Here is a 72,089-nt window from a genome sequence, read left to right as displayed (position 1 = left end):
GGCCATTTCCTTGGACTTCATAAACTCATTATAGATCACAGCATCAACACCACAGAAAGAGGTTGGCAGGAATTATTCCACTGTCTGGGGCGCCTGAGTAACCTGGTGAAGGTGGACATCTCCAGACCCGTGTCTCATCTGCTGAAACCTTCTTCCTGCCTGGTCGTCGCCTGTGTAAGGGCCATCGCGCATCTCCCTAGAATCCAGCATGTTCTTCTGCCGGGCTGGCTAGATAGATAGATACTTTATTGATCCCGTGAGGGAAATTGCTGGACGAAATGGACTGGAAGCTGTTCGAAGACACGAAGAAGAGGCATCCTCAGTCACGACACATTTGTTTGACCTACAAGATCCACGTTCAGCCAAAGATTGTAGAAAGCGTTTGAACTTTAGTTGGCAACACGTACCACAACTTAAACAACAGAAATCAATCCCCGTTCGACCATCGCTTTCGGACGCTGTTGGCACCCGGTGAAGTACAGGTGTACTTGAAATGAAATGAGATGTGTACTTGTACTAATACCTCTGTCTCTGTGTTTTTCTATTATTGGAAAATAAGACTGCAAAACCTGAGACCTCTAAATATATTCATATTAATTATATTTACATTTCCCTGTGCAAGGTCTGAAACAACTCCTTAAGCCTTGCAATCTAACACTGTTCTTGTATCTTATGTGGAAATAGAAAGGGCAAAAGGGTCATGATCTGTTTTGTAACCAAATGTATTCTGTAAAAGGATGTGATGAACTGTCTCCGGTCATTCGTCCTGCTCTCCTAATATGGACTAGCTGTAGATTGCTGTTATAGCTCTCACTATGTTGTTGTTACCGAGGGACTGTTGTTCGCTGTAATCTGGTATCCCATGACACCAGTTAACTGAGGCTCACACAAGCACATCACCAGTTGGGTCATCTGTCATTCCAACATCCCAACGACTGGAGTTACTTGTGGGAAGTAACTGGTGAGAAGGAGCCCCAATTGGAAATGGCTTCACCCAGAGGTTGAATGAATATTCAAGTGCTTGTGAAGGGCAGGGTCTTTATTAACAGCGGTTCATCTCTGATATCCACAAAATGTGTCCTCTTAGACATTTCCGAAGGTGTGTGTCCAATGTTGTACACTGGGCCAAGGAAATGTCGGGGAATGACGATGCCTAAATAAAGGAATTTCTTTTATTTTGTAACTGACCGCACCGCCTAGCAGTTTGAGAGGGTGCCAGGACTCTCTGGGGAAAGCAGGGATATTGGGGATTTGGGGGTACAGAGAATTAAGTTGTGGTGGCAAATGTAAGGGTACGTTCAAGGAAAGAACCTTCTACGTCTTTTTAAAAGTGATTATTCATGATAGTTCGTAGGAACACTGCCCCTTCTCTGTCCTGTGGCTGTGGTCCAGTAATATACAGCCAGAGTGCTGATAGTCTTGCAGATGGAAGAGGAGGTTCATCCTGTTGATATCAAGGCGGTGTAGGACTGCACACGTCATAGTGACTGTGCAGCTCCTACTGGACTGGTCCGCAGAGCAAGTGAGAGGCGAGCAACACGCTGTTCTGAATTTCCTAAGACTCATTCCCAAGGTCAGAGGAGCAGCACTGAGCTGAAATGACCTGAAAAGATCTGTTACAGAAGTCTCTGAAGTTTATCTTTTTAGAGCTGCAAATACAATTAATTTGCAAATATAATTTCTGTTTTACTTATAAGTCAAAAATGCTACAGAGGAGAGACCTCTGTAACTACAGTGAACTAAAATGACCTGAAACAATCTGCTCCTCTGACTTTGTGAGTGAGTGAGAGAAGTGAGAGTGTTCAGAACTGTCTTAAATAATGACTTTTAAAAAGAGGACATGTCCTTACACTGGCCTACAAACGTTATACTCGGAATCCCCAAATCCTATCCCTTTTCACTCTCAAAAGTGTAGAGTACCATCCTAATGAAAATTTCAACAAATCTATTAAATTAACAGTCAGAGGGGCCAGATCGCATTTAAGACATACACTGAATTTAAATATGTATTTAATTTTTGTTCTTGTTGCTCCCCAGGAATTCTGAAAATTCACTATTGCATATTAAGGCTCTACATCTATTAGCTGAAATATCGAATCTTATAGACATTAAAATACATTGTTAAATTGCACTGATTAATAAACAAGAATTAATTAAACTTCACTGTGTATATTTCTGGTGTGTCTTTATAGCAATTTTAGGGAAATATTACAATAAAATTCAAGCGACTGATGCAAGTTCATTTCTGACTGAGGATATTATTTCCACTATATTCAGGAACGTTCTAATATCATCTGGTGTTCTGCTTAGTCACCTACTGCACCAACGACTACAGGGCAGCAGCTGTTACTGTGGATTCCTTACAAATGAGGGACCTCTCGCATCCTCATAACCTCATCATCAGAAAGTTGTGAGTTTCGGGGCAGGGCCACTTCCTCTCTTGCTCTTTTCAGACACTTGCGGCAACTGTTCGCTCATAACCACGTCTGGAACGTGTGACCTTTACATGGGGGAGAAGCAACGCCGCATCCCTTTCCTGAAGAACATTCACATTCAGAAATAAGTCAAGAAATTTGCCATTACTTTCTTTCGCGCTGCTGTCAGGCTGCCCATGTTGCCCAAAGAAAGATTCACTCGGCGTCAACATGACAGAACAGCGATCCTTTCAAAACAATGTTCCACACTCCGTAAGCAAGAACTTCAGTGTTTGCAGTCACCCGATATGCCGATGGTCAAAGGAGCGCAAAACACGAAGCGTCAAAAGACAAGATGAGTTGATGGAAAGAGCATTGTATTGATGAGCACAAAAGTTCAGCTTGTACAATAGGCAATGAAGGTCCCGGCGTTGTCATCGCACTTGAAAGGACTGCCTTGCAGACTAAGGGCAGTGGGAGGTTGCTGTTTTGAGACGGGGGCTTTGGGATGGTGGGCCGAGATCTATTCTTCTTAAGGAATTCTTCATCGTGAAAGATTGGTCCACAGGTCATCTAAAGAACTCACAATTGTTTTGGACTCAGGGAATCACGTGCTACTGAAGGGAGTGAAGTGCTGAAACACATGACATGCCCCCTTGATCTCACATGCACAATTCTGCTGCAACATGCACAGCTACCGTCCACACCAGGCAGTGGGGCTTCAGCAGAATTTGCTACGCCACCTGCAAATACACATCCAGCTGCACACATATACATGGCCTCTCTGGCCTTTTCAGGATCTCAAAAAAAAGCATAGCGTGGTTTTCCTGCAACCTGATTGACCGCATCTCTCTCAGAATGTGCCCCGCTGCATTCATTGCTGAAGCAGGATGGAGGCTAACGGACATGCCAGAACAGTGAGGTTCAGCGATCTCTCTGTCTATGGACACTTCTGTACCGGCAAGGCGTATTTAAAATACAGGAATTAAGTTTGCTGCTCCCTTGCCAGTCCCTCTCTCCCTCATCTTAGTGCAGCTGGATACAGAGAGGCCATTCCATCTGGTTCACATTTAAGGTGTTTTTCTAGCTGATAGAGTTTCCTGATAAGGAACAGCTCCCAGGGCTGAGATTCACCAGCCACCCTAATAAATGGTCATCTCTGGCACCTTACTGTCTGGGAGATTCCATGGGAGAGTCTCATCCCAAGGTTTACAACCCTAAGGACAGAGGTCATTGTTACTCATCCTCCACCTCAATCAGCCAATCAGGAACTGGTAGGGCAGGGTAACCCCACATGGGTCTCGAATGCCCGCGGAACTTTTAGCCACTGAACTACCGTAGGTTAGCCCAGCTGACAGCCTCGTGAACCACCGGTACTCCACCGCCAAAGCTTGCCTGATCAACGAGTGAACTACGGTCGGAACTGTCGACAGCTGAATCTCAGGATTCAGGGCTAGCGCTACATCGGGAACGAACTGGTCTTCTTCCCATCTAAAGAGTGTGACTGGCTTGGACCCGCAGTCACTTTCCATGTGCACAAGCTCTGCTAGTTTCAGCCAACACTAACTAGCCGGTCTTCAAAGAGCATCAGCAGCGCATCGCAACAGGAATCTCTCCCTCCTCTCCTTCTCGCCAGCCGCACCGGCCACTGCCTGGCACCGAGCCAGAGAGTGCCGATTGCACACAGCAACAGCCTGCCACTACTTCTTTGTGTCCGCGGGAGATCTGAATCCACACAGATCGGATGAGTATTCAACATTCTGCATTACAGCTCGAGAATTCAATTGTTACCTCAACCACAATTGATATCAATCTAATACCTATGAGTGATGTACTTGCTTTTGAGTATCTAGTGTAGAAGTTGTAATCCCAGTTCATTTACGAAACAGTCTAAATGAATGGTATACGGAATGTATGTCCCTCTTGGTTTGGAACTCTTCATGATTTAATATATACCTTTTGTATTCTGCTAACCCACACTCTTAAGATCTGTTATGTTTATATGCACATTTTATGTATTAATAAGTGTATTAGTATCTGTGTGTGTGCGTTAATGAGTTAACTCACAAGGTCGGTTTTCTAATAGCCATCAAAGAATCATTTTGTGACTTACTGCTACAATTAATAATTGTCCCAGTAAATACACAAAACCCCTACACATTCATGGAAACCAATATTTACCTGCTAATCCAGAATGCAGCAGAGAACAGTTGGACAGAAGGTTAGTATTTGTCGATACTGCATCACAGAAGTCAGTCTCTTCCCCCTCATTATGCAGGCTGACTTGTTGAACGATGAACCTTCCTCCAGTGACTGTCAGCTGCAATCACTGACTCAGACATGGTGTTGATCCATTGATGGCACTTTGGCTGATTTGGTTAACATGCTTTCCTCTTAAAACAGGAGATGCTGAGTTCAAATCCCAGCAGTGCTTGTCTTACAAAATGAATCACTATGGATGATTACGTACAGCTTGATTTTGTTTAACGCAAGTTTTCATTTTCTTTCTGGAACAACTTGCTTTTCATGAAATTCATACAGCTTGTGAAAGATGAAATACAAATCTTGCCTTGTATATCGCAGGCTGGTAAGAAAAAAGCATTATTTTCTTTTTTTAAGCTTGCAAATGGAGAAAAGGGACACATGTGAGTCTCTGTTAATTGAAAGGTTAGTGGTTTGAGCCCACCCAGAAATGCACTTCTCATTATTGCAATGTAAACCTCATCTCTACTTATTCGGATTTCTTAGCAAAACCTTAACCCACTTGATATTTGCAAGACATGTGAATGTTTTTGTTAAACAATTAAGTACGTAAGTCAATATCACTGGGAATGGCCAATAATGACCAACATTCAAGGACATCATATTCAGCCAAGGACTGAACGGCTGGCAGAAGAATTCATTTATGCTCTTGATGCATCCTTAGTTAGAATATTTAAAATTAAATTACAACACAGATTTGTTGGAGAACTTGACAAGCAAAAAAGATAGTTGGACAGCTTGATTATGTTAGGACTGTACATTTGTATTTCAATACTTTTGTATATTTATCTTAATTTTAATATACATGTAACCATAAGTGCTGTTCTATGTAAATAAATTTTGTTGTATTTTATCATATTTTAGCTGAGGGCACAAGGGGGTATATTATACCTTTCGAAACTTCCAAGACAACTACAGTATAACAGAGGCTCATACTTTAATATAATTTGCTTTAAAAGAAAACCACAATTTGTACGATATCATCCCTCAATATCGACGTTCAAATGAAGGATTTAAAGAAGCAACAGCGATAGGAGAGTACATTGATTTTGGACCAGTGTTTGCATCTGAACAATCCTTCCTCCTGGAAAGAAGAAAAAACAGGTATGTTTTGAGTCTCATGATGATGCTCTTCTGGATAAAAAAAAACAGTGCAAATTTGTTTCGGATGTATTTTGGATAAAATTATAACTGTCATCGAAGAGAACTTTGATCAGTTGAATGCAGTTGAAACTTTTGACATTTTATATGATGACAGGACGTACATTTAGGACTCAGTACCGATAACGCTGCTACTATTGATGGAGTAGAAATAAGTGTATTGGCAATTTTATCTGAGGCAAGAAGTACTAGAACACCTCCTATAAAAATGTTAGGATTCAGAGCAAGAAATATTTTTCCACTTCACCCAATGGTATTGCATTAACGAGGCTGAAGCTGGCTTCTTATTCGCCAGCTTCTTCTTCTGCCTTAAATGCTGCTGCTGTGATGTTATGCCGCCTTTCGCCTGTAGATGGCTCTTTACAGTAATTTTTAAAAGTACTAATCGGGATGGATTACTGTATTTATCCTCAGTAAATGGGAATATGTAAGTAGTGACTATCCAAATAACATTTTTGTGTGAAACACATTTCAGAAAATTGTAAAACAATTTTCAAAACTCACAGTAACACAAACACAATAAGTAAATAAGACAAAACAGAAGTTCACAGGCACTTTCTGCATATTTACCACGACCTTGCCTTCTGACCATAAAAAGTCTTAAAATCTTGCATTTTACAAGAACTTTTTAATATAAATGGGACGTCTAGAACATGGCATATGAGAATATATGGTTAACCGAGGATGAGCAACGGGTGATGGCACTTTCTGCTTCTTGCTATAAACCTACCCCCTGGTTATAAAAACATCTAAAAATTCTGACACTGAGGTGTGAGAGACAATGGAACAGACTATCAAAATCCTGAACTTTAGGAAATTTTACTGTGCCATTTTTTTAAATATGACCCTGTGAACCTGGCATGTCCCTCCTTCCTCATTACCAAAACATCTCAATGTTCCGACACTATGTACATTGGTAATTACAACACTTCACTGTTGCATTTCTGAGTTGTGACATTGTGAACATGGCATGTTAAAGTATATAGACAATCTAGATCAGAACAGGCTAAATGCAATTCATAGTGATTTATCACTTTCTTACTTTCTAAATGAAAAAAAAAAATTCAGTGATTATGACACTTCGGTATGACATAAAATATGCTTCAATGACAGAATAAATAATCATGGAAAAAATACCCACAGTGGACATTCATATTTGTGATTATAGGAAATTTAAATATCAGGTGAGTAGCTGCGTCAGCATGCGTATGCTGCAAAGGAACAAGTAAAGGGTTATTCCATGCTGAAAAGAGAAGAAAGGAAACACAACTTGTTGGCCGTGGAGCCTTCTTCAGGTGTGAGAAAGACAGGGCAGTAAGCAAAGATAATTTTCTTTTTATCTTTGCTTACTGCAGTTTATCTTTGATGACAACATCAAAGACATTAAGTATTTTTTTACCGCTAACAGCTCAACATCATCTTCCTTTTATATCTAACCTCATCAGATCTCTCAACTCCCAACTCTTCCAGTTTCTCACTTCAGAGAAGGATAAAAAACTCAATCATCCTCTACAGAGAAAAACCATCAACACCCCTGCCACCTCCACCAATCCTAACCTTGTTGTTACTATACCCTCTGACCTTTCCCTTTCACCCCTTTGCATCCTCAGCTAACATATTTTAATATTACAACACAATTACAATAGATTGTATTTATGTTTAAAATTAAGGTAAATATGTCAAAATATCAAAATCCAACTGCACAGTGCTAACGTAACAATGCTAGTCAAGTTCTCAAACAAATCTGCATTGTATTTTTAAAATATTTCAGCAGAGGATGTGACGGGAGTATAAATGATTCGACGATCATTTTTCTTGTGAGAATATGGTTTTCTGGGGAGTTGCGATGTTGGGCATTATTGGACATTTTTGACACGTGTTGAACACTCGCATTTCCTGCAAATATTAAAATGGCTATGGTTTCGCTGAGAAATCCAATTGACCTATGCGAAGACAATATTTACATCGCCAAAGAAGCCCTTCCCCGGGTGGCGTCGAACCACCAACCTTTTGATTAATAGCCGAACGCGCTAACCGATTGCGCCACAGAGACTGACTGCTGGATATTTTTTCTCGAATCACAAGTTTCCGGTTAAAAAAAATCTCTTACCATTCTTTTTGCCAGCCGGTAATATTTCTTCTGCACTGATAACCAAGAATTGAATTTCATTTTTCGCAAGCTGTGTGAATTTCATCAAAAACAAGTTTTCCAGAAAGGAAATGAACACATGCATTTAACGAAATCAAGCCCTTTGTGAGTGACCAAAATGGTACGTTCTGTACTACAAGATAGGAAAAAATACACAGCTGGGATTTGAACCTAGGTTCTTTTGTTTAATAAAAAGGCGCTTTAACCAACTAAGCTATGGTGACAGGACAGCTGTTTCCTTTTACAGCCACTTGGACACACCGCTCTGAGACATCTGCGTTCAGAAAGCGCTGAACCTGCTCTCAGAGCAAATTGCCTCTTTTACATACAGTAGCAGCCCCGACACTGAGAAACGAAGAGAACTGGCTTTTATCTGGCATTTTTCATGTCCAATGGGTTTGACATCTCCCAAGGGCGACAGAGTTCTTTTGCAACACTATTTCTTCCTCTTTTTTCTTTCTGTACGCTTTGATAAAAACGAGAAATCGTGCAAGGGAAAAATGTATTTTTTTTTTCATAGAGAAAACGTGCACCAGGAAATGTTGTGTTGAGAAGAAGTGATTTAACATGATACGTGACCTAATTTATCGGAGCAAATGCTCACCCAGCAAGGTCTGGAGAGGTTGGAGAGTCTGGTGGATGTGATAATTATACGGTGTTGTGGAAGAAAGTCTTTCTTTGAATTCTCAATCAATCGGAATTTCAGTGCGAAACATAAACCCTTTGTCTGATTTAATGAGATGATATTTTAAAACACAAAAAATCAGAAAACACGTTTCTCACTTTGAAATTTTAGACGTGGCGGTGTATTACTAGCAGCGGCGCTGAGCACACTATGGGGGAATTCAGGTTATGTGAAATACCAGCGGTTTAATAAATAACGCAGCTGATTTCGGATCATAAGATTATAGGTTCGACTTCTACCTGGCTCGTGTACATTTTATTCAAGCTCCTCAGTAATAGATGTCTATTATGTAATGAACCGCACCTGAAAGCAAACGTTGGGTCTGTTTCCTTTGTTTTCCAGCATGAAATAGCAAATCGTTACAAAAAGCACCTGCTAATGTCCAATAGCGTTTTTTTTTCAAATTACATTTTCAGGCTTCAGACACTATTTAATAAAAGAAAAGTGTCCGAAACTCCCTAACTTTCAGGTTTGCTTGAACCTGTATTTTTTAAAAAGAAAGTTACCTGAAACTTCCGGGATTCCATTCTCTGATGCAGCTGTCTCTAAAGTTGGACGTGATGTTTAGCAGATGTGAACTGTGCCTTTTCTCATGTTCAAGGCTGTTCGCTGTGTGAGCTCCACACTGCGTGTCCTGTACTGCTCTATTTTGTTTAGATTATCTATGTGGTGTTCAGATAGAACTCAACTGCATGGTGTTCAGGACTAGCAGAACCTGAAAAACTAACAGCTGACTTCGACGTGATTTGAACACGCAGCCTTCTGATCTGGAGTCAGACGCGCTACCGTTGCGCCACGAGGTCACGGTCATCAGCATCTTTGAATTCCTCAAAGGAGACAAATCAGCCTCACAAAAAAAAATCTCCTGTGAAGAGCGCTGCTCTTCCGAAGAGAGTCTCTTCTTCCCAGACAACATTTTATTCTTCCTGCGCAGCTCTTGTGCAGGTGTTGTTCTCAATTACAGATCCAGGAACACTGATTTGTTTTCCTATTTTTTTTTTAAATTAAGTACCCCATAGTGCAACGGTAGCACGTCTGACTCTAAATCCCCAAGTTCATTTTCAAGGTATATCGGAGTCAACTGATACTGATCAGGTTCTGCTGCTACTGAACCCGCAGTCTTCACCTTAAAGTTCAGTTCCCCAAGCCTTCTGACCTTATATGTCCATCCCTTCTCGTCAAAACTCGTATTTTCACAGGGTACCCTTCAGAAATCGCAGTATAGAATGAAAAAACTCCAGTAGCTCTCGGCCGCTGTTGGTGATTTTCCTTTAAAAATAAATGAATCTCTGGAAATTTTACGGAGTGCATCACTTTCACCGAGACCGAGAAGTGTTAAGCTGTACATGAGTCTTTGTGGCTCGGTTGTTAACCGAAAGGGTGGTGGTTTGAGCCCTCCCAGGGACGCTATGAGCCTTTTAAGGTACAAAGCAGTCTCACTTTATCTCCACGGCCGGTCTTGTACCGCAATCAAATACAGAGCCCGTAGGAGGCAGTAAGCTCGCATATATAGCTCACTGTGTATATAATGAAAAAGCAGAGGTTGGTTTCTCATCTGCGCGTTACAGAGCCTTACGCAACTCGTACTGTACCAACAGCTAGAGTTTGGTCCCTGCACGGGCTATTAGTTGAAAGGCCATTGTAAATGACGTGTAAGAGATTTATAGATAGATACTTTATTGATCCCGTGAGGGAAATTAATAAAGCTTATCCAGCTGGCGTTTATGTTTCACACTAAATTGCGATCTTGAAACCAAAATAATTAGAAATATGGAACACAACCATTGTTCCCCAAAAAGGAAAGCTGTTTAACACTGACGTCACTCCTTTTTATTTAACCCAGATTGTGAAGACAACTCTGCCCTATCAAAGGAAAATGTTGCACAAAAGTTGGAAAGCACACTCTGAATCCATCTGTACTGTATATTTGATTTCCGCGATCCGTTCAAGGCTGCTTGGTGCTTCGCAAGCAAGTCATTTCAGGGAAGAAACTCAGTTTAGAGAACTACGGGTGCATTTTCACTCATTGAATTTGATCTTTGTACTCTCTTATCAGTCTCAGCAATAATATTTCAAAATTACAGTTCGGATTTGTTGGAAAACTTCACAGGCATTATTAAGTTAGGACTGTACAATTGTATTTTAATATCTTGGTATATTTACCTTCATTGTAATATGGATGTAACCATAAATGTTCTTAAGCATGTTGTACTTTTGTCGTACTTTTTAAAACATTTTAACTGATGACGCACACGACTATTATACCTTGTGATACATGCAAGACATCTGTAAACTAAGATGTAATTACAGTCAAATTGGCAATTAACAGAAAACCACAATTTGTATAAGAAACGTATAAATTTGATTGCTTCCATAGTATTTTGGATTTTCTTACGAAGATCTCACGAAGTATTGCCAGGATCTATATTACCGCTCGGTAGCGATAACACTGCTGATATTGATTGAGTAGAAATCGATGATGTATTGACAACTTTATCTGAAGCGAGAAGTCCTAGAACGCTGCCTATGAAGTGTTAGGATTCATACCAAGATATACTTTTTGTTTTCAACCCAAAATGCTGCTATTGCATTACACATTATATGAACATTACCTGTTTTGGTAGCTTCTCTGCGCGATTTTTTAAAACTGAAACTAATTACAAAATTACTTAAGATCAACCATGACAAAAAATTATAAATCAGGACTAATATTAATATCAACTGGTGTTACTACAGAAAAAAAGATTTAACTGAAATATTAATAAGACTATGCAAGCCTAAAAAGTAGAACAATTCAATTTATATAACTTTTTTTTGAGAAATGGGCTCACACACCGGAAGACACTAACGTTTCTCTTCGTTGGAGTATGTGAATAACAGTTTAACCCAAAATGTTTGGAGTCCAGAGGGAGGACTCGCTCGCTGAATGATCTCTCAAGAAATCCCCGGTGAGATTCAACAGGTGTTTTCTTCAACAGCCACTAAAAGTCTGATGACCTTCTCTGGATTTCCTGAATATGACGTCAAATTAGTTCAAATCATTTGGTAGTTAACAGAACGAAATGCTTTGAAGGTACATTTAAAACAGCAGAGCAGCACTGTAGCACTTCGTGTGTGACTGAATTTAATTGTGTAAACCTGGCTCTCTATGAACACGAGCAAAGAGTTCTCACTCAACAGAAGATTGCGATGTGAGCACAATAATATAAAGCACCTGGTGATGCCAGCGATTGATCTCGGGACTTCATACACGAAAAGCATGCACTCTAGCACCGAGCTACATCCCCTATGGCACAGATGGTGAAACTGACTTAAAGATGTGCATATGTTCACTGACCACAATCCACCCTTCATGAAGAATGCCTGCAGTTTCCCACTTTCGAGTTTCTTCTACTACAAAGTAAATCAATGGGAATGAAGAAATAAGGAAGGGAAAATAATCGCATTGAAGCTTCCAGAGACTGGGCAAAATGAATAATTTATTTTTATATCCAGTCACATGGGCGACGGTGGTTGATTCTTCAACGGGGGAGTGCGTTTTTCTACCTCCTCACTGTCTTTCAATTATGTTTTCTTTGAAACCTTTTTTCATCTTTTAAGTGCTTGCGATTAAATTACGCATAGAAAAACAGCAGTACAATTGATGTTCATGGACCGATGCACACAACTCCAGTGATAAAGCCCTGTCTGTAAATATTGTAGAAGAACGTTAAAGGGCGAAACAACGCTCCAACCACGTGAATGGTAACAAGAAAGGATCGTGTTCTTATTTAATATGTGCTTTTGAATTGCCTTGTCAATACACGCAGGCTTTAGAGATGGACAAATAATTTACAGTGGTGTTTGTAAACAAAGATGGAACATGTTATTTCTATACCAGGAAGAAAGGAGCAGACTCTTAAACTTTAAGAGACAGAAACAACACCTCATCACAGCTAACACTAATTAAAACGACATCACAACAGAAGAGTGAAGCCTTGAGTGAATCAAATCAGTTTTTGTTGGTCGTCTGTGTCTTCATAACTTTGTAGGTGAGAGAGAGGATTGCGAAAATGTGCAGGTGCTTCTCAGAAGTGTGTTGGTGGTATAGGTTCCTTCAAATAACTGAGCCAGTGCATCCCCCATTCTTTTTAAGATGATCTGTGATCCGGTAACACATCTCCTGAAACTAACATTCGAGGTAAGAAGCATGCTCTTAAACACCAAAACACTCAAAAAGGAAGAAGCAGGTCTCTGTACACAGGACGGTAGTGCGATATTAGAATTTCTGAGTTTTTGACGGATTCAGGCTCCTTCTCAGAGGTCCTTGCTCGCCAAATAACTTTGCATCTGAGGAAGAGCACCACGGAAAAAAACCAACTCAACAAGCGAGCGCGTTTGTTGCTCTTGCTCTTAATGCAAGGAGCTGTTTTTTTTTTCCTCGCAATAATCATTATTAACCAGAAACAGGTAGCAGCACAGGTAGGTCGCATTTGTGATTATGTCACTTCTCTGCTTCAGCAAGGTCAATAAAAGACTCTGAAAGTAGTAAAGCAAAACTGAACTCAAAATCATATTAGGAATTCTGAGCGATATCTCTATACAGGTAATCCAATAAGAACGTTGAAATATTTGAATATCATCTCTTTGTATATTGCGCTGCTTTTTACCCAGAGTAAAACTATTAGATTGAAGGAATGCTAAGCGCTGGGTTAAAATGTATAGTTGTTATTTGGAGAAATCTGTAAACTCGTGATCTTATATGTTTTAAAAGACAGTACAGGAAAAAACGACAGTGCTGATTATTTTCCAGAGACGGAGCACTGATGACCTATCCGAGCTGATTGATAAAGCCCACCCAGTGGATACTCTAGTAGAACGTCAAAGAACATTCACCTTTGTATCCAAAGAAACCACAGGAACAACATCAGGAAGCACAATCAATTCCCCTTTTAAATCTTTCCTGTAAGTTATGCTATGTGAATTCATGAAGTTAATCCTCTGAAATCTTTTGACCATGAACAAAGTATTTCCGATGGAGCGCTATGTTCAAAGATTTAATAAGCTTTACCCCTGCCAATGATTCGGCGTGAAGAATTAAAAGTTTCACAGACAAAAGAAGCTCACCACCACAGCCAATATTAAATGTACTTGCCAGTACACTATCATGTGCACTGCCTCAAAAGTGATCTCGGCAGATGGTGTTCCCTACATAAAGCTGAACATGCCAAAGAGAATTTATGTTAAGAAAACAAAATATTTTTTCTGCCTTGATGTTAAGCCTGTATTTTAGAAAGTCTATCTCTAAACACCTCCCGCAGCCTAACAAAAGGTGCTTTTACTGATCGTATTGCAGGTCTTCAAACATTAACATTTTGCAGCCGTGGGATTCGAACCCACACCCCCAGAGAAACTGAAGCCTAAAATCCAGCAACTTAGACTGCTCGGCCACACTACCTTCCTCCACACCCATCTTCCTTACATTGCTGGCTTGGAAAATGTCGGGGGCTTCAGCTCTTGTCGTCGGATCTAATGATATCATGATATGTGGAAGTGACTGCACCTTCATCTTCCGAGATACTTTCAATAGCACAAACGCTACTTTCACCGGCACAAACAGCAATAACGAAGGAGGTGGGATTCATCCTTTGTGCTGTTTGTAGGGGCGCAACTCTATGGTGATCTACTGACTTGAAAAGCAAAATTCAAAATCCTCTGCTACTACTATTGCTTTTTTCATAGTTTCTTCAAATCCTTCATTTGAACGTAGATTTTGAAGGATATTGATGATAATACCACATAAATTGTGGTTTTCTTGTGATCGCCAATTTTATTCAAATACCAGCCATTTTTACAGTTCCTTGAATGTTTCACAAGGTATAATACCCCCCCTCGCATCCTCAGCTAACATATTTTAAAATGACAATAGATTATACAGCATGTATGTTAACATTTATATTAAAATATATAAATAAAATAAAGTAAAGACACCAAATAACATACAGTGCTAACCCAATAATTCTTGTCAGGTTCTCCAACAAATCTGCATTGTTATTTTAACATGTTTCAGCTGAGGGTGCAACAGGAGTATAAATGAATTTTCTCGCCAGCCATTCAAAGACCAAATTCCATGAGTGAATATTATTTTCTCAGACGTTGCCGGCATTGGACTTTGCCGGTGGTATTGAATTATGTCCACAACTATTGTAGTAGTTCCTTCTTGAAGTTCGACACGTGCAAAGCACTCGTAATATCATAGGCGTTAAAGTTCGCTGAGTCTATTCGAGTCATGGTGTGTATCCCTGCCTATCATTGGGAGACGGGTAGCTTTTTTACACTCAGATTCCAATCTTCAATGCTTTGTGTGAGAGCTTACATAACTTTCATTTTCTCACATTTTCTGACGACTGTTCCAAAGGGGCACCCTGACAATTCTGAATACTTTTCAAAAATCTGCCTGCATATTTGATTATTGTCACTTCATTTAAAAAAAGTTCAATATTGATCATAACTAAAGAAAATAATGATCACGAACAAAAAAGGGATAAAGATGCGAGTCAATCTTGAATCTGAGCTCGGTGACACGGGCTTCTGTTCTGATATGGTTGTACAAGAAACAGGAGGAATCGCCAGTCTCCTGTAGAACGTGAGATGAATCAGGAGTGAGACATTTCGTATACTCGTGCATATGTCAACGCCTGAACTACATCGTAAAACTAACATTAAGTTGTCAGAGACATTCATTTATATACAAACAAGAGACAGACCAAGTAATAATTCTACATTAGTTCAGGTGGGTACACCTGAACTAACTAACAAACCTATTAATAATTCTACATTAACGTGTCCTACACTGATCAGACTAATTGACATGGTCTGATTCAGAGCCTGTGCAGTTCGTGCTAATTACAACAACGACAGTTCTTAACCCTCATCACCGAACTGAGCACAAGTTCAGCTGTTCTCCAGTTTTGTTACACATGGTTTTTCATTGCAAATGAGTTCAGAGCTGGAGCTGATCTCCAGACAATACAGTGTTTTGGGTAATTTGTCGAAATTCGCATGAGGGTGCAGACAACTTACCCAAGGTGTTTTCTATAGCTTTCAGGTGCAGTTCATTTATATTAAAGAATGTAAGTGGTATAAACGCAAGGAGTCAGACGGCAGTCGAACCTATAATTTTCTGATGCGAGGCCTGACGCGTTATTCATTACGCCGCTGACCCTGCTATTGTAGTGCTAAAAAAAAAACACGTTTTCTACATTTATGTCTGTTTAAAAATCACTCTCTAAAAAAGACAAAGGGTTTGTGTGTCGCGCTAAAATTCCGCTTCATTTTGAATGCAAATAAAAACCGTTTTATTCCAAGAAATCATAAATTTGTCACATCCTACATACTATACTTTTTAGAGTCCAGACTGCAAACCAACAGCTGACACTGGTCTTTTACAGAACCGTTTTGATTTCCTCTACTTTGTCCCCGTGACGTCATTGTCCTGCTCGCAGCCGAGCCCAACACACGTCTGGTTCCTGTCGCTGGGCGTACACCCTGTGGTCCATGCGGGTCCTGATACGCCAGTACAATGACGGGAACACTAAACTGTAAACACGTGCCGTCCTTCGGCTGAGACGTAAAACCGAGGTCTTGACTCTCTGTGATCATTCAAGAGAATGGTGGTGGTGGAGGGGAGTCCCCATTACCTGTAAAGCGCATTGAGTGGAGTATCCAGAACAGCGCTATATAAGTGTAAATGATGATGATGATTAATATTATTATTATGATGTAAAATGCAATAAAAAATGAAAAAAAAATATCAAACTTTGATTCAAAATAGATTAATGTAAAAACTGATAAAGCTTATGTTTTTTTCAGGGCTATATCTACTTTTTTTTTAAAAAGCGAAGTCTGTCGCGATTGTGAAAGTTAGAGAAGGTGTACCAGCGGGTGCCTTCATATCGCGAGCGTCAGTCTCGCCCGTAGCTGCGAGAAGGTTAAAAGCGCACAATTGAGCTGTCTTTCGTCAAAGTAATTGCCGGAGCAGTAAGACGCAAAGCACCATCCAGCAGCTGTAGACGATGTTCGGGGAAGAGCTAATTCTGTTTTTAGCACAGGGAGTGAGAATGAGCTCAGTCCGGCTCCCAGCACAATCCATCCTGGTTTGGTTACAGTGCGTCTGAGGTTCTTTGGATCGTAACGTAAAAAAAAAAACAACTGCTCACATCGTGTGACTTCCACGAAAGGAAGGAAAAGTATCACTTAAAAAAAATCAGAACTGAAGATTTGGATCCTGGGCCTCAATTTGATCAAATTATTAAAATAATAATTATCAAAATATCAGACTGTGTTTCTGCAACATTTCGTGCACAGTACGCCATTTTAATCTAAAATGGGCTTTACACGCAGTGTGGGGTATTTTCCCCTTTTATATTTTTGCCACTTTATATCGAACCTGATATACTCCCAGAAGGGCACAGTAGCTTATACTTAATAAAAATGTACAATTCACCACTGGTATAAACAGATGTGTGCCGTGTTTGCCTTTGTTAGCATTTGTTTAAAAAATAAGTTCACAATACGATAAAAACACAGAAAGCACAAACTTTATAATACAACGATACAAAATCAATACCAAATCATTATGCCAATTAAGTACCTATCCTTTGAAAACAGAGAACACCTTTATATCTACAAAAAAACTTGACATTGGTATGCATTTTTGGATTACAAAGCAGACAGTGTAGTCCCTTAATTCAAAGATCAGATCTTGGCCAAAACAAGACAATAAGACGTGGGCTGAATTCGGAACAGGAACCTTTACTTCGTCGTTTATAGAGCTTTTGATCAATGTCTGATTGAAACAGATTCGCTTTTTTAACTCTTTGATCAAAGTACACAGAAAGCACCTTCCTGCTAGCCGGAAACGAACCAGCGACCCAAGAACACGCCGCTGATTTTTCTACAGTCCTCCGCTCTACCAACTGAGCTATCGAAGGAATGTCAACTATTACTTTCTGGCACATACTGCCCAATGTAGTGAAATGTTCCGGGTGATTTAAATCCCACTTCAACATCAAGTTTCCAACTCGTTTCCTTAGTCTTGTTTACCTTGAATTTAAGCCATGAACCAGGATTCTACTGTATAAACTTCCAGGGATATTACAAAATGTTTGATGGGGCATCAATCATTCCAGTCGGAAATTGACTCCTTTTTTATTCTCGAGAGATCATATTAAACATTTCATTAGTATCGAGAGGAGGATCACCATGAGACACAAAACAAACACTTTCTTTCTGTCTATTAGAAAGTAGCGTTTGTGCTACATTAATAATATTTTCGTGGAAATAAAGAAGTTGTAAATTTTAAAATTTATATTTGAATCGAAATGTGGTTTTGAGTTAAATATTAGCGTGTTCATGTAATTAGTTTGTGTTTGTCATTACTATATATATATTGCCATGTTACTAGAATTTGTAACTGAAGTTTACTAGTTGTGTTTTTTATGATGATTAGACATTTGTTGATTACAATATTGTATATAATCTATAATTTGAACTACATATTTTTCAGGTGTGAATAATTGTATATTTTAAGAATACATTTCTAAAACAAATCATTGGCTTTATTTACTAGTTTCTACACCTATAAAAATCTTTCTTTGATGTATAATAGACCTTTAACTATATATGTATTATAGTCTTCTAAATTTATCCGTATAATAGAACTCCAACCATTTATGTATAATAAACATATAATCATAGATGTCTAATTGACGTATAACGATATACGTATATTAGAATTTCATTCAAGACCAGTTACGGAGCACATTTACACGTCTAAGGTATGCGTTTAATAGTCGTATATTCTACATCTTTTGCCCACTGGGATGTGCCGATTTTAACTTAGCAAACCAAGATACACATTTTCTAATGAAGCGTTAATTAAAAGACAGTTTGTTTCTCGAAAGCGTGTTATGTAAAAAAAGAGAAAAACGAAAATATATGGATGACAATCTTTCAAAGCTGAAGATGTTACTTTTGAAAAATTGACATTTTATGTATGCAGATGCATTCGCTGGTTTTAGAACTTTGCTGTACTTCCTGAATCATTTTCAGTATTATAAACTGGGTGTAGATTTTTCTTTCAAGTTAGGACGCGAGTGTGTACATGTGTTTGATTTTCGTTTCACTGATTCTCATTGAAGATTTGGGAATTAACGACGAAAGAATCAGTTGCCTCGGAAAGCAGAAGGTTTGGTTCCCAACGATATTGAAGACACGCCCATGTAGAGCAGCGGGTGATGTTTTGTACTATAAAAGACCAAGTCCTCAAAATGACGTCTGCGTTTACCGTTTAGACTTTTCATCTCGGGCGCACTTTTAGAAAGCAAAGATAGAGCAGTTGTGTTGAATCGCCACATGACAGGTGTCAGCAGAGTGGCGCAGCGGAAGCGTGCTGGGCCCATAACCCAGAGGTCGATGGATCGAAACCATCCTCTGCTATGTACACTTTATGCACGATTGATAAGCACACCATCAATTTAATGAAGTGCATTAAAACTGTTTTTTTTTCTCTCGTGTGTATGCAAGCTTTACACTTAAGGTACTCTTTCATCTTTACCAATAGCAGATGCCCAAGTGTATCTTTGGTTGTTCTGTGATCCTTCATAGTTTCCTCAATTCCTTCAAATGAACATCCATATCAAAGCAATTATGTATATATATATATTACAATTAAGGTACATATTAAAAATATCAACGCACATTTGTACAATGCTCGTTTAATAATGATTGTCAAGGATTGTCAAGTTCTCCAACAAATCTGTGTACTAATTTTAAAATATTTTTGCTAAGGATACAACGGGTGTATAGATGAATTCTCCCAACAGCCAGTTAAAGAAAAATTCCACACGTGAAGATGGTTTTCTTGGACATTGACTTAGGTACTTAATTGTTTACTTGTTGTAGTTGCACACGAGTAAAACACAAAGATTTCCTGCAACATTCAAGAGGGTTTGCGAAGAAATCCCTTCAATTTTAAGTGGAGATTTTGTTTAAATCATCACAATCTGAAGCGCATCCCTGAGTGCGTTTGACCCACCAGCCCTTTGTTTAACAGCTGCACAAGGACACATTCCGGTTGCTTTTCACAAATCACTGGCATTTTTTTGCAGCATTTCTTCTGTCCTGAGAAGCAAGATTTGTATTTTATCTTTCAGAAGTTGTATGAATTTCTTGAAGTTCAGAAACAACTTGTTCCAGAAAAGAAATAAACACTTGCTTCAAAGTAAATCAAGATGTATGTGTCTCTTGCTGTATGTGCTCTTATCTGTCCATCTCTCTCTCCTCTTCTGTCACTCTGGCAGTCTGTGCAGAGTTTCTGAAGGAGGTGTAACACCACTTGGAAAAGAAGAAAAATTCTCAGGAAAAATTCTCAGGAAAATTCTCAGGCAGAGTAAAAAATCATTATTCTCTTCTCAGTCAGATTCACAGCTCAGACTCACACTCAGACAGGATCTCAACTCTGTACTGCTCTCTATCCTCACAATCCAGAACCAGAAGATATTCAGACAATCAGTGCTGCTACATGAACAATATCAGACAGAACAGCCTGGACTCATGTCACTTTTCCCCCTTTTATCCTTCCTCCCAGCCCTCTTAGAGACATAAAAGAGCTCCTGGTTCTCCTCTCTGTGAACTGGGCTCAGGGGTCACTGATCTGGCAGTTGTGGGCTCTGATCCAGGTCGAAAGCAAGAAGGTTTTATTAACGCTTTCCAGGACTTCCAGCCCTTCAGTATTACTTTCTTTACTGTATGTCAGCCTCCCAAAATGTTTATAAATGTTTTATAACACATATGAGTGTGGAATTATCTTATTATTTATATATAGTATTTATGTAATAAACACCAATAGTGACACTATGATCAGTATATTGATTATTTGTAGCCGATGGTCCGTTGGTCGTGTCTACAATAGTGACCATTTGACCAGTCTGTAGCTCTGAGCACTGGGACTCAGATCACACAGAAGACCTGTCTGTGTATGATTCCATACCAGCCCTGGGATTCAGCTACTCTCACAAATGTCTCATAGACCGTCTTATAAATTTACAATTAGATGAAGTCATGTAACAGTTTTACAGATAATTTAAATAATCAGACAGCAGTTTTGCCAGTGGATACATCTCCACATGGGGGAAAGAAACTGAAATATATGTGCTCACTGTAAAGTAGGAAGAGGTGGTCAGACAAGCAAAACAACTTTGCAGATAATGTGAAGTGACATTGTTTTGTGTCAATCAGCTCACAGATTTCACTTCATGTGCCTTAAGCTGTGCAATTTGTATGGTTGTTGAATGAGATTGATTTCTTTACAAGCCCAGTCAATTGCCAGTGGAGAGCTTGCCGACACACACCTTCATGAAGACTCTCTTTAAGATTTCATTGTCACGTCGCCTCCTTTGCATACAATAGTAGCTCCGACACTAAGAGAAAGGATGAGAAATGGCGTTTATCAAGCGATTGCAGTGTTTGTTTGACTGAGGATCCTTGTGTGCTGAACTGGCCTCTGGAGAAGTGTAGTGCAGTAAAACAGAAGGTATGTGTCACTCAAGATTTTTTTAAAGCAACAAAAAAAGTGCTCGGAAATATTTTACAAGAATGAAACCTTACATTCACCCTCTACATTAGCAGAGAACAGTAGGACACTGTGTCACTGGACACTGTGTTAGAGAGGCCAATCTCTTCTCCCTCATTATGCAGGCTTATCCACTCATGATGAACTGTCCTCCAGCGATACTCAGCTGCCATAATCGACACAGACATGACATTCATGTACATATTATACCTTAATATGGCACTTATTTACAATAATTTGATCAAAACAACTGGTGAAAAAATAATAATCAAATATATCTTTCCTTCTTTTAGTAGATAAAGAATTAGTCCAAAAAAGAAGCATTTATTCCTTTCCTCTCCTACCAGCCCTTACAAGTCACCCAGTTTTTAATTTAGAGCTGGATTAAAGCTCTAGTCTCTTTGGGGGTGTGAGTTGGAATCCCACTGCTGCCAAATATCTCCAACTATCTCAGTGTTAAGAAGCAAAAAACACATATTTGCTGCAGAAGGAACAGGAGAATTTGTGCCATTCAGCCTTATAGCGTGATGTCATTTTCTCATGCTCATTTTTAGATGCTTGTGATCGAATCTATGATTCTTATGAGTGTGCTCACCCTCCATAAAGGTAGCACAGATATAATGTGCCACGTTTTCAGAGAATCGCATTAAGTGCAGGTCAGAAGAAGGCGACAAAGTGTCCGCTAGGCAGTTCAGCGATTTCAACGGTGTTCTCTGTTGTTTAGGTCCAGAATGACACCTGTTACAACCAGGAAACACACAGTGTCAGGCATCAAGAAGACTTCCCAAAACCATGATCCTCTCCTTGATCTGGTGATGGCATCCAGACATTTCCTGCAACAAAGCCAGGATATGGTCTTCAACAACACGAGTGAAAAGCTAATTCCCAACCTTTGCAATCCTTTGCAAAGAAGGACCGCATGTGCTCAATGTTAAATGCACTGTTCATTATTAATAATAATAATCTTTACATTATATAGCACCTTTAAAGCTGGCTTTTCAAAGCGCTTTACAGAATCACAACAATAAAGTTAAAAAAATACACAAGATAAGCAGGATGAGAATAAACAGTTAGAGGAGACAATAGATGGTGGTATTAAATACAGTAGGAACAGAGGGGTAAAGAATAGTTCATTAAAGGCTCTTCTAAAGAAGAGGGTTTTGAGTCTGGATTTGAAGGAGTTTAGAGAAGGTGACTCTCTGATATCCTCGGTGATAAAGATCCAGAGCTTTGGGGTAAAACAGGAGAAGGCCCTGTCACCCATAGAGTGTAGATGGACGGGGGAACAGATAGGAGACCAGAATTAGAAGAGCGAAGGTTGTGAGGTGGGGAGTAGGGCGATAACCCAGACAGGTACTGAGGTGCCAAGCCATGGGGAGCCTTATGGGTGAGCATGAGGATTTTGAAGTTGACAGGAAGCCAGTGCAAGGACTCCAGGACAGGAGTAATGTGATCACAGTCCAGTGCTAATTTCTTTCTTGTGGCTGCTGGTTCATTTTCAACTGTGGACTCTTAAGAAGTCCTTTATTTGACTTGATCAACACCAATCCCTAGAGGATTTTGAAAGGTTGAATCAAAATGATACATGACTCTGGTGGGACTCGAACCCACAACCTTTGAATGACTTCATTCAATCAAGGCCTAGAAGTCCAATGCACTCACCATTGCAATACAAAACAGCTACAGAAAGCTGTAACTCATGCTTCTCCCGTTGTCTTTAAATTAAGCTCCATAAATATTGAAAATGAGTGGCCTGTTGTCTACGAAGAGATACCGCTGGGATTCGCACCCAGGGTCTCCTGGTTTTTAGTGAGGCGTCTTAACCAGCTAAGCAACGGTGACAAACCTGCTAAATGTTATCCACAACTTCAAACACCTGTGAGAAACAGGCACCTGCAGTGTTTCGTCTGCTGGCTCAACAGATAATCCTTTTCGAAGTTTAAGGAGAGGATTTCTTTGTCAATTCAATTAAACATTTTAGAAATGCTGAACGATTGATGTGTTTCACGCGCAGAAATATTTTATCGTTACGTACTTTTTCTATGCAGTTAGTTCTCCTTCAACTCCGCCCAACAACAGAGGTCGTTTTAAATACAGGAGTAAAGGCACATTGCACATCTGCAAAACATCACGTACAGGTTTAGGGAGAGCGACATCAGTTATTGGAAGGTTGGAAGTTTCGGGTCACTTTTTTATTATAGATTCATGCAGCCCTGAATACCTTTTCAAGAAACATTTCAGAATCCCAGTCACATCCTGTATGATTGCAACACAGGTCTACAGTATACAATCAGAATACTGTTTGTGCATTATATAAAACACACCGCCCAAAGCATTTCTAAAACAGAAATTACATGTTTCTGAATGCGCCCTCCTTTATAAATAAAATAAAAGGTCTGAAGCCTGCTCCAAAGAAGCACTATATTCAGAGCTGACAAAGATGTGATAGGAAACATCTCGGAAAACGAAGATGCAGTCATTTCCACGCGTCGCACAACAAGAGCTGAACCCACCCGATGTTCTCCAAAAGAGTAAGGTGTTGGGAGTGTGGCTGGGTGGTCTATGTGCTAAGTTTGTGCTCCATTTTCTTCGCTGGGTTAGGTTTGAATCTTGCCGCTGCTCAGTGTTGGTGGGTTAAGACCTTCCTTCTATTGCGACTTCAATGGGTAAAAGCTTTGCTTGACAGTCTGTCGAGAGACTGAACTAGGTGTTTCAAGATAGTCTTTGTCAGCTTAACATCAAGGCATGAAAAAGCCTCATTTTGTGTTCCCAACAGCAATGCTCTTTGGTCCCTTCAGCATTATGCAGGGAACAACATCTGCCGTGATCACTTTTGAGTCAGTGTGAATCGTAGTGTGCCGCAATTGTTTTTAAAATTGGTTTTGTAGGCATGGTGCATTTGTCTGTGAAACTTGAATGCTGTGGTTTTTCACGCAGAATCATTGGCAGGAGCAAAGCTTATTCAATCTTTGCGCACAGCGCTCCATCAGAAATACTTTGTCCAAGTTTTGAAGAGATTGTGGGATTCTCTGCACGCGTTTACATCACGTACCTCAGACAACACCACCATTCGATGGGAAATTGATTCTGCTTCTTGCAGTTGTTCCTGTGGTTGCAGTAGTTACAAAGTCTCACTTTCCTCCACCTTCTGCTATAGTATTCACTGGGTGAGCTTCATCATTTGGCTCAGAAAGGTCAACTGTGCTTCGGAAAAAATCAGCTGCAGTGTCGTTATTTTGTCGGTGAGTATGGCTGTCTTTTAAAGCACATGAAAAACACAAGTTTGTGGATTTCTCCAAATAGCAATGAATTCAGTTGTGCAGTGCTTTACTGCTTTCAGAGGGTCTTTTATCGATGCTGCTATAGTAGAGAAGTAACATAATCACAAACGCAACCATTTGTGCTGGCTGTTTCACTAAGTATTAAGCTTTTTCAACTATCACATGATTTTAACTAATATAACATCATCTCCAGGAGAGCACCTCGCACTGCTCACTGAGCTGATGTACAGAATGTGCCCATTTCTCAAAAATTAAATATCATCTGAACTGATTTTTTCTATTTTAAATGCTTTCCTACTCTTTTAATATTTCAGTTAAATCTTGAAGTACTTTCCATTGATATTAATCCTAGTCCCGATGAACGATTCCGGGACATGGTGTACCTTAAATAATGTTCTAATAGGTTTCAGTTTGGAAAAGTGCGCTCTCCAGAAGCTACCGAAACCTCTAATGGTCGCACAAAGCTTAATGCATTAGCAACATTTGGGGTTGAAAAAGAATATTACTTGCTATGAATACGAACACTGTTACAGGAGGCGCGTAAGGACTATTTTAGCTCAGATCATCAATTTATCTTACATTTCTACTCCATTAATATCGCTATTGAGTGCTAAAGGTAGGTCCTGGCAATACTTCATGAGATCTTCTTAAGAAAACGTAAAAAATATATTTCCAGTGCTGCACAAAAAGTAAAAAATACTGATTATGTGCAACTGATAAAATCTCTCTTCCAGGGATGTTGTAGCCACATGCAAATTACTTTATCAGCTTTAAAAGTTTCTTTTGCATTTATAAGACGATCAGCATGACACTCAAAACATACCTGTATTCAGTAAGCGCTGAGTCTGCTGGCTGAGATAGTTGCCTCCTCACACATAATAGCAGCCCTGAAGCTAAGATAAATGAAGAGAAATTGCTTTTATTGGGCACTTTTCATATCCGATGAGCTTGACATCTCCCAAGGGTGACGGAGTTCTTTTGCGACACTGCTTTTCCCTTTTTTCTTCTTTCTGTACTCTGATGGAAAAAAAACGAGAAAGCATGTAAGGGAAAAATGTATTTTTTTCATGGAGAAAATGTGCACCAGGAAATGTTTGGTTTTGAAGAAGTGATTTAACATGATTCATGACCTAATTTACTGTAGCAAATGCTCACACTGCAAGGTCTGCTTTACTACAAGAGAGAAGTAGAGTGAAGATGTCATAATTTCACTGCGTTGTTGAAGAAAACATCTTTTTCTTTGAATTCTAAATCAATCAGAATTTCAAAGTGACACACAAACCCTTTGTCTGTATTAAAGAGATGGTATTTTAAAACTGATGAAAATGTAGAAAACACGTTTCTCACTTAGAAATTTTAGATGGGATGGTGTATTACTAGTTGCAGTGCTGAACTCACCATGGTGCCATTCAGTTACGTGATTGGCCAGTGGTTTAATGGATAACGCATCTGCTTTTGCATCATGAGATTGTAGGTTCGACTTCTACCGGGTTCGTGTGATTTTAAATCAGACTACTCAGAAATAGATGTCCATTATGTGAATGAACCACACCTGAAAGCAAACGTTGGTCGGGTTTCCTTCTTTCCAGCATGAAATAGCAAATCGTTACAAAAAGCACCAGCTAATGTCCAATAGCGTTAGTCATTTTAATTAACATGAATATACTGTAAGGTCTTGGTACATGGGAGTGGATTTCATCCACAATTTAAAAAAGGGCAAATTATATTTACAGGCTTCAGACACTTTTTAATAAAAAGTGACCTAAAACTCTGTAACTTTCAGGTTAGTTTGAACCTGTAATGAAAAAGGGGCCTGAAACTTTCATTCTGTGATGTAACTGTCTCTAAAGTCGGATGTGATGTTTCACGGATGTGCAGTGTGCCTTTTCTCTTGTCTTGTTCAAAATGACTTGCTGTGTAATTTCCTGAATGCGTGTCCTGTACTGCTCTGTTATTTCATTTAGATTATCTATGTGGTGTACAGATAAAATCAAACTGCATGGTCTAATTTCCAGGTTCGGCACCAGCTGAACCTGAACATACATCAGCCGATCTCGACATGATTTGAGCACACAACCTTTTGATGTGGTATCAGATGCACTACTGTTGCACCATGAGGTCACTCCCCATAAGGGCTTTTAATTCCCGCAAGGAGAAAAATCAGCGTCCCTGAAAAAGATTTTTTTTTTCATTCTCTCCTGTGAGAAGCGCCGCTCTTCCAACGAGGGTTTCTTCTTCCCAGACCACAGATTATTCTTCCTGTCCGGCTCTCACACAGAGAGCAGACACACTGTCTCCACTAATGTGTTTACTACATCTATAGATCTGACCCCCTTACAGCCCTGATATTCCTGGACAGGATCCCATATTGAGCAGTATTTCTCGCGTTCTGAACTTACAGTGTGTACACAATGTACTTTATACACAAAGTAAGTGTTTTCGTAACTCTTGGATGTTTTGTGAAAATGTTACTGGCATGCCAAAATCGCCCCCTCAACTGAACAGTCCCACCCCCCTCAGTTTTGGATAAAAGGTTTGGATAAAAAGTTTTTGAACACTTTCACTTACTTAACTTGAGCCGTAAAAAATAGTTGTACTTTGTCAATTGTCAGATAACTACACTAACCCCGAATTCACAGTTACTACATCAGACTGTTTGATGTGCAGGAGGGCTATCCATCCAGGAACAGCACGTTACATAGTGTCTATGTTTTTGGGTGTCAACATTATTATGACCTTATTTGCTCAGGTGGACCAATGCCTTGCAGTAGTTTATCCTCATACTTACAATCGTTATATAACTAGGACTGTAGTTATAGAAGTTTGTACTTTCTGTTGGTTTTACAATGATTTCTTAATGATTCAGAACCTCGTTACCGTTGATGTTGTTGCAAAAATGAACACATATGGTTGATGCTCCAGGAAAAAATAATCACGTGAGTTCTGATGAACGTGGAACTGTTCTCCATCACTAAATACCAGATTGCTTGTCGTTATCTTCTAACATGAAATACTAATCAGTGGCATGCTTGCGAGAATTCACTTGGATGGTTGCAATGGCTCCGTTTAAACCGAAATATCACTGCCCCCCTCAGGATTTCAGACCCCCCCCTCCCTACAGATCATTCCCCTGGCGCCAGTCCTGGGTATAATGATGAACATAGCTGCCTTGCAAGCAGTTAATCTGGGTGTGATTCCCACCTGACCCATCGACAAACCTTTTCCAATGAATCTTTGATCAATTTAAAAAAGTCTTGAAGCTGGTAGGCTAGGGAAGAAGCACTGTTTGAGTGCACTGAGGAAAATGTGCTACTGTGCTGTGCTGCTCCAGTAGCGCAATTGGTCAGGTTGTGGTGCTTTTATAGTGGAGTTATGCTGAGGTTGTGAGTTCACTTATCACAGGGAATAGTTTCTGTTTTCAGCCGCAGAAACTTGCTGTTTAATTTAAGGCAGTTCTTGTGTTACTTTTTCCGCTCGATGGAGCTGTATTAATGCAGGCACACCTGCTTCCACGTACACGAGGGTAATTTTCCTCTTCCACCTACAATTTCAACATTTACCTTGGGAGATGTCAAACCACAGAGCCTGTGCTGCGTGTCAGTGCCGGCTTATTGGACACCCCGTTGAACATAAAAAGCATATTGAGCTCCTTGGACATAAGCCATTTCTCGTCACTTGCTCAGCGAGCAGGCTCAGCGCACACTGAATGCAGGTGTCTCAGAGCAATTGAGATGTGTCCAAGTGGCTGTAAAAGGGATATATATGATGCCAGTGCCGTGGCTTAGTTCTCCAACGGCAGGTGTAGCGGCACGCCCGTTGGAGTATTCTCGGTCGCATTTAATGGCAACGTCAGCTCAAAGATTTGGTTCAAACCACCAAATGGAGACGGGTGTGCAGACAAGCTGACCCTGCTGATGTGGGATTAACACTAGGATGAGTGAGTGCTGTGGCTTAGGTGGTTAAAGCGCCTGCCTTGTAAACAGATGATCCTGGGTTGAATCCTAGTGGTGCCATTCTTCCTGTCTTGCTGCACAGTTTATCATTATGGACGGCAACATGCTTCTACATTAAATTTAATGGAAGTGTTCATTTAATTTTTGGAACAACTTTTTTTTAAAAAATCCATACAAATTGCAAAAGATAAAATAGTCATCTTTCTTGTCGGTGCAGAGGAATTACTGCCAGCTGGCCAAGAAATGAAACGATTTTTTTGTCTTTAGCCAAAAACCTGTGAATGTAGAAAAAAGGTGACGTGCGTTAGTTTCTATGGCACAATCAGTCATCGTATCCTTCAGTAAAACATAACGTTGGTAAATCAAAAGTCCCCACAGACGCATTTCAAATTAATCTGACCTCAATACCGTCTCCCCTAAATGTGATGGGGTTTCTTTGGATGTCCTTAAGCATCCTGATAGTTGCAGAGATTTCAAACTTTTGGCACAAGTCAAACTCCAAGAAGTTAATAGTTGAGCGCCTAAGTCAATATCACCTGGAATGTGACTATGTAAACTTAAATAGTATTCAAAATATTGCAATTTTGTTGTAGTTTAAAAAGATATTTTAGCTGGGGATTCTCAAATGATGAGGGTAGAAAAGAGAACCATTCGACACCATCAGGAATGCTTAACGTGTGATAAAAGTGTTTTTTTAATCACAAAGTGAAAATAGTGAATTTGTCTTTCATTTAGACGTTCATCAAAAGCTCATTAAACGATGAAGGAGAGGTTTGTGTTCCGAATTCCCTTCGTGTCTCATTGTCTTGCTTTGATTTTTAAAATGTACACTGTTGACTATTCAGTCTTCCTAACACGATTAAAGAGCCGAGTTTAGTTCAGAGGTAAAGCATCTCATGCATCGTATGAAGCTCTGTTTTCTATCACCAGCGTCTCCACTCTGGATTTCTTTTTAAGCGCGATATCTTTTCTGTGATTTCTTTCGTTTGAATTCCCTCATGTGTGATGTAAGAGAAAACCGGCTCAGGGACGCCAAATATGTAACGTTGTGGCTCTCTGAAGGCACCAGTTCTGTAGGGTTTGGTCATTTAATGTGACAATTATTAATTGTAGCAGTAAATCACAAAGTTGATTCTTTTGATGTCTTTAGAACCCAACCATGCGACATAACTCAAACAACGCACACACACAGGTACTAATACACGAGGATACATTTATTAATACATAGAATATGCATAACCTAACAGATCTTATCGAGAGGGTTATCAGAATACAAAAGATATATATTCATTCAGTTACGAAGAGTTACACATCAAGAGGACATACGATCAGTATATCATTCATTTAGACCGTTTCGTAAATGAACTTGGTTATAACTTCTACATTAGATACTCAAAACAAGTACATAACTCTTAGGAATTAAATTGATATCAACTGGTTTGGATAACAATTGAATTCTCGAGCTGTAATGCATTGAAGTTGAATACTCATCCAATTTCTTTGGGGATTCATATCTCCTGCAGGCTCAAAGAAACAGTTGCAGGCTGTTACTGTCCAATCCGCGCTCTCTGGCTGTGTGCCATGCTGTGCTGTGCGGCTTGCGACGGTGCGCTGCTGATGCTCACTGACCGGCTAGTTAGTGTTGGCTTTAACTAGCAAAGTTTGCGCACATGAGAAAAGATGACTGTGGGTCCCAGCAAGTCAGGAAGAGGACCGGTTCGGTCCTGATGAAGAGCTAGTTCTGAATAGTGATTCAGCTGTCCACAGTTCCGACCTGTTCACGAGGCCTGCTGCTGGCGCTAACCTCGGGTGGATCCTCTGGTTATTCTCTGGCAACCTCCGCTCTAGACTCTTAGAACAAAGGAGAGTTCTGGCACTCGGACACACTGGCCGTTCTGTGGTTGTCCGGGCTGAGTCTCAGGATGGTCAGGAGGCGCGCTGCGAGAATGTCCTGCCCTTGGGAGCCTTCTGCTCCTGGGCCGTCCTGCCCTGGAATTCTCCTTTGAATTCCCTTTAGAATAGTCCACAGAATCCTCTCCAGAATCCCTTCTGAATCTTACTGAATCTCGTTTTTACCTGGAGGAACTTCAGCTCGTTGATTGGCTGAAAGTTCCATGGGCATCAGAGTTCCACGTGGGTTACTCAGCCCTACCAGTCCCTGATTGGTTGATCAAGGTGAGATATGAGTCATTTACTCCTGACACCTAGGAATGCAGTCCAGATGTCCATCTGGCACTCCCTAGACAGATAGGCGCCAATGGATGACCATTGATCATGACAGCCAGGCTTAGCTAAGTGCATCCCCCTTTGGGAGCTGTCCTAGGACCTTAAATCACCCTGCACTAATGGTCTCTCTGTGGCTGCACCACAGAGTTGAACAGAGAAATGGGGCCTCATTTGGGAAGCTCAGAAACACTTAATTCTGCCTTATTATTAAGCCTCGCCGCTACAGTGAATTTCAGCGTTTTAAAGAGATGTAATTTTTAAAACAGACAAAATGAAAGACTTATTAACTAAATACACATAGAAAACCTGCACCTAATTGAGAAAATTTGGACTGGGGCAATGTATTATTGTAGCGGCGCAAGCTCACAGTGGTGCACTTGAGGAATGCGGTACAAGGGCCAGTGGTGCATTGGATAACGCATCTGATTACGGATCAGGAGACTGTAGGATCGTAATGCTCTTAAACCCAGTACCATAACCGCAGTGTGTTCAGTCCTACACAACCTTTCTATTGACTGAATAAACCTCCTGTTCCATCTCTATCTTCTTCCCACACATTCCAGCTATTTCACCACCGTTACTGTTGGACCACAGTCACAGATACGTAAGGGACACTATTCTGAAGAACCGTCTTAAATAAATAACGTTGCAAAAGGTAACAATAAGGGTTTCTTAACGTAACCTTACATCTGGCCATACAATACAATTTCTGTACCCTCAAATAAAAAAAAATTGTACTGCTTTCTCCTGAGAAGTGTAGTGTCAAATACAAGTGTAGTGTCAAATCACAATAAATAATACATCAAATATACTAAATTAACACCCAGATATGACAGATGTGACAACACACAGCTATGACAGAACACATTGAAGACTTAAGCCCTTTAAATTTTTATTTCCTTAATTTCCATTCTCTTCCCTACCCAGGATAACTGAAAACTAACTGTAATAAAGACTGTATATGCATTACTTGTAATACAGCTATTAATAAAGATATACATGGAACCTAATTATTAATAAATAACACTTGTATTACTAAAAATGTGTTATGATAACATTCATTGTGAATATTTGTGGTGTCTGGAAAGCAATTTTAGTTAAATATAATAATAATTTTCAAGCAAGTGGTGCATAAGCTTGTTAATTAATGAGTACATTATTTCCATTACATTCAAGACAGTTCTAATGTGATCAATTGTTCTGCTTAGTCCGCTACCGAGTTGCTTAAAACCTATGAAGAGGTGGCTTAAGCTAGACTCCTAATGCAGTAACATCTAATGGGCAGCAGCTGTTATTTTAGGTTTGTTGCAATCGAGAACAGGTTTAGTACAGAGCTGCTGACAAATTTCAGCGGAGTTTATTGTATATAAGTTTATTGCAATTGACCCATTGTAGCTACCAATCAGCAGCAAGGAAAAACAAACTTCACTTGTGCCTTTTAAAAAAATGGAAACAGAGTAGTTGTTTATGTGGTAATTTCAGGTACAATGTAAGAACTAAAGTTAACTACTCCCATAGTAATGTGTGGGGTCCTATCAATAGAAAAAAAATGTTGTAACCCGAAAACACAACAAACACAAAACGAGAATCTTTCAGGAACCTATGTAAATCCCTGTAGTAGTCTAACAACTATGAAAAAAAAACAAACGCAACACCTTCAAAAGAAAAAGAACATTAAAAACAAATCTGGGGAACAACAAAAACACAGAATCTAATGCGAGAGCTTTTTCAAGTCTTCAGTGCTCCTCTCATCACAGTAGACCTCTCTCATATATTTGTGTACAGGTCAGTTGGAGGTACACAGCTGATGGTAATTTTAGTAGGGAGCTGCGTCAGCATGCATGGGCTTCAAAGGAAAAGTCAAGGTTTATTCCATGCTGAAAAGAGAAGGAAACATAATGTTTCAGCTGTGGAGCCTTCTTTGATTGTGACTCAAAATAAACCTTTACTTGTTCATTTGATGTTAGTTTATCTCCATCAAATACCTAAGAGTATCTAAACTCGACAGTTGCTTTCAGTAGCTGAAAACACTGCTCTAGGTGAGGCTTGAATTCACAACCCCGGCATAACTCCGCTATGCACTGCTGTATAAGTACCGCGCACTGACCGATTGCGCCACTGGAGCTGGGCAAGTTGTGATCCTTATACAGACTGACGCTGCAGAAACACAGGGTGATGTTATGTCGCCTTTCGCCTGTAGATGGCTCTCTTCGATCAGTACTAATTCGGCTGGAATACTGTAGACATCCTCAGTGAAAGGGAATATCCAAATAAATAGCGACTGTCCAAATTATATTTTTGTATGGAATATATTTTAAAAAATCGCAAACCAATTTTAAAAACTCACCATAACATGGACTTGCACTGGGAAAAAGGTGATTGTGCTTTCTGCTTATTGCTACGGCCCTCCCCCCTGATTATAAAAACATCTCACAATTCTGACACCGAGGTGTGAGAGACAATGTAATAGACTTTCAAAATCCTGAAGTACAAGACATTTTAATGCACCAATTTTCAAATATGACCCTCTGATCTTGGCTTGTCAGAATACATTGCGAAAAAGTATGGCACGAATTGCACGAATTGCAATGGCACAAATTGTTGAGAATATCACTGACCTTGCCGATATTTGCAGGGGATATGAGTGTTTTGCGCACGTTGAACTACAGCACGTAAGAATTGAGCTCCTTAGTCAATATCACCGGGGATATCCAATAATGACGAACATCTGTAGCTTCAAGGAAACTTCGACTCGCACATGGAGTTTTATCTTCGAATGGAGGGTGGGAGAATTCATTTATAGTCTCGTTGCTCATTAGCTAAACTATTTTAAAAATATGACGCAGATTTGTTCGAGAAACTTGTAATCACCTTGAAAAGAGTCTTCTTGAAGACGTGCACCAGGTAGCTCTCCACTGTTAATTGACAGGACTTTAGAATAAACTGTTCTCATACAACCAACATACAAATTACACATCTTAAGGAACATGAAGAGAAATCTTTGTACTAAATAACATAAAACTGTCGCTGCAAATTATCGCCAAGCTGTTTTACGTGTCCTAACACCTCTTTCTTTCCTATTTTGCAGTGAGCACAATTCTTTCTGTTTCTTCGTCGCTATTTTACTGTCTCTTCCCCCATGTGCAGATGGATCCACAGCCGAAACTTGAGGTCGGTTCCTATTACTCTGTCTGATTGAAAGAGTTGTATTAAAGGCACTCCCATCTCTGCAGGAAAGTTATTGCTGCTCTCAACACAATATACTGCAGCCAAATATAGCGATACTGTCACGTGTTCCTGCTGTCAGTCTATTATGTCATGTTCATCCACACCCAGAAACATTACTGCTGTAGCACCAGAGTTATATAGGCGCAGTCCATAGAGCAAGAATCTCTTAATCTCAGAACTGTGGGTTCAGCCCCCACATTGGGTCCCTCTGTGTCAATTTGATCCCCCCAATCCTCCTAGCATGACCTGATGGCGTAACAGTGATACCCAGTACCCAGCGTAATTCAGCTTTCTTTCCACTTGATTCAGATTTTGATCTGAAATCATCGGCCGAACAAGAGTTTGTCTAAATCGAGGGAGATCTGCTCACAAGCAAGTATTAAACACTTCAGCATTTTCTGTTCGAATACCACACTTTGTCAAAACACTGCCGCTTCTTAAGCTAATAAGTAACGGTTTTTGAGCACGCATTGTATTGTTAATGCTTATATTAAAAAAGCATAAATTCACATAATGGAATTTGGACTGAACAAAGTAGTCCAGCCCCTTTACAACATTACATACCCACTGATTAAAGCTTAAAACTACAGCAGCAGGAGTAACAATAATGGCAACAACATGTTTGGAGTTCGGCATTTCATTTATACTGCGGAAACATCGTATCGGAATGAACTGCCCGAGATAAAAGAGCAATTGCGGCTTCAGATCGTTTTTACAGAGCATTGCGTTGTTCTGTTCATGCTGACTACACGCTTTAAATTTGTCATTTACTGCAAGCGTTGCTTTTCCAGGTTTTTCTGAAATTCCTCGCATTTGAGCCAGCACTAAATAAAATAATTCATTCCCGTCGCTGAATACATCGTGGAAACGGTATTTGCAACGGAATGCTGTCACACATGAAATCTTTTTGTTATTCGGTTCTGAAGTTTGAAAATGAAAATAAAACGGGGGTCACTTCATAGGCTTGAAAGAAATCCAAGCAGCATAAAAACCAGCGAACTCTCACAAATTGCATTGTGCTGCACCTTTCTTCTGCTGCTTTTATAAATCTGCCTTAAACATTTGAATGCATACCTTACTGCTGCTAATCACATTCACGTGCTTACGAAGCTTTTTTCTGTCCGTTATGTTTTTCCAAAGCGGTTTCTCCGTTTTCCTTGTACTGTGATTGTCAGCGAGCACAACAAGACTGAAATAGTGTAAAGGCAGGTAAAAAAGACAAGGTAAAACGCCTGAATGTCGGGAGTGGGATTTGAACCCGTGCCTCTATTTGGAGAGCGGAACACAAAGATTAAAAGACACAAAACCGTAAATTTGCTGTTTTAAACCGCTCCACTATCTTGAAGAAATGGGTGCTGACTATACCAGTTGCATCCGATTTTCTGTAACTTTAGGACGATTGATACGACTGGACGAACACAATTTGTGGCGTTTAGCATGACATGGAAAACGGTACCGGAGCATTCGGGTCTGGAGTACCAGACTCAGAAACAGTTTTTACCCCCGCACTATCAAACTATTAAACTCCCAGCCTCTCTCACTCTCACCTCACCTCTCACCTATGATCTGAACCTCACAGTGCCTTCTTTCTTACCAAAAACCCAAACACACATTGAATCTACCTCTACCATACATGTCAAAAGCTCACTCCCCATTATTTCTATCCCTTTATTTCATTCTTTTGATGCATGTTTTTGCACATCACCTGTTACCTTTTTGTTGTTATGCACACTGCCTGTTGTTGTTTTTTGCACATCGGCTGTTGTCTCTGTCTTTCTTTTGTTATACAATTGTATTGTTGTGTTTTTTTCTTTGTACTACTTATGTCCGAGAGCTAGCTAAATAGCATTTCGTTATACCATATACCTGTGTATGAGTATAATGACAATAAACTTGAACTTGACATAGTCTTGCAGGCAGTATATTATTTTATCGTTTAAAAAAACACGGTCTTCTCGTATCTAAGTCAGAATTTTTGTGCTTTCGAACGTTACTTCCAACCTGGACTGACAGCTCACCCGATCTGTTTGTGATCAGACCATGGAGTGGGGGGCTGTACCAAGCGCACGTTCCTTCCCAATGCTGAGGCGATCATTCGGAAGATGGGTGTGAAGAGAGAAAAGCTTTGTCGACTAAAAAACAATGTAGGATATGCAAGAATACCAATCACTGGCGACAGTTATGTTCTCTTACTATTGAGACCCCTACATTGCGAGTTTTTTTAAGACTTTGAAACTAAAGGAAAGCAGTGACAGATGAAACAGGCACAGGTGGGGTTTGAACCCACGATCTTCGGTTTACGAGACCGACGCCTTACCACTTGGCCACCGCGCCTTCAAGGAAACAAGGGAATAATGTTGTTCAAATTAGTTTTTTCTGAATATGGTTTACATCGCCTGGAGGCAGCAACAACAATAAAAGGGATACTTGTCCTTAAACTCGGACGTGATGTTCTGCAGACGTGCATAATGTCCTGTTTTCCTACAGTGTAGACATTTTGCTGTTCACGCTCCGCATTTATCTGCTTTGTGCGTTGTTAGTCCGCACCTGTAACATGTAATGTCAGCCGTCCCCTGTTCTTCTATTTCTCTAGCATGACTGCGTCCTGCTGCTCGGCTTTTATTTGTAAAGTTTGAGCGAGCGTCCCGTTCAGTGTCACTGTGGTCAGAAAGCATTCTTGATTCTGCTTGAGCTGCTTCATGAATCTAGCGACTGTAAGAGCTCTTTCTAAAGTCAGCCCTTCCTCCTGCAGCAATTTATAGTCTCTTATGTGCACATTTTCCACAAGTTGATCTCTTAACATGTCAGTTTCCAATACTCCAAAGTCACAAGATTTAGCCAGTCCTCTTAGTGCAGTCACAAAAGCATCAACAGATTCGTCCTGAGACTAAGTTCTCTGCCTAAATTTATGCCGTTCCAAAACCACATTTCTCCGCGGTGTAAAGTACGCGTCTAAGGCAGCTACAGTCTGTTCATATGTACCTTTTTCTCCAGGGAGGTTGGCGAAAATCCGCTGCACGGGAGCCCCGATACAGTGCAGTAATGTAGCACGTCTCACGGCATCCTGAGCTTCTGTATATCCACTGGCTGTTTAAAAAAAATCTGTACGACTCCATCCATATCTTGTATTCCGTATACAAATCTGGAGCTCCGAGGTTCAGTGGAAGCGGTGGAAAAAGCTGGGCATAAGCAAAGCTTCTCGGCGCGGCTGCCATATCTTCCATGGCACAAGCTAAACGAAAAGTCCGAAAATTCAAAAGTTCGTTTCTACCAGCAAGGGAACTAAAATCTGCAGTGTTCTGCTCGCTTTGAGTCCGTCAAGCACTCATCTCTCGTCGCCATAAATGTGTATTTTAATAAAGAGACGTTTTTATATTATTTTAACTACTTTATTAACTACACAGATCACGCCCTTACACCATATATCCCCGCCTTCTACTCTCTCGTTCTGTTGTCTCGCGATTTCTACTCACTATACTACATTTAGCATGACTTCTTGTTGCAGTTGAGCTCAAAGCTGGAGATGATCTCCATATTCTACCGCAGTAACTAGTCCGAAACGTAGTACACAGTACACACTTTTTAAGTGAAGTCAGGTTGTTAAAAAATTACACCAGCGCCCTGTCATAGAAACGTACCTCGGTCTCCCGCGCAACAAGCGGGGGTACTCAGCACTATACTAACCAGGAGCGCTTATCTGCAGCTGAGCGTCATCTCTGTTTACTGTCAGCAGTCATTTCCTCATTTCCAAAGACTTTTTCACCTGCTCTCAGGTTTTAAAGACGATCATAAACGCCCAAGAAGTAATTCATGTCAGTTTGAAGTCTGTTTCTGTTGTCTCAGCTCTTGATAAAGAAAAGCCGTGCGTGGGAGACTCCCTCTCTGACGAAGTTTGCCGTCACCCTGCGAGGGAGAAGAGCCATCAATCACCGAGGCAACCACTGAGACAGTTAACATTGAACACGTGAAATGCGAGATGTTGTGATATTTTTCCCCGCTTAAGGCTTCTATCGTTTCTACTCTAACGAGAAAGACCTCTTTATTAGAAGTGAGATTTTAACAAACGTCTCCAGGGGTAACTGCGACCTGAACGCAACGCCTTAGACCACCAGCCATCTTGCCTGTGGTACTTATAATGAAGTATATATTTTATTTCTACTCGTTGATAAGAAAAATCATGAAATGAAAAATCATGTAATTAGGGATATGTCTTTTTTTCATGGAGAAAACTAGCCCGAGCAAATGTAAAGTTTAGAGCAGCGCTCAATAAAAATGATCAGAAACCGAAAGCGCTTCTTATACGGATCAGTAAATTCCGATACCACTGGTTCTGCAGAAGAAATAAGAAAAGCCGAACTCAAAGCACTGTGTTGCCATTACGGCTACTCCATCTGCAGCTGCTTTAAGATTACTCACACTGTGTTGCCATTAAGGCTACCTAATTAAAAAAAAACTTATCGTCACCTTTTTGAACGTGATCGTTAGACACCCGTTAAATCTCAACCGAGGTTTCTTGAGAGATCGTTCAGCGAGCGAGTAATAAAAAACTACTTCGCTTCTAACCTCTGCTGTCGCTGTAAACTCGGACGTGATGTTCTGCAGATGTGCAGTGTGCCTTTCCTCTCGTCGTATTCAAGAGTACTCACTGTGTGAGCTCCTCACTGCGTGTTCTGTACTCTACTGTGATTTAATTTAGATGATTACGTGGAGTAGAGTGACAAGATCTATTGAACATTTTCGGTTTGTGAAATGAAACACTAAATACACTACAGTAAATACAAGTAATGGACATTTAAAATAACCACAGTACAGCTAGAAGAGTGAAAGATAAAAGACTACTTAGAATGAGATTCACATGAGACTTAAGAACGGCACAACCGCCCGAACAGGGACTTGAACCCTGGGCCCTCAGATTAAAAGTCTGATGCTCTACCGACTGAGCTATCCGGGCTCTGAACGAAAGTCGACACTGTCGGGATCCTCGCAAGTCACGTGTCTCTTGTGCCGAAGAGCAGTCATACCTGACCCGTCTGGGATGACCACTGACAGACTTTATCCAGAAGCGACGGCACCACTCCCAGTAGAATGAGTGAGAAATACAGCATGACATGGGTAGTTAAGGGGCTCCCACAATCCATCTTTCCTCACATTACTGTTTTTTTTCAATAGCATTTTGACCTTTTTTCACATTCAGATTTTTTTCACATTTAATAAAATCTTTTAATCAACAACATTAAAAAGAAAACAAATGGAACATTTTTTGGAACAATAATTAAAAAAAAACTTTCAATGCCTTGGTTGTATATGTGTGCACACCCTTTATAAAGGGAGTTGCAACAGTGCTGAAATCTAAAGAGCATTTCTGTAGAGAAAACAGCATTTTTTCTGCCTTGATGTTAAGCTTAGAAATTCTAAAGTCTTTTAGAAATTCTATTTCTTAACACCTTGCACAGCCTCCCGACAGACTAACAAATATTTTTGGGAGAAATTGGCTCACACACCGGAAGACACTAACGTTTATCTACGTTAGAGTATGTGAATAACAGTTTAACCGAAAAAGTTTGCAATTGTGATTTTGTTAAAATTCAATAAATCGTCTATCAACAGTTAGAAATTATTAAGAAAGTGTTTTATTTCATAAACTATAAGACAATTAAGAGAGTTTATAGGTCATATCCGTCGCTTATGTTCTTTTAACTCTAGCGTTCAGGATCCAAACCCAGGTGCGGACCGTTGTGTTTCTTGAATCTCTTGTAATCATCAAAAGTCGATGTGTAGTCCTTCAGTACTTTCTCGAGTTGTGCCATGGATATTTTATACAATCAATACTTGTCATGCTCTTTTGCATTTTGCTTAACGGAAAAAGTTCAAAGCGTGTTTGTGGCTGTGCTTCACATCTACACGAGAGCACTTGTAACAGTACAGGACACGTAGTGAGAAGTTCGTGAAGCTTTCAGTTTAGTGAGGAGTTCAGAAGGAGGATTCGCTCGATGAATGATCTCTCAAGAAATCCCGGGTGAGATTCAACAGGTGTTTTCTGCAACAGCCACGACAAGTGTGAAGCAATCTCTGGATTTCCTGAATTTGAGCTAAATTATTAGTTCAAATAATTTAGGATTTAACAGAACTAAATGAGGTACATTTAAAACAGCAGCGCAACTCTGCAGCACGTCGAGTGTGCCTGCATTTAATTGTGTAAACCTGGCTCTCTCTGAACACGAGCAAAGAGTTCTCACTCAACAGAAGACTGCGACGTGAGTAGTGTAATATAAAGCACCTGGAGATGCCAGGGATTGAACCCGGGACCTCATACATGCGAAGCATGCGCTCTACCACTGAGCTACATCCCCGATGCGAAGGGAAATGGAAGAGACTTAGGCATGTGCAGATGCTCACTGATCACAATCCATCACTCACGAAGAATGCATGCAGTTTCCCACTTTCGCGTTTCCTCTACTACAGAGTAAATTCATGGGAATGAAGAAATAAGGAAGGAAAAATAATCACATTGAAGCTTCAAGAGGCACAAATTAATCTACTATTTTTGTATTCAGTCACACGTGCGACGGTGGTTAATTCCCAGACGGGGGAGTGCTTTTTTTCTACCAACTTACTCGACTGTCTTTTAATTCTGTTTTATTTGAAAGCTTTTTGCATCTTTTAAGTGCTCTTGATTAAACTATGCATAGAAAAACAGCACTACTGATGATTTTCATGGACCGATGCACACTTGTTCTGTACAACCCGAGTGATAAAGCCCTGTCTGCAAATATTGTAGAAGAACATAAAAGGGTGAAACAACGCCCCAACCACAGGAATGGTAACCGGAAGGATCGTGTTCTTATTTGATAAGTCCTTTTGAGATGTCTTGTCAATGCACAACGGCGTTAGAGCTGAATAATTTACTTTTAGTGGTGTTTTTAAACAAAGACGGAACATGTTATTTCTATACCAGGAAGAAAGGAGCAGACTTTAACTTTAAGAGGCAAAAACGATACCTTATCAAAGCTAATATTAATTAAAATGACATCACAACAAAAGAGTGTAGCCTTGAGTGAATAAAATTAGTTTTCATTGGACGTCTGTGTCTCCATAACTTTGTAGGTGAGAGAGAGGATTGTGATAATTTGCAGGTGCTTCTCGGAAGTGCGTTGGTGGTACAGGCGCCTTCCAAATAATTGAGTCGGGTTTGAATCCCAGCCAGTACAAACCCAAATCTTTTCAAGATAATCTGTGGTCCGCTAACACATCTTTTGAAACACTACAACAGGTAACACCCCGTGTGAAACATCATGAGCATCTGTTAAACCTCTCTACCTGCCCGTTCCTCACAGAGACATGACGAGGGTCTAAAGGGACATTTTGAGCCGTAGAAACATTTTATCATTCCGTACATTCCTGTGCAGTCAGGCCAGTTCCACTTCAACTGCGCCCGACAACGGAGGTCGTTTTGAAAACAATGAGAGTAAAGGGACACTGCACGTCTGCAGAACATCACGTCCGAGTTTAAGGACAGCAACATCAGAGATTGGAAGCTAGGGAGTTTCAGGTCTGTGGTTGTATTATAGGTTCTAGAAAGTCTGAATACCTTTGCAAGAAGTATTTCAGAATCACACTAAAATCCAGTACGAATGCCGCATAGATCTGCATTGTACAGTTAGTATACTGTTTGTCCGTTGAATCAAACACGCCTTATAAAGCATTTCTAAAACAGGAGAGATCGTTAGGGAATGCGTCTTCCTGTAAAAATAAAATGACTTCAAGGGCACTATAAGCAGAGGTGTGAAAGCCTGCTCTACAGAAGAACTATAGCCAGAGATGCCAAAGAGGTCGAGATTTCACCACGTGAGAGAAAGCATCTCAGAAAATGAAGTTGCGGCCGTTTCCACGCGTTATAAAACCACTAGGTCAAACAACAAGAGCTGAAGAGCCGCTGTTGAGAGCAACGCGGCCAAGCGCTCTAAGGAGTTGGCTTAAACCTCCAGTCTCTTCAGGAGCATCTGTTGGAGTGACACTGCTACAGCGTATCTCCTTGTTAAGTATCCCTTTTATTGTTGTTGCTGCCTCCAGGCGATGTAAACCAGATTCAGAAAAAATAATTTGAACAACATTATTCCCATGTTTGCTCGAAGGCGCGGTGGCCAAGTGGTAAGGCGTCGGTCTCGTAAATCAAAGATCTTGGGTTAAAACCCCACCTGTGCCTGGTTTATTTGTCTCGGCTTTCCTTTAGTTTCAAAGTCTTCAAAAAACTCGCAATGTAGGAGTCTCAATAGTAAGAGAACGTAACTGTCGCCAGTGATTAATATTCTTGCATATCCTGCATTGTTTTTTAGTCGACAAAGCTTGTCTCTCTTCACACCCATCTTCCAAATGATCACCTCAGCATTGGGAAGGAACGTGCGCTTGGTACAGCCCCGCACTCCATGGTCTGATCACAAACAGATCGGGTGAGCTGTCAGTCCAGGTTAGAAGTAACATTCGAAAGCACTAAATAACTGACTTAGGAACGAGAAGACCGTGTTTTTTTAAACGAGTAAACGATAAAATAATATACTGCCTGCAAGACTATGTCAAGTTCAAGTTTATTGTCATTATACTTATACACAGGTATATGGTATAACGAAATGCTATTTAGCTAGCTCTCGGACATAAGTAGTACAAAAAAAAACAACAACACAACAACAATACAATTGTAATACAAAAGAAAGACAGAGACAACAGCCGATGTGCAAAAAACAACAACAGGCAGTGTGCAAAACAACAAAAAGGTAACAGGTGATGTGCAAAAACATGCATCAAAAGAATGAAATAAAGGGATAGAAATTATGGGGAGTGAGCTTTTGACATGTATGGTAGAGGTAGATTTTCAATGTGTGTTTGGGTTTTTGGTAAGAAAGAAGGCACTGTGAGGTTCAGATCATAGGTGAGAGTGAGAGAGGCTGGGAGTTTAATAGTTTGATAGTGCGGGGGTAAAAACTGTTTCTGAGTCTGGTAGTCCGGACCCGAATGCTCCGGTACCGTTTTCCATGTCATGCTAAACGCCACAAATTTTGTTCGTCCAGTCGTATCAATCGTCCTAAAGTTACTGAAAATCGGATGCCACTGGTACAATCAGCACCCATTTCTTCAGGATAGTCGTGCGGTTTAAAACAGCGAATTCACAGCTTCGTGTCTTTTAAGCTTTGTGTTTCGCTGTCCAAATAGAGGCACGGGTTCAAATCCCACTCCCGACAGTCAGGCGTTTTACCCTGTCTTTTTTACCTGCCTTTACACTGTTTCAGTCTTGTTGTGCTCGCTGACAATCACAGTACGAGGAAAACGGAGAATCTACTTAGCAAAAACATAACGGACAGAAAAAAGCTTCGTAAACACGTGAATGTGATTAGCAGCAGTAAGGTATGCATTCAAATGTTTAAGGCTGATTTATAAAAGCAGCAGAAGAAAGGTGCAGCCTTTGTGAGAATTCGCGGGTTTTTATGCTGCTTGGACTTCTTTCAAGCCTATGAAGTGACCCCCGTTTTATTTTCATTTTCAAACTTCAAACCGAATAACAAAAAGGTTTCATGTGTGACAGCATTCCGTTGCAAATACCGTTTCCACGATGTATTCAGCGACGGGAATGAAATATTTTAGTGCTGGCTCAAATGCGAGGAATTTCCGAAAAGCCTGGAAAAGCAACGCTTGCAGTAAATGACAAATTTAAAGCGTATAGTCAGTATGAACAGAACAACGCAATGCTCTGTAAAAACGATTTGAAGCCGCAATTACTCTTTTATCTCGGGCAGTTCATTCCGATACGATGTTTCCGCAAAATAAATGAAATGCCGAACTCCAAACATGTTGTTGCCATTATTGTTACTCCTGCTGCTGTAGTTTTAAGCTTTAATCAGTGGGTATGTAATGTTGTAAAGGGGCTGGACTACTTTGTTCAGTCCAAATTCCATTATGTGAATTTATGCTTTTTTAATATAAGCATTAACAATACAATGCGTGCTCAAAAACCATTACTTATTAGCTTAAGAAGCGGAAGTGTTTTGACAAAGTGTGGTATTCGAACAGAAAATGCTGAAGTGTTTGATACTTGCTTGTGAGCAGATCTCCCTCGATTTAGACAAACTCTTGTTTGGCCGATGATTTCAGATCAAAATCTGAATCAAGTGGAAAGAAAGCTGAATTACGCTGGGTACTGGGTATCACTGTTACGCCATCAGGTCATGCTAGGAGGTTTGGGGGGATCAAATTGACACAGAGGGACCCAATGTGGGGGCTGAACCCACAGTTCTGAGATTAAGAGATTCATGCTCTATTGACTGCGCCTATATAACTCTTGTGCTACAGCAGTAATGTTTCTGGGTATGGATGGACATGACATAATAGGCTGACAGCAGGAACACGTGGCCCACAGGCAGTGACAGTATCGCTATCACATTTGGCTGCAGTATATTGTGTTGAGAGCAGCAATAACTTTCCTGCAGAGATGGGAGTGCCTTTAACACAGCTCTTTCAATCGGACAGAGTAACAGGAACGGACCAAAAGTTTCTGCTGTGGATCCATCTCCACGTGGGGGAGAGAGACAGTAAAATAGCGACGAAGAAACAGAAATAATTGTGCTCTCTGCAAAGTAGGAAAGAGGTGGTCAGACACATAAAACAGCTTGGTGATAATTTGCAGCGACAGTTTTATGTTATTTAGTACAAGGATTTCTCTTCATGTGACTTAAGATGTGTAATTTGTATGTTGGTTGTATGAGAACAGTTTCTTCTAAAGTCCTGTCAATTGACAGTGGAGAGCTAGATGGTGCACATCTTCAAGAAGACTCTCTTTAAGGCGATTACAAGTTTCTCGAACAAATCTGTGTCATATTTTTAAAATAATTTAGCTAATGAGCAAAGAGAGTATAAATGAACTCTCCCACCCTCCATTCAAAGATAAAACTCCATGTGCGAGTCTAAGTTTCTTTGAAGCTACTGATGTTTGTCATTATTGGACATTCCCGGTGATATTGACTAAGGAGCTCAATTTTTACGTGTTGTAGTTTAACATGTGCAAAACATTCGTATCCCCTGCAAATATCGGCATGGTCAGTGATATTCTCAACAATGTGTGCCATTGCAATTCGTGCCATACTTTTTCCCAATGTATTCTGACATGCCAAGATCAGAGGGTCATATTTAAAAAAAACTGGTGCATTAAAATTTTTTGTACTTCAGGATTTGTTACATTGTCTTTCACACGTCGGTGTCAGTACTGTGAGACATTTTCATAATCGGGGGGAAGGCCGTAGCAATAAGCAGAAAGTGCAATCACCCTTTCCCAGTGTAAGTCCGTGTTCTGGTGAGTTTTTAAAATTGGTTTGCGATTTTCTGAAATATATTCCATACAAAAATATAATTTGGACAGCCGCTATTTATTTGGATATTCCCTTTCACTGAAGATGTCTACAGTATTCCAGCCTGATTAGTACTGATCGACGAGAGCCATCTACAGGCGAAAGGCGACATAACATCACAGCAGCAACATATAAGGTGGAACGAAAAACACGCATAAGAAGCTGGCGAATAAGAAGCCAACTTCAGCCTCGTAGCAGACCCTGGGAGGCACGCTCAAAATAATCATCTTTCCCAGTACTTCAGAGTCATATTTAGAGCGCTATACTGCAATTTTATTTGATTGATGGGAGATGTGAAGCCATCGAGCCTGTACTGCGCTTCACATTGAAATTGAAGCCATTTCTCATGTTCTCTCAGTGTCGGGGCTGCAATTGCGTGTAAAGGAGGAGACTTGAAAATGAAACGTGTAATCACCTTACAGAGGGTCTTCACGACGGGGTGCGTCAGCTAGTTCTCCATTATTGTCACTTTATTGGACTTCTGAAGAAACCTATCTACAACGAAAATACAAACTGCACAGTTTAAGGCACATGAAGAGAAATCTGTTTGCTGATTGACTCAAAAAATGTCGATACAAATAATCTGCCAGGCTGATTTACTTGTCCGTCCCCCTTTGCTGTTAGCACAATTCTTTCAGTTTCTTTTCTTGTATTTTCCTTGCTATTTTAGTGTTCCCCATGTATAGATGGTTCCACAACCGAAACTGTTTTCACCCTGTGTTTCTGCAGGGTCAGTCTGTATAAGGATCACAACTTGCCCAGCTCTAGTGGCGCAATCGGTCAGCGCGCGGTACTTATACAGCAGTGCACAGCGGAGTCATGCCGAGGTTGTGAGTTCGAGCCTCACCGGGAGCAGTATCTTTAGCTACTGAAAGCAACTTTCGAGTTGAGATAATCTTAGGTATCTGATGGAGATAAATTAACATCAAACGAAGAAGTAAAGGTTTACTTCGAGTCATAATCAAATAAGGCTCCACAGCTAAAACATTGTGTTTCCTTCTCTTTTCAGCATGGAATAAACCTTGACTTTTTCCTTTGAAGCCCATGCATGCTGACGCAGCTCCCTACTTAAATTACCATCAGCTGTGTACCTCCAGCTGACCTGTACACAAATATGACGAGAGGAGCACTGAAGACTTGAAAAAGCTCTCGCATTAGACTCTTTTGTGTTTGTGCTTTTGTGTTTTTGTTGTTCCCCAGATTTGTTTTTAATGTTTTGTTTTCTTTTTCTTTTGAAGTTGTTGCATTTGTTTTTTTTTTCATAGTTGTTAGACTACTACAGGGATTTACCTAGGTTCCTGGAAGACTTCACGTTTTGTGTTTGTTGTGTTTTCGGGTTACAACAATTTTTTTTTTCTATTGACAGGACCCCACGCATTACTGTGGGACTAGTTAACTTTAGTTCTTACATTGTACCTGAAATTACCACATAAACTACTACTCTGTTTCCATTTTTTTAAAAGGCACAAGTGAAGTCTGTTTTTCCATGCTGTTGATTGGTAGCTACAATGGGTCAATTGCAATAAACTCCGCTGAAATTTGTCAGCAGCTCTGTACTAAACCTGTTCTCAATTGCAACAAACCTAAAATAACAGCTGCTGCCCATTAGATGTTACTGCATTAGGAGTCTAGCTTAAACCACCTCTTCATAGGTTTTAAGCAACTCAGTAGCAGACTAAGCAGAACAATTGATCACATTAGAACTGTCTTGAATGTAATGGAAATAATGTACTCATTAAGTAACAAGCTTTTGCACCACTTGCTTGAAAATTATTATTATATTTAACTAAAATTGCTTTCCAGATACCACAAGTATTGACAATGAATGTTATCAATACTCATTTTTATTAATAAAAGTGTTATTTACTAATAATCAAGTTCCATGTATATCTTTATTAGTAGCTGTATTACAAGTAATGCATATATAGCCTTTATTATAGTTAGTTTTCAGTTATCCTGGGGAGGGAAGAGAATGGAAATTAAGGAAATACAAATTTAAAGGGCTTAAGTCTTCAATGTGTTCTGTCATGGCTGTGTGTTGTTACATCTGTCATATCTGGGTGTTAATTTAGTATATTTGATGTATTATTTATTGTGATTTGACACTACACTTGTATTTGACACTACACTACACTTCTCAGGAGAAAGCAGTACGATTTTTTTTTAACTTGAGGGTACAGAAATTGTATTGTACGGCCAAATGTAAGGTTACGTTAAGAAACCCTTATTGTTACCTTTTGCAATCTTATTTATTTAAGACAGTTCTTCGGAATAGTGTCCCTTACGTATCTGTGACTGTGGTCCAACAATAACGGTGGTGAAATAGCCGGAATGTGCAGGAAAGAAGATGGATATGGAACAGGAGGCTTATTCAGTCGATAGAAAGGTTGTGTAGGACTGAACACACTGCGGTTATGGTACTGGGTTTAAGAGCATTACAATCCTACAGTCTCCTGATCCGTAATCAGATGCATTATCCAATGCGTCACTGGCCCTTGTACCGCTTTCCTCAAGTGCACCACTGTGAGCCTGCGCTGCTACAATAATACATCGCCCCAGTCCAAATTTTCTCAATTAGGTGCAGGTTTTCTATGTGTATTTAGTTAATAAGTCTTTCATTTTGTCTGTTTTAAAAATTGCATCTCTTTAAAACAAATGAGTTTATGTGTCGCGCTGAAATTCACACATGAGGGAATTCAAACGAAAGAAATCACAGAAAAGATATCGCGCTTAAAAAGAAATCCAGAGTGGAGACGCTGGTGATAGAAAACAGAGCTTCATACGATGCATGAGATGCTTTACCTCTGAACTAAACTCGGCTCTTTAATCGTGTTAGGAAGAGTGAATAGCCAACAGTGTACATTTTAAAAATCAAAGCAAGACAATGAGACACGAAGAGAATTCGGAACAGGAGCCTCTCCTTCATTGTTTAACGAGCTTTTGATGAACGCCTAAGTGAAAGACAAATTCACTATTTTCACTTTGTGATTAAAAAACACTTTTATCACACATTAAGCACTCCTGATGGCGTCGAATAGTTCTCTTTTCTACCCTCATCATTTGAGGATCCCCAGCTAAAGTATCTTTTTAAACTACAACAAAATTGCAATATTTTGAATACTATTTAAGTTTACATAGTCACATTCCCGGTGATATTGACTTAGGCGCTCAATTAGTAACTTCTTGTAGTTTGACTTGTGCCAAAAGTTTGAAATCTGTGTAACTATCAGGATGCTTAAGGACATCCAAAGAAACCCCATCACATTTAGGGGAGACGGTGTTGAGGTCGGATTAATTTGAAATGCGTCTCTGAGGACTTTTGATTTACCAATGTTATGTTTAACTGAAGGATACGCTGACTGACTGTGCCATAGAAACTAACGCACGTCACCTTTTTTCTACATTCACAGGTTTTTGGCTAAAGACAAAAATATCGTTTTCGTTTCCTTGCCAGCTGGCAGTAATTCCTCTGCACTGACAAAACAGATGAGTATTTTATCTTTCGCAATTTGTATGGATTTTTTTAAAAATAAGTTGTTCCAAAAATTAAATGAACACTTCCATTAAATTTAATGTAGAAGCATGTTGCTGTCCATAATGATAAACTGTGCGGCAAGACAGGCACCAGTGGGATTCAAACCCATGGTCTTCTGTTTACTAGGCAGGTGCTTTAACCAACTAAGCCACAGCATTCTCTCACCCTACTATTAATCCCGAATCAGCAGGGTCAGCTTGTTGGCACGCCTGTCTCCATTTGGTGGTTTGAGCTGACGCTGCTATGACGTTCCCAGTAAATGCGACCGAGAATACTCCAACCGGCGCGCCGCTTCGCCTGCTGTCGGAGAACTAAGCCACGGCACTGGCATCAAATATCCCTTTTACAGCCACTTGGACACATCTCAATTGCTCTGAGACACCTGCATTCAGTGTGCGCTGAGCCTGCTCGCTGAGCAAGTGACGAGAAATGGCTTATGTCCAAGGAGCTCAATTTGCTTTTTATGTCCACTACAGCCGGCACTGAAGCGCAGCACAGGCTCTGTGGTTTTACATCTCCCAAGGTAAATGTTGAAATTGTAGGTGGAAGAGGAAAATTACCCTTGAGTATGGGGAAAGAAGCCAACTCATCTCTGGAGGAGGATAAAGTGTGGACGGCGGTGGCCTAGTGGTTAAGGCAATAACCTCTTAATACATTATACTCTGCGCAAATAGGTTTGAACCCCATCCTCCTCGAGGAAGGGCTTTGACACATTTTGACCTTTTTAAACTTGGTGTGCTTTTGTTTCGTTTGTTCGATCCTGTACTACAGCAGTAATATTTCTATAGGTGTATGATCATGGTAGGCTGACAGCAGGAACATGTGGCCCACAAGCAGTGACAATATCAGAGGTGTCTGCAGTGTGTTGGTTTGTGAGCATCGATAAAATAACTTGACATGGAAGCAGGTGTGCCTGCATTAATACAGCTCCATTGAGAGGAAAAAGTAACACAAGAACCAACCTAAATTCAACAGCACGTTTCTACAGCTGAAAACGGAACCTACTCCATGTGATGATTGAGCTCACAAGCTTGGTATGACTCCACTACAAAAGCACCACAACTTGACCAATTGCACTACTGGAGCAGCACAGCACAGTAGCACATTTTTCTCAGTGCACTCAAACAGTGCTTCTTCCCTAACCTACCAGCTTCAAGACTTTTTTAAATCGATCAAAGATTCATTGGAAAAGGTTTGTTGATGGGTCAGGTGGGAATCACACCCGGATTCACTGCTTGGAAGGCAGCTATGTTCATCATTATACCAAGGACTGGCGCCAGGGGAATGATCTGTAGGGGGGGTCTGAAATCCTGAGGGGGGCAGTGATATTTTGGTTTAAACGGAGCCGTTGCAACCATCCAAGTGAATTCCTGCAAGCATGCCACTGATTAGTATTTCATGTTAGAAGATAACGACAAGCAATCTGGTATTTAGTGATGAAGAACAGTTCCACATTCATCAGAACTCAAGTGATTATTTTTGCCTGGAGCATCAACCATATGTGTTCATTTTTGCAACAACATCAACGGTAACGAGGATCTGAATCATTAAGAAATCATTGTAAAACCAACAGAAAGTACAAACTTCTATAACTACAGTCCTAGTTATATAACGATTGTAAGTATAAGGATAAACTACTGCAAGCCATTGGTCCACCTGAGCAAATAAGGTCATAATAATGTTGACACCCCAAAACATAGACACTATGTAACGTGCTGTTCCTGGATGGATAGCCCCCTGCACATCAAACAGTCTGATGTAGTAACTGTGAATTCGGGGTTAGTATAGTTATCTGACCATTGACAAAGTACAACTATTTTTTATGGCACAAGTTAAGTAAGTGAAAGTGTTCAAAAACTTTTTGTCCAAACCTTTTATCCAAAACTGAGGGGAGTGGAACTGTTCAGTTGAGGGGGCGATTTTGGCATGCCAGTAATATTTTCACAAAACGTCCAAGAGTTACGAAAACACTTACTTTGTGTATAAAGTACATTGTGTACACACTGTAAGTTCACAACGCGAGAAATACTGCTCAATATGGGATCCTGTCCAGGAATATCAGGGCTGTAAGGGGGTCAGATCTATAGATGTAGTAAACACATTAGTGGAGACAGTGTGTCTGCTCTCTGTATGAGAGCCGGACAGGAAGAATAATCTGTGGTCTGGGAAGAAGAGACCCTCGTTGGAAGAGCGGCGCTTCTCACAGGAGAGAATGAAAAAAAAAAATGTTCAGGGACGCTGATTTTTCTCCTTGGGGTAATTAAAAGCACTAATGGGGTGTGACCTCGTGGTGCAACAGTAGTGCATCTGATACCCCATCAGAAAGTTGTGTGTTCAAATCATGTTGAGATTGGCTGATGTATGTTCAGGTTCAGCTGGTGCCGAACCTGGAAATTACACCATGCAGTCCAGTTTTATCTGTACACCACATAGATAATCTAAATGAAATAACAGAGCAGTACAGAACACGCATTCAAGAAATTACACAGCAAGTCATTTTGAACACGACAAGAGAAAGGGCACACTGCACATCCGTGAAACATCACGTCCGACTTTAGAGACAGTTACATCACAGAATGGAAGTTTCAGGCCCCTTTTTCATTACAGGTTCAAACTAACTTGAAAGTTACAGAGTTTTAGGTCACTTTTGTATTGTAAAAGTGTCTGAAGCCTGTAAATATAATTTGCCCTTTTTTAAATTGTGGGTGAAATCCAATCCCATGTACCAAGACCTTACAGTATATTCATGTTAATTAAAATGACTAACGCTATTGGACATTAGCTGGTGCTTTTTGTAACGATTTGCTATTTCATGCTGGAAAGAAGGAAACCCGACCAACGTTTGCTTTCAGGTGCAGTTCATTCACATAATGGACATCTATTTCTGAGGAACCTGATTTAAAATCACACGAATCCGGCAGAAGTCGAACCTACAATCTCATGATGCAAAATCAGACGCGTTATCCATTAAACCACTGGCCAATCATGTAACCGAATTGCACCATGGTGAGTTCAGTGTTGCAACTAGTAATACACCATCCCATCTAAAATTTCTAAGTAAGAAACGTGTTTTCTACATTTTTATCAGTTTTAAAATATCATCTCTTTAATACAGACAAAAGGGTTTGTGTGTCACTTTGAAATTCTGATTGATTTAGAATTCAAAGAAAAAGATGTTTTCTTCAACAACGCAGTGAAATTATGACATATTCACTCTACTTCTCTCTTGTAGTAAAGCAGACTTTGCAGTGTGAGCATTTGCTACAGTTAATTAGGTCATATATCATGTTAAATCACTTCTTCAAAACCAAACATTTCCTGGTGCACGTTTTCTCCATGAAAAAAATACATTTTTCCCTTACATGCTTTCTCGTTTTTTTTCCATCAGAGTACAGAAAGAAGAAAAAAGGGAAAAGCAGTATCGCAAAAGAACTCCGTCACCCTTGGGAGATGTCAAGCTCATCGGATATGAAAAGTGCCCAATAAAAGCAATTTCTCTTTATTTATCTTAGCTTCAGGGCTGCTATTATGTGTGAGGAGGCAACTAGCTCAGCCAGCAGACTCAGCGCTTACTGAATACAGGTATGTTTTGAGTGTCATGCTGATCGTCTTATAAATGCAAAAGAAACTTTTAAAGCTGATAAAGTAATTTGCATGTGGCTACAACACCCCTGGAAGAGAAATTTTCTCAGTTGCACATAATCGGTATTTTTTACTTTTTGTTCAGCACTGGAAATATATTTTTTTAAGTTTTCTTAAGAAGATCTCATGAAGCATTGCCATGACCTACCTTTAGCACTCAATAGCGATATTAATGGAGTAGAAATGTAAGATAAATTGATGATCTGAGCTAAAATAGTCCTTACGCGCCTCCTGTAACAGTGTTCGTATTTATAGCAAGTAATATTATTTTTCAACCCCAAACGTTGCTATTGCATTAAGCTTTGTGCGACCATTAGAGGTTTCGGTAGCTTCTGGAGAGCGCACTTTTCCAAACTGAAACCTATAAGAACATTATTCAAGGTACACCATGTCCCGGAATATTTCATCGGGACTAGGATTAATTTAAATGGAAAGTACTTCAAGATTTAACTGAAATATTAAAAGAGTAGGAAAGCATTTAAAATAGAAAAAATCAGTTCAGATGATATTTAATTTTTGAGAAATGGGCACATTCTGTACATCAGCTCAGTGAGCAGTGCGAGGTGCTCTCCTGGAGATGATGTTAAATTAGTTAAAATCATGTGATAGTTGAAAAAGCTTAATACTTAGTGAAACAGCCAGCACAAATGGTTGCGTTTGTGATTATGTCACTTCTCTACTATAGCAGTGTCGATAAAAGACCCTCTGAAAGCAGTAAAGCACTGCACAACTGAATTCGTTGCTATTTGGAGAAATCCACAAACTCGTGTTTTTCATGTGCTTTAAAAGACAGCCATACTCACCGACAAAATAACGACACTGCAGCTGATTTTTTCCGAAGCACAGTTGACCTTTCTGAGCCAAATGATGAAGCTCACCCAGTGAATACTATAGCAGAAGGTGGAGGAAAGTGAGACTTTGTAACTACTGCAACCACAGGAACAACTGCAAGAAGCAGAATCAATTTCCCATCGAAATGGTGGTGTTGTCTGAGGTACGTGATGTGAACGCGTGCAGAGAATCCCACAATCTCTTCAAAACTTGGACAAAGTATTTCTGATGGAGCGCTGTGCGCAAAGATTGAATAAGCTTTGCTCCTGCCAATGATTCTGCGTGAAAAACCACAGCATTCAAGTTTCACAGACAAATGCACCATGCCTACAAAACCAATTTTAAAAACAATTGCGGCACATCTTTGTCAGCTCTGAATATAGTGCTTCTTTGGAGCAGGCTTCAGACATTTTATTTAATTTATAAAGGAGGGCGCATTCAGAAACGTGTAACTCCTGTTTTAGAAATGCTTTGGGCAGTGTGTTTTATACAAACAGTATTCTGATTGTATACTGTAGACCTGTGTAGCAATCATACTGGACGTGACTGGGATTCTGAAATGTTTCTTGAAAAGGTATTCAGGGCTGCTTGAATCTATAATAAAAAAGTGACCCGAAACTTCCAACCTTCCAATCACTGATGTCGCTCTCCCTAAACCTGTACGTGATGTTTTGCTGATGTGCAATGTGCCTTTACTCCTGTATTAAAAATGACCTCTGTTGTTGGGCGGAGTTGAAGGAGAACTAACTGCACAGAAAAAGTACGTAACGATAAAATATTTCTGCGCGTGAAACACATCAATCGTTCAGCATTTCTAAAATGTTTAATTGAATTGACAAAGAAATCCTCTCCTTAAAGTTCGAAAAGGATTATCTGTTGAGCCAGCAGGCGTAACACTGCAGTTGCCCATTTCTCACAGGTGTTTGAAGTTGTGGATAACATTTAGCAGGTTTGGCACCGTGGCTTAGCTGGTTAAGACACCTCACTAAAAACCAGGAGACCCTGGGTGCGAATCCCAGCGGTATCTATTCGTAGACAACAGGCCACTCATTGTCAATATTATGGAGCTTAATTTAAAGACAACGGGAGAAGCATGAGTTACAGCTTTCTGTAGCTGTTTTATAGGGTACATGTTGGTTGGCTCCGTGGTGCAATGGAGAGCGTGTTGGACTTCTAGGCTTTGATAGAATGAAGTCATTCAAAGGTTGTGGGTTCGAGTCCCATCCGAGTCATGTATCATATTGATTCAACCTTTCAAAATCTTCTAGGGATTAGTGTTGATCCAGTCAAATAAAGGACTTCTTAAGAGTCCACAGTTGAAAATGAACCAGCAGCCACAAGAAAGAAATTAGCACTGGACTGTGATCACATTACTCCTGTCCTGGAGTCCTTGCACTGGCTTCCTGTCAACTTCAAAATCCTCACGCTCACCTATAAGGCTCTCCATGGCTTGGCACCTCAGTACCTGTCTGGGTTATTGCCCTACTCCCCACCTCACAACCTTCGCTCTTCTAATTCTGGTCTCCTATCTGTCCCCCAGTCCATCTACACTCTATGGGTGACAGGGCCTTCTCCTGTTTTGCCCCAAAGCTCTGGATCTTTATCCCCAAGGATATCAGAGAGTCACCTTCTCTAAACTCCTTCAAATCCAGACTCAAAACCCTCTTCTTTAGAAGAGCCTTTAATGAACTATTCTTTACCCCTCTGTTCCTACTGTAATTAATACCACCATCTATTGTCTCCTCTAACTGCGTATTCTCATCCTGCTTATCTTGTGTATTTTTTAAACTTTATTGGTTTCATTCTGTAAAGCACTTTGAAAAGCCACCTTTAAAGGCACTATATAATGTAAAGATTATTATTATTATTAATAATAATAATGAACAGTGCATTTAACACTGAGCACATGCGGTCCTTCTTTGCAAAGGTTGGGAATTAGCCTTTCACTCATGTTGTTGAAGACCGTATCCTGGCTTTGTTGCAGGAAATGTCTGGATGCCATCACTGGATCAAGGAGAGGATCAGGGTTTTGGGAAGTTTTTTTGATGCCTGACACTGTGTGTTTCCTGGTTGTAACGGGTGTCATTCTGGATCTAAACAACAGAGAACACCGTTGAAATTGCTGAACTGCCTAGTGGACACTTTGTCGCCTTCTTCTGACCTGTATTTAATGCGATTCTCTGAAAACTTGGCACGTTATATCTGTGCTACCTTTATGGAGGGCACACTCATAAGAATCATAGATTCAATCACAAGCATCTAAAAATGAGCATGAGAAAATGACATCACGCTATAAGGCTGAATGGCACAAATTCTCCTGTTACTTCTGCAGCAAATGTGTGTTTTTTGCTTCTTAACACTGAGATAGATGGAGATATTTGGCAGCAGTGGGATTCCTACTCACACCCCCAAAGAGACTAGAGCTTTAATCCAGCTCTAAATTAAAAACTGGGTGACTTGTAAGGGCTGGTAGGAGAGGAAAGGTATAAATGCTTCTTTTTTGGACAAAGTCTTTATCTACTAAAAGAAGGAAAGAAATATTTGATTATTATTTTTTCACCAGTTGTTTTGATCAAATTATTGTAATGCAGTGCCATATTAAGGTATAATATGTACATGAACGTCATGTCTGAGTCGATGATGGCAGCTGATTATCACTGGAGGACAGTTCATCATGAGTGGGCAAGCCTGCATAATGAGGGAGAAGAGATCGGCCTTTCTGACGCAGTGTCCAGTGACACTAACCTTCTGTCCTACTGTTCTCTGCTGATGTAGAGGGTGAATGTTTATTTAGGTGAATGTAAGGTTTCATTCTTGTAAAATATTTTCGAGCACTTTTTTTGTTGCTGAAAATTAATCTTGTGCATTTGAATGAATTCACCTTGTCACCTTATTCTATACATTGTTTCATCAGATTAGAACATTTAGAGGAGCTCAATTGCATTTATGAATTGCATAGTGATAGTATTTCTTTCCGTTTAAATACTTCAGTCAAAAATGTAGAGAAGGTGCTCCTGTTTTCACCATTATAAGAACTGTGATGCACCAGTAATATTTACTCTCATAAAAGTATTGTAATTGTATTGTTCTGTTCTGTTACAATCTTGAGTGACACAAACCTTCTGTTTTACTGCACTTCTCCAGAGGCCAGTTCACCACACAAGGATCCTCAGTCAAACAAACACTGCAATCGCTTGATAAACGCCATTTCTCATCCTTTCTCTTAGTGTCGGTGCTACTATTGTATGCAAAGGAGGCGACTTGACAATGAAATCTTAAAGAGAGTCTTCATGAAGGTGTGCGTCGGCAAGCTCTCCACTGGCAATTGACTGGGCTTGTGAAGAAACCAATCTCATTCAACAACCATACAAATTGCACAGGTTAAGGCACATGAAGTGAAATCTGTGAGCTGATTGGCACAAAACAATGTCACTTCACATTATCTGCAAAGTTGTTTTGCTTGTCTGACCACCTCTTCCTACTTTACAGTGAGCACATATATTTCAGTTTCTTTCCCCCATGTGGAGATGTATCCACTGCCAAAACTGCTGTCTGATTATTTAAATTATTGGTAAAACTGTTACATGACTTCATCTAATTGTAAATTTATAAGACGGTCTGTGAGAGCTGTGAATCTGACTGAGAAGAGAATAATGATTTTTTATTCTGCCTGAGAAATTTTCCTGAAAATTTTTCTTCTTTTCCAAGTGGTGTTACATCCTCTTCAGATACTCTGCACAGACTGCCAGAGTGAGAGAAGAGGAGAGAGAGATGGACAGATAAGAGCACACACAGCAAGAGACACATACGTCTTGATTTACTTTGAAGCAAGTGTTCATTTCTTTTCTGGAACAAGTTGTTTCTGAACTTCAAGAAATTCATACAACTTCTTAAAGATAAAATACAAATCTTGCTTCTCAGGACAGAAGAAATGCTGCAAAAAAATGCCAGTGATTTGTGAAAAGCAATGGGAATGTGTCCCTGTGCAGCTGTTAAACAAAGGGCTGGTGGGTCAAACGCACTCAGGGATGCGCTTCAGATTGTGATGATGTAAACATAATCTCCGCTAAAAATTGAAGGGATTTCTTCGCAAACCCTCTTGAATGTTGCAGGAAATCTTCGTGTTTTACTCGTGTGCAACTACAACAAGTAAACAAATAAGTACCTAAGTCAATGTCCAAGAAAACCAACTTCACGTGTGGAATTTTTCTTTAATTGGCTGTTGGGAGAATTCATTTATACACCCGTTGTATCCTTAGCAAAAATATTGGAGAACTTGACAATCCTTGACAATCATTATTAAATGAGCATTATACAAATGTGCGTTGATATTTTTAATATGTACCTTCATTGTAATATATATACGCATAATTGCTTTGATATGGATGTTAATTTGAAGGAATTGAGGAAACTATGAAGATTCATTTGGGCATCTGCTATTGGTAAAGACGAAAGAGTACCTTAAGTGTGAAGCTTGCATACACACGAGAGACAAAATCAGTTTAAATTCACTTCATTAAATTGATGGTGTGCTAAATCAATCGTGCATAAAGTGTACATAGCAGAGGATGGTTTCGATCCATCGACCTCTGGATTATGGGCCCAGCACGCTCCCGCTGCGCCACTCTGCTGACGCTTGCCATATAGCGATTCAACACAACTGCTCTATCCTTGCTTTCTAAAAGTGCGCCCGAGATGAAAAGTTTAAACGGCAAACGCAGACGTCACTTTGAGCACTTGGTCTTTTATAGTACAAATCATCACCCGCTGCTCTACATGGACCTGTCTTCAATATCGTTGAGAACCAAACCTTCTGCTTTCCGAGGCAACATTCTTTCGTCGTTCTGAACTGCAATGAAAAACCATGCCTAACAAAACTGGAGAACAGCTGAACTTGTGCTCAGTTCGGTGATAAGGTTCAGAACTGTCGTTGTTGTAATTAGCCCGAACTGCACAGGCTCTGAATCAGACCATGTCAATTAGTCTGATCAGTGTAGGACACGTTAATGTAGAATTATTAATAGGTTTATTAGTTAGTTAGTTCAGGTTTACCCACCTGAACTAATGTAGAATTATTACTTGGTCTGTCTCTTGTTTGTATATAAATGAATGTCTCTGACAACTTAATGTTAGTTTTATGATGTAGGTCAGGCATTGACATATGCACGAGTATATGAAATGTCTCACTCCTGATTCAACTCATGTTCTATAGGAGATTGGCGATTCCTCCTGTTTCTCGTATAACCATATCAGAACAGAAGCCCGTGTTACCCAGCTGTGATTCAAGATCAACTGGCATCTTTATCCCTTTTTTGTTCGTGATCATTATTTTCTTTAGTTATGATCAATATTGAACTTTTTCTAAATTAAATGACAATAATCAAACATGCAGGCAGATTTTTGAAAAGTATTCGGAATTGACAGGGTGCCCCTTTGGAACAGTCGTCAGAAAATGTGAGAAAATGAAAGTCATGTAAGCTCTCACACAAAGCATTGAAGATGGGAATCTGAGTGTAAAAAAGCTACCCGTCTCCCAATGATAGGCAGGGATACACACCATGACTCGAATAGACTCAGCGAACTTTAACACCTATGATATTACGATTGCTTTGCATGTGTTGAACTTCAAGAAGGAACTACTACAACAGTTGTGGACATAATTCAATACCACCGGCAAAGTCCAATGCCGGCAACGTCTGAGAAAATAATGTTCACTCATGGAATTTGGTCTTTGAATGGCTGGCTGGAAAATTCATTTATACTCCTGTTGCACCCTCAGCTGAAACATGTTAAATTAACAATGCAGATTTGTTGGAGAACCTGACAAGAATTATTGGGTTAGCACTGTATGTATTCTGGTATATTTACTTTAATTTTAATATAAATGTAAACATGCATGCTGTATAATCTATTGTAATTTTAAAATATGTTAGCTGAGGATGCGAGGGGGGCTATTATACCCTGTGAAACACGCAAGGAAATGTAAAAAAGGCTGGTATTTGAATAAAATTGGCGATCACAAGAAAACCACAATTTATGTGGTATTATCATCAATATCCTTCAAAATCGACGTTCAAATGAAGGATCTGAAGAAAATATGAAGAAAGCAACAGTAATAGCAGAGGATTTTGATTTTTGCTCTTCAAGTCAGTAGATCGCCGTAGAGTTGCGCCCCTACAAACAGCACAAAGGATGAATCCCACCACCTTCATTATTGCTACGTTTGTGCCGGTGAAAGTAGCGTTTGTGGTATTGAAAGCATCTCGGAAGATGAAGGTGCAGTCACTTCCACATGTCATGATATCATTAGATCCGACGACAAGAGCTGAAGCCCCCCAGTCCAAGCCAGCAATGTGAGGAAGATGGGCATGGCGGAAGGTAGCGTGGTCGAGCTGTCTAAGGTACTGGATTTAGGCTCCAGTCTCTCTGGGAGCGTGGGTTTGAATCCCACCGCTGCCAATTGTTAGTATTTTAAGACATGCAATACGATCAGTAAAAGCTCTTTTTGTTAGTCTGTTGAGAGGATGCGTGAGGTGTTTAGAAATAGACTTTCTAAAAGACAGGCCGTCAGCTTGACATCAAGGCAAAAAAATATTTTGTTTTCTCAACAGAAATTCTCTTTGGCACTTTTAGCTTTATGTAGGGAACAACATCTGCCGAGATCACTTTTAATATTGGCTGTGTTAGCGAGCTGCTTTTCCCTTTGAAACTTTTACTTCTTCATGCTGAACCATTGGCAGGGGTAAAGCTTATTAAATCTTTTCGCATAGCGCTCCATCAGAAATACTTTCTCCTTGGTCAAAACGGGCACAGAAAGTTTTATAAGGGCAGCCTGTTTTGCACCGTCTAAATAACCGACAGTATGCAAATAAACAGTATGCAAATAAACAGTATTTACAATATAACCCATGTTCAAAAATGCTTTTAGCTTCTTTTAGTCTAAGAAACAGGGGTGTTTTAGCGGATTGTGGTCTTCAATTAGTAAATGCTGAAGTGTTTACCCGGTCGTGAGCAGATCTGGCTCCATTTTAACAGAATCCTGCTCAGCTCCTGCTTTCACTGCAACTTTTGAATTGAGCCCAAAGCGATAAGCAAGCTGAATTATCAAAGCTCATTAGGTACTAGAGATCACGGTATGTTATCAGGTAAATGCAGTCCCATGTATCCTCCGTAATTTCGAGTAAATACCAAAACACACCATCCGCGACCCACAGCGGGAATAAGCAGGACTTGGTTGTTCAGAGCGTGAGGCAACTATTGCCAGGAGGGGGGTTTAATCCTCGCTCTCGCTACTGTTTGAAATGCCAAAGACGCGTAATAGAGATTTTTGCAGATGTTTTTTTATGCTCCACTATACATTACAATAATGAAAACAAATCAATTAGAAATATGCAATACAACGTCGGTTCCCGAAAATAAAATCTGTTTTACACAGACATCATTGCTTTTGAAGTAATCCAGATTGTGAAGACAACTGCGCTCTAGCTCTGGAAAATATTACTCAAAGGTTGGAAAGTACAACACGTTTGTACGTTTGACGTTTACAACAGGTAACATGGCACTTCTCCAGCAAAGCAACTCAGGTTAGTGAACTACTGGTGTATTCAATGCACCTCCATTCATCCATCACTTGTCAGGGTGGTTGAGTGTTCTAAAGCATCATTCAAAGCGCTTTACAGGTAATGGGGACTCACCTCCACCACCACCAAAGCACCATGATAAAATACTTGTGTTTTTCTAGCTCTCACGGGTAATCTTGTCTCCAGATCGAGGTTTTGGTTCAAATCCCACTCCTACCAGCTACTCTTTTTCCCTGTTACATTTTTCCCACCTTGATGTGCTCGCTGACAATGACAGGAGAAGGAAAACGGAGAAACTGGTTAGCAGACACATGATGGGCAGGAAGATTCATGAACTATTAGATGTGATTAGCAGAAAGTCAACTATAAATAGACTTCGTGCATTAAGAACTGTTTGCGTTGCCTGTAATCTAGGTAAGATTTATGGTAAGGTATGCATTCAAATGTGAAAGACTATAATAATTTAAAACCAGGAGAAGACTTATTAAAACATCCTGTTTTCCTTGCGGTTTCTAATGTATTTTATTAAATGGGGGCTTTGTGAAATCAACTTTTAGCCTCTTGGAATGCAGTCACTCTCCCCGGTCTAAATACCATTATGTAAAATTAGGAAGCAGCAGTATTTTGATAAAGTGCGGTGTTCCTTTATCACAGTAACACAACAGTAAACAGTAAACGCTAGGTGTTTATAATTACTTGGGAGCAGATCACCCTCAATTTAGAAAAAACCTTTGCTCGTACCTTGCTTTCACAGCGATATCTGAATCGAGCCCCATAGCGTTAAGAAAGCTAAATTACACAAAGCTCATATGACATTGGGAGTCACTGTACCCTATCACGTCCTGCTTGCACTGTCCTACTAAAAGATTAGAGGGATCAGAAAGGACACAAACAACCCATGAATCAACGATTTTGAACTTAAGGGTCGCAAGCTCTACCGACTGCGCCTCTTGTTCCTCTATTACAACAGTAAAATTACTAGGGTTGATTCAACATATAGTAAGCTGACCCCCTCCCAGCAACGGCACGGTGGCCAAGTGGTAAGGCGTCGGTCTCGTAAACCAAAAATCACAGGTCCGAACCCCGTCCGTGCCTCTTTCATTCACCGCCACGTTCCTTTATCTAAGTCTACAAGTAACATGGAAACGTCTCTTCTTGTTACTCTTTCTGTGGAAGCGCACAGTTTCCTGTTAAAGCCAGAACGTATTGCGGAAATCTAATATATGAAATTTGTTAAGAACTTGATTGGCTTTTCACAGAGAAAAACGAGAAAGCCTCTTTTTCAGAAGTGGGATTCGAACAAAAAACCTGAAGGGAAACTGTGACGTGAACGCAACGCCTTAGACCCCCAGCCAACTTGCCTGTGGTGTTTATATTGAATTATATTGTAACGCAACGGGGGCTCAGGCGGGCGCCCTTGCCGCCTCAGGTCGGCCCCACACCGTCCGGGGCTCGAACCCGGGACTTCCGCGTCTCTCTGCAGCGACCCAGCCCCGTGAGCTAAAGAGAGATCTCTCCTCAGCCCAGTAGCTGTAGTCCTGCTATCACAGGGAAGGGCGGTGACGTCACCTGCTCTGGTACGCCGGCTCTTACACAGTACCTGTCGGCCGTAAGCGTTACACTCTCCCCCGCTTAAATCGCCGTCCCCGGCGAAGGGCTATCCCATCCCACTCTGACACCAATGTAACGCAACGGGGGCTCAGGCGGGCGCCCTTGCCGCATCAGGTCAGCCCCACACTGTTCGGGGCTCGAACCCGAGACTTCCGCGTCTCTCTGCAGCGACCCAGCCCCGTGAGCTAAAGAGAGATCTCTCCACAGCCCAGTAGCTGTAGTCCTGCTATCACAGGGAAGGGCGGTGACGTCACCTGCTCTGGTACGCCGGCTCTTACACAGTACCTGTCGGCCGTAAGCGTTACAATATGTTTTATTTCTTTCTACTCGTTGATGAGGAAAAAAACTGAAATCATGTAATTAGGGAAATCTATTTTTTTCATGTGGCAAAGTAGCACAAGCAAATGTAAAGTTTAGAGCAGCGCTCAATAAAAACGATCAGAAACCTAAAGCGCTACTTATGCGGATCAGTACATTCCCATACCAGTTGTTCTGCAGAAGAAATAAGAAGAGCCGAACTGAAAGACGTTGTATTGCATATTTCTAATTGGTTTATTTTCCTGATTGCAATGTATTGTGAAGCATAAAAGCCATCTGCATCAATCTCTATTACGCGTCATTTTTTGAAGGCGTTTCAAATAGCAGTCAGTGCAGTATTAACGTTTTTGGAGCTTGTATTACATTGTAAACAATCTTATTTAAATAAGTCTAAATTCGCACACTGTTATTTAGACAGCGCAAACCAGTCTGACCTCTTTCAACTTTCTGTGCCCGCTGAGTAGATCTTAAAGCAGCCGCAGCCAGAGTAGCCGTAATGGCAACACCGCGGGAGTTCAGCTTTTCTTATTTCTTCTGCAGAACCACCGGCATCAGAATATACTGATCCACATAAGTAGCGCTTTCGGCTTCTGATGGTTTTTATTGAGCGCTGCTCTTAACTTTTGAACATTTGCTCAGACTAGTTTTCCCCATGAAAAAAAGACATTTCCCAAATTACATGATTTCACTTTTTTTCCCCCCTATCAACAAGTAGAAATAAATAAAACATAATACAATATAAGAACCACAGACAGGATGGCTGGTGGTCAAAGGCGTTGCGTTGAGGTCGCAGTTTCCCCTGGAGACGTTCGTTCAAATCTTACTTCCGACAAAGAGCCTCTCTCGTTAGAGTAGAAACGACAGAATCTCTGTCGAAAACATTTCCACAACATCTCGCATTTCACGTGTTTAATGTTAATTGTCTTAGTGGTTGTTTCGGTGAATGTTGGCTCTCTTCTCTTGCAGGGTGACGGCAAACTTCTTCAGAGAGGGAGTCTCCCACGCACGGCTTTTCTTTATCAGGACCGAAGGTAACAGAGACAGACTTCAAACTCAAATTAATTACTTCTTGAGCATTTATGACCGTTAAAAAGCTGAGAGCAGAAGAAAAAGTCATTGGAAATTAAGAAATGTCTGCTGACAGTAATCAGAACTCATGCTCAACGGCGGACAAGCGTTCCTTGTTAGTACAGTGTTGAGTACCCCCGCTTGTCGCGCGGAAGACCGGGGTACGTTTCGGTGACAGGGTGCTGGTTTAATTTTTTAACAACCTGACTTCAGTTAAAAACTGTGTACTGTTTACTAAGTTTCAGACTACTTATTGCGGTAGAATATGGAGATCATCTCTAGCTCTGAGCTCAACTGCAACAAGAAGTCGTGCTGAACAAAATCAGAGCCCAGCTCAGGTGCTCAGGACTCAGGAGCATTGTTGTGGTTCTAATTAGCACAACAATGGGATACTTATTGGAAATAGTCCCAAAACAAGCACATCTGGCAGCTAGTAGACCCCTGTAATAATTTTGCAGTAACAGAACACTTTGAAGATTTGCAATCTATTTAAATATGAATTTTCTAAATTTCAGTTCTCTTTACTCCCTGGCATAACTGAACTCTCACCTTCACATACTAAAGGCATTACATGCATTAGCTGTGATAATGCTTCTAAGAAACACAGAATGACATTTAGTTTTGTTCCTCATTTCCCCTAAGAAAAAAAAGGAGTAAATTTCCGCCTGGAATGATTGATGCCCCATCAAACATGTTTTAATATCCCCGGAAGTTTATACAGTAGAATCCTGGTTTGTGGCTTAAATTCAAGGTAAAAAATACTAAGGAAATGAGTTGGAAACAATGTCGATCTGGGATTTTACTCATCGGGAACATTTCACTACATTGGGCAGTATGTGCCAGAGAGAAGCTCCTGATATCCCTTCGGTTGCTCAGTTGGTAGAGTGGGGAACTGTAATGGAAACACTTGGGAATCCTTAGGTTGTTGGTTTGACTCTAGCTTGAAGGAAGGTGCCTTTTGTGTATTTTAATCAATGAGTTAAAATAGTGAATCTGTTTAATTCAGTCGTTGATCAAAAGCTCAATAAACGACGAAGCAGAGGCTCCTGTTCCGAATTCAGCTCCCGTCTGATTGTCTTGTTTTGGCCAAGATCTGATCTATGAATTAAGGGACTACTCTGTCTGCTTTGTAATTCAAAATTACATTTTGTAATGCAAATGTCAAGTTTTTTGTAGATATAAAGGTGTTCTCTGTTTTCAACGGATAGCTACTTAATTGGCTTTATGATTTGGTATTGATTTTGTATCGTTGTATTATTAACTTTGTGCTTTCTGTGTTTTTATCGTATTGTGGACTTATTTTTTAAACAAATGCTTACAAAGGCAGACACAGCACACATCTGTTTATACCAGTGGTGAATTGTACATTTTTATTAAGTACAAGCTACTGTGCCCTTCTGGGAGTATAACAGGTTTGATATAAAGTGGCAAAAATATAAAAGGGAAAAATACCCCACACTGCGTGTAAAGCCCTCGTTGTGGCTGTTGTTTTATTATTAGATAAAAATGGCGTACTGTGCACGAAATGTTGCAGAAACACAATCTGATATTTTAATAACTATTATTTTAATAATTTGATAAGTATGAGGCCCCGGATCCAAGTCTACGGTTCTGATTTTTTAAACATGATATCTTCCCTTCCTCTCGATGTGAGGAATTGTTTTTTTTCACATTGCGATCCAAAGAGCCTCAGACGCACAGTCTAACAGTAACCAAACCAGATTGGATTCTGCTTGGAGCCGGACTGAGCTCATTCTCACTCCCTGTGCTGAAAACAGAATTATCTCTTCCCCGAACATCGTCTACAGATCACTTGTGTGCTTTTAACCTTCTCGCAGCTAGAGGCGAGACTGAAGCTGGAGATGTGAAGGCACCCGCTGGTGCATCTTCTCCAAATTTCACAATCGTGACAGACTTCTCCTTTTTTAAAAAAGTAGATATAGCCCTGAAAAAAGCATTAGCTTTATCAGTTTTTACATTAATCGATTTTGAATCAAATATTATATTTTTATTGCAATTTACATAATAATAATTATTATTATTATCGCTTACACTTATATAGTGCTTTTCTGGACACTCCACTCAAAGTGCTTTACAGGTAATGGGGACTCCCCTCCACCACCACCAATGTGTAGCCCGACCTGGATGATGCAACGGCAGCTTTAGTGCGCCGGAACGCTTACCACACATCAGCTATCAGTGGGGAGGAGAGCAGAGTGATGAAGCCAATTCATAGATGGGGATTATTAGGAGGCCATGACTGGAAAGGACCAATGGGAAATTGGGCCAGGATGCTGGGGTTACACCCCTACTCTTTCAAGAGACGACCTGGGATTTTTAAAGGCCAGAGAGAGTCAGGACCTCAGTTTTACTTCTCAGCCGACGGACGGCACCTGTTTACAGATTAGTGTCCCTGTCATAATACTGGGGCATGAGGACCCACATGGACCGCAGGGTGGGCGCCAAGAGACAGAAACCAGATGGTACCGTGTGTCAGGCTTGGCAGCGAGCAGGACAATGACGTCACGGGGACAAAGTAGAGAAAATCAAAACGGTTCTATAAAAGACCTGTTTCAACTGTCAGTTCACAGTCTGGACACTAAATCCACTGAACCAATTTCAAATCTCTCTAACACCTGAGCTGCGGCTTCTTTCGAGTAGTTATTCAGGAGAACATTGTGTTAATCATATAGATGAAACGTTTAATATATTCAGGAGGGTAGCTACGTCAGCATGCATATCTGCAAAGGAACAAGTAATACTGTAGGTTTATTTCAGGCTGAAAAGAGAAGAGAGAAAACAAACCTGAAGAAGGTTTCACAGCTGAAACCCTTTCTTGCATACATTGTAGAACGTGCGGTCACATTTTAGTTGCATAACCACCTCAGGACAAATAACCTTTTCAAACCCCTCCAATCTGGCTTCCATCAACTTCACAGCACAGGAACTGCCCTTGTCAAAGTCCCTAATGATCTGCTAATAGCTGCTTATTCTGGTTCTCTTTCTATACTCATCCTTTTTGATCTCAGTGCTGCATTTAACACTGTTGACCATGACAACTTTCTTGTCTTGAGACTGTTTGGAGTTTCTGACACTGCTCTCAAATGGTTCAAGTCTTACCTCACTGATCACTGTCACTTTGTCTCTCTTAATGGGTACAGGTCTGAAAATGGTCTCGTTAAGTCTGGTGTTCCTCAGGGCTCAATACTGGGCCCCTTGCTCTTCAGCATTTACATGTTTCCACTTGGTCAGATTTTAAGATCACACGGCCTCAGCTATCATTTCTATGCTGATGATACTCAAATATACATCCATTCCAAACCTGACACTGATGTGGCTGTCTCTGTTCTATTTAATTGCATATCTGACAAAAACTTGGATGACTCAATTTCCTTTATCTTAACTGCGACAAGACTGAAGTCATGCACCCCCCATCAACTTCATAAAAAACAATCCTGTAACCCTATCTGTAGATGGTTCTGTACTTGATCTTCAGTCTAAATTGAAAAACCTTGGGGTGATATTCGATTCTGGATTAAGATTCAACCCATGTGTGCAGCATATTGTCAAACATCTTTTTTTCCACCTCAGAAATATCACTGGACTACACCCTATGTTATCACTAACTGGGGCTGAAAAGCTAATCAACTTTTCAAATGTTCTTGAGAGAACATTTGTGTTCTCTCAAGTTGACTACTGTAATGCTCTACTTGCTGGGGTATCTATAACTACTTTGAACAAACTGCAGTATGTCCACAATTCAGCAGCTAGAATCCTGACCAGCTCTAGTGCAAGTGATCACATTACTTCTATCCTGAAGTCCTTGAACTGGCTTCCAGTCAAATTTCAGGTAGACTTGAAAATCCTCATGCTCACCTATAAGGCTCTGCATGGCTTGGCATCTCAGTAGCAGTTTGATCTATTATCACCCTACTCCCCACCTTCGCTCTTCTAATTCTGGTCTCCTAACTGTCCCCCAAGCCTGTCTTCACTGTATGGGTGACAGGGCCTTCTCCTGTTATGCCCCCAAGCTCTGGAACTCTATGTCCAAGGATACCAGAGTCACCTTCCCTAAACTCCTTCAAATCCAGACTCAACACCTTGTTCTGTAGAAGAGCTTTACTGAACTGGTTCCATTCTTTACCACTCTGCTTCTACTTTTCTTCATACCACATACGGGAAGTATTCTTGAAAGGGGAACCCTCACAAATATTTCAATTAATGGGTCTCACTTCCCTTGAATTTCTCCACTCCATTTCAAACCTATGAACCATAAAGAAACAAGGGGAGGCAGAAGGGTCTTTCACAGCTTTATTGAAATGTTGCCATTACAAGGCAAGTGGAGGCAGGAAAGTCACAAGGGCCAGGCTGGAGCCTTCATTCAGGCACCTGGGGAGGAAGAAGAACAATCCAGCTCAACTGCAGGACACAAACCCCTACAGGAGCTCCTCCTGCCAGACCCTACCTGTCCACTGGCCAACATCTCCAAAGTCCTCTGCTCCCTCCACATCTTCACTGGAGCTCTGAGGGTCTCCCTCCTCATCCTCAGTCCAGTCAGCTCCCACATCCAGAGGACCCTCTACTGGTGCCACAGCCACCCGACTGCTGGTCACCAGGCTCCTGGCACCTGTGGACAAGCAGCACCCAGGAGTGAGGGATCTGCTATACCCAGAAACCCACAGTGATGCTACTCATCTAAACAGTCCCTTTGTCCAGCATGGGATCATTCCTCAGTTGTCCAAGCATGGTTGTCTCTTGGGCAGAGATGCATCCACCAGGGATAGAGAACCAGACCCACCTTCATTCCGGCTGCCAGCACACCTGGACTCACAGCAGGCACAGACCTCATGGTCACCATACAGCTCCTCCCACCTGAAGGAGAGGAGGAGGACAGGTGAGGCCTCCACCTGGCAAGTCCCAGAGCACCCTCAGCAGGCTCCTTGCAGAAGTACCTCTTAGCCTCCCTGTTGTAGGTGCAGGACTTGGTCCCTGGTGTTGCTTTAGCAGGAGCCACAGCCATGACACAGTGCATGTACAGCTCAGTCACTTCATGCTGCAAAAGGGAAGGTCACAGCATTAAGGGATCAAGGCCAATAGAGGGACAGAGAAGGACCTTCTGCCATCTGTGAAGTCAAGCTGGCAGCTCTACGCACTACAGCTGCCACAGTCTGGTTCACATCTAGATCATGGATGTGAAAGCAGACCATGGATCAGTAGAGCAAGAAGGCTGAGCAGCCTTTGAGAGCAGTACCTTCCTGGACAGCTTCTTCTGGAAGAGGAAGGCATCAATTGTGAAGCGCAGCACATCCTTCTGCTTGGAGGGGACAAACCTGGACAGGCAGCCATCTGCCTTGCTGTCCACCATGCACCTGGGGACAAGGACAAAGATGAACCCCTGCAGGCTCTCGGAGCTCCTGCCCACCTCCCCTCCCAGAAGGGGCCGTACCCCAAGTTGTCGATCACGGGGAAACGGGGCTGGGAGTGCTGGTCTGGTTTCTCCGTTACGTAACACGAGTGGATGTACAGCCTCTGCTCCACTGTGGCAAAGTAGGCAGTGGCCTGGAAGTACATGGGCTGACCCAGGAAGTACTCATCCTTAGGAGAGAGCCGGACCCAGCGGGCTGGAGAGAGAGGCAGCATTACACCTGCACACAGCACCCCCTGCAGGCAGGAGGAGCCACTCACTCAAGGAGCTTACAGTTGGTGGTGAGCAGGACAAAGCTGTGCTTGTTCTTCAGGTCCTTGAAGAAGGTCCTTCTCCTGGCCCACGTGGGGACATAGCCAACCTTGTAGGAGTAGTGGAACCTGCAGGACAGAGGGGGGGATGAGGGGCTTCTGGACACTTTCCCCAGTGGCTTCTCAGCAGCAGCAGAGCCCTGCCTACCTGTTGTAGGAGCACTTGACCGGCACAGAGAAGGGAATGAAGCGATGCACAGGTGCACTGGAGGAGGGCGGGGCATAGCGGAGAGTGTTGGAGTACATCAGGCGGCCCTGGACAACCTGCAGGGTTACAGAGGAAGGGATATTCCCAGGAAAGGCAACCCCGACACTAGCCCTACAGCTCACATCGATACACTGCCTGTAGATGAAGCCCCGCTTACTGATCGCTCGGTGCCACACTCATGAAGCCCGTAGATGAAGTAGAAGTAACGGCGTGTGGTTCGGCTGACGCTGCAGTCGCCAAGGTCACCTCCGATGGCCGACAGCTGAAGCCGAACAGGAGCCGACTGACCCTCACGTACATCCTGTTGGAGTCGCACCACACAGCCACTCCTCGGGTGCCCCCGATGGCCGGGCGAGCCGGCTGCCGCCCTCCCTGGGGAGGAAACAGGACGCTCTTGATGTAGGCGGGTAAGGGCCGGCTGCCGGCTTCATCTTCTCCTTGTCGAAGTAGGGCGAGTACGCGTCTCTGGACACGGGAAGGCGGCGGAAGTCGGGAGCCAAGGACTGCGAGTCATTCTCGCTTGCAGACAGGTCTTCGGAAGGCGCATCTGCCAGGCTCAAGTCCTCCAACTAGGCTGCGTCTTCGAGAGCCGGGAAGTCGGCCTGGAGCGCTAATTCCCGAGAGTCCAAGCCAGCCGGCCCGGCGGAGATCAGTGCGGGGAGCCCGGCTCCTGCGCACAGGCACAACACAAAGAGAAACGAGCGCATCGCCAAATTGACGTCCCGCTAAACTGCTAAGTAAGACAAATAAACCCTAAACTGTGTTGAAGCAAGAGCATAAAGTATGAACGCGCTGACTAGGTTTTTATACTGGCAGGACCTGCTACCACACACCTGGTCACACTACCGATCAATCAACACAATCAGTTACACACAGAGACCCGGATTGTTCTCAGCGTCTAATTTGAACCAGTTCCAGTCTGAGGCGGGACTCCGTGAAGCCGCCTGCACACTTTCCCGTGTGTATCTGACCTCAGCGGAGGAGTTCCACGCAATTTCGACAGAATTAAATCACCCACACGTGTAAAATTTGCTCAGATTAATTTATTGTTCAATTAGTTTCTAATTTCCGAGGACAGTGTGTTAAACTCGCTGTCAGACAGAGTACGGAACATGCGACACGTCCCTCCACACTTTATCGAGGGGGCTGTTCTATCAACACGTACCGCAATGAAAATAATTTTACTATTTTTCATGTGTAATTACATGTCATATTAAAATGTGTAATACAAGCATTTCTTTGCTTCCCAGTAAAGAAATACTGATCAGCTTTTGACATGATCTGATAATAATTTGTCTGATTTTCCAGAGATCGCTTTTGCTTCGCAGCACTGAGAACCAATGGAAGCCCGTTTCCGCCAGGGAGTAAAAAAAAACGCGCTATGGTATCTCAGAATTGTGACTTAGAATCTCAGAATTGCGACCTAAAAACTCAGAATTGCGACTTAGTAACTCAGAAATGCGACTTAAAAACTCAGAATTCCGGCTTTATATCTCGTAATTGCGACTTTATCTCTCACATTTGCGTCTTCGAAATAGCCCATATTTCATTGTCTGTCCTTTTGTTATTGTAACGGATTCGGGTTCCAGGGCTTGTGCCCCCGCCGCTCCCACCCTACTTCGTGTCTCACTGTATTGGTTCGAACCCAGGCCTTGCTAGCTGAGCTAAAGAAGACCTTCTTTTTTAAGTAGAAAAGGACATACAATGGAAATATGTAAAAAGTATAAGTTTCAGATTTTATAATTGTGAATTCCTCTGGATGTGAAGTGTCTATTTCTCTATCTTATATCATATTCTGTCTCCGCTTTTGTATTTCTGGTGTTTCAATATTAAAAAAAAAAGCCCACCGTCCACTATTCCATCCGGGTACTATGGAAGCCTCACTGGCGGAAATGGGATTCCATAGTAAATAATGTAATTAATTTGATTTTTATCAGGGCACTGTACAAGACAAGTCTTCAGGCCTATAGATCCTATGATCTTGTACGATTCATCAATATAGTGTAACGGAACGGCCGACATACAATTTGTAGTTCAGGTGGGTAGCTGCGTCAGCATGCGTAGGCTGCAAAGGAACAAGTAATAGGTTTATTCCATGCTGAAAAAAAAGAAGAAACGTGTTTTCTTTCTTCCTTTTTTCAGCATGGAATAAACCTATTACTTGTTCATTTGCGACATACAATTTGTACGATCTGGTT

At 40.9% G+C, this 72,089-nt stretch overlaps 1 protein-coding gene and 5 non-coding genes across 6 annotated transcripts; 1 reads left to right on the top strand and 5 right to left on the bottom strand.

Annotated features, from left to right (window-relative positions):
- Positions 1-9,402: 9,402 nt before the first annotated feature.
- trnaw-cca (transfer RNA tryptophan (anticodon CCA)) lies at positions 9,403-9,474 on the bottom strand. The gene has a single exon. It is a non-coding gene; the product is annotated as a tRNA-Trp (tRNA).
- A 26,760-nt stretch (positions 9,475-36,234) lies between these two features.
- On the bottom strand, positions 36,235-36,306 carry trnat-cgu (transfer RNA threonine (anticodon CGU)). Its single transcript has one exon. It is a non-coding gene; the product is annotated as a tRNA-Thr (tRNA).
- Positions 36,307-38,850: 2,544 nt separating this feature from the next.
- trnak-uuu (transfer RNA lysine (anticodon UUU)) lies at positions 38,851-38,923 on the bottom strand. The gene has a single exon. It is a non-coding gene; the product is annotated as a tRNA-Lys (tRNA).
- Positions 38,924-40,250: 1,327 nt separating this feature from the next.
- trnaa-cgc (transfer RNA alanine (anticodon CGC)) lies at positions 40,251-40,322 on the bottom strand. Its single transcript has one exon. It is a non-coding gene; the product is annotated as a tRNA-Ala (tRNA).
- Positions 40,323-46,123: 5,801 nt separating this feature from the next.
- On the top strand, positions 46,124-46,217 carry trnai-uau (transfer RNA isoleucine (anticodon UAU)). The gene is made up of 2 exons: positions 46,124-46,161; positions 46,182-46,217. It is a non-coding gene; the product is annotated as a tRNA-Ile (tRNA).
- Positions 46,218-68,383: 22,166 nt separating this feature from the next.
- Positions 68,384-69,587, bottom strand: LOC148824965 (zona pellucida sperm-binding protein 3-like). The gene is made up of 5 exons (XM_088926439.1): positions 69,394-69,587; positions 69,199-69,316; positions 68,900-69,000; positions 68,746-68,819; positions 68,384-68,574 (listed from the first exon to the last, which is right to left on the bottom strand). The coding sequence occupies exons 1-5, from the start codon at positions 69,585-69,587 to the stop codon at positions 68,384-68,386; spliced, it is 678 nt and encodes a 225-aa protein (XP_088782565.1).
- Positions 69,588-72,089: the final 2,502 nt, after the last annotated feature.

Source organism: Atractosteus spatula, chromosome 10 (assembly GCF_055471065.1).
Source record: "Atractosteus spatula isolate fAtrSpa1 chromosome 10, fAtrSpa1.hap1, whole genome shotgun sequence".
In the NCBI taxonomy this organism is placed as follows: domain Eukaryota; kingdom Metazoa; phylum Chordata; class Actinopteri; order Semionotiformes; family Lepisosteidae; genus Atractosteus; species Atractosteus spatula.
The sequence above is the reverse complement of the archived record's forward strand: the minus strand, read 5'-3'. Positions and strand labels throughout refer to the sequence as shown.

What these genes read in the sequence shown, in the direction of transcription:
- LOC148824965 (XM_088926439.1), bottom strand. Translation starts at nt 69,587, where the DNA reads ATGCTGCCTCTCTCTCCAGCCCGCTGGGTCCGGCTCTCTCCTAAGGAT. An exon ending in CCCGTGATCGACAACTTGGG is followed by an intron (nt 69,317 to 69,393) that starts GTACGGCCCCTT and finishes CCTTGTCCCCAG; the next exon opens with GTGCATGGTGGACAGCAAGG. An exon ending in TACAACAGGGAGGCTAAGAG is followed by an intron (nt 68,820 to 68,899) that starts GTACTTCTGCAA and finishes CCTCTCCTTCAG; the next exon opens with GTGGGAGGAGCTGTATGGTG.